General features: G+C 37.3%; 5 protein-coding genes across 7 annotated transcripts; 1 reads left to right on the top strand and 4 right to left on the bottom strand.

Annotated features, from left to right (window-relative positions):
- Positions 1-14407: 14407 nt before the first annotated feature.
- On the bottom strand, positions 14408-29346 carry Amph (amphiphysin). Of its 3 annotated transcripts, none has more exons than XM_090162647.1 (12): positions 29152-29346; positions 24753-24833; positions 24604-24658; positions 23424-23614; positions 22950-23060; positions 21970-22055; positions 21727-21903; positions 21460-21540; positions 20216-20510; positions 20008-20154; positions 17783-17884; positions 14408-16732 (listed from the first exon to the last, which is right to left on the bottom strand). In XM_090162647.1, exons 1-12 carry the CDS (start codon positions 29218-29220, stop codon positions 16649-16651), a joined length of 1479 nt encoding a protein of 492 aa, XP_090018773.1. In that variant the 5' UTR covers positions 29221-29346; the 3' UTR covers positions 14408-16648. The 3 variants fall into 3 exon arrangements, with proteins under 3 accessions (XP_090018773.1, XP_090018774.1, XP_090018775.1); XM_090162648.1 differs by having other exon boundaries at positions 14408-16729; positions 29152-29345; XM_090162649.1 differs by lacking the exon at positions 21460-21540 and having other exon boundaries at positions 29152-29344.
- A 57-nt stretch (positions 29347-29403) lies between these two features.
- LOC149922429 (uncharacterized) lies at positions 29404-37505 on the bottom strand. The gene is made up of 4 exons (XM_090163532.1): positions 37221-37505; positions 29901-29997; positions 29755-29831; positions 29404-29680 (listed from the first exon to the last, which is right to left on the bottom strand). The coding sequence occupies exons 1-4, from the start codon at positions 37423-37425 to the stop codon at positions 29493-29495; spliced, it is 567 nt and encodes a 188-aa protein (XP_090019658.1). The 5' UTR covers positions 37426-37505; the 3' UTR covers positions 29404-29492.
- A 2421-nt stretch (positions 37506-39926) lies between these two features.
- On the bottom strand, positions 39927-43694 carry LOC149922428 (uncharacterized). The gene is made up of 3 exons (XM_090163154.1): positions 43595-43694; positions 40876-41083; positions 39927-40114 (listed from the first exon to the last, which is right to left on the bottom strand). The coding sequence occupies exons 2-3, from the start codon at positions 41075-41077 to the stop codon at positions 39987-39989; spliced, it is 330 nt and encodes a 109-aa protein (XP_090019280.1). The 5' UTR covers positions 41078-41083; positions 43595-43694; the 3' UTR covers positions 39927-39986.
- Positions 43695-46706: 3012 nt separating this feature from the next.
- LOC149922427 (FAST kinase domain-containing protein 4) lies at positions 46707-49956 on the top strand. The gene is made up of 8 exons (XM_090163593.1): positions 46707-46845; positions 46910-48044; positions 48105-48377; positions 48439-48557; positions 48613-48733; positions 48794-48902; positions 49501-49615; positions 49827-49956. The coding sequence occupies exons 2-8, from the start codon at positions 46970-46972 to the stop codon at positions 49923-49925; spliced, it is 1911 nt and encodes a 636-aa protein (XP_090019719.1). The 5' UTR covers positions 46707-46845; positions 46910-46969; the 3' UTR covers positions 49926-49956.
- Positions 49957-49987: 31 nt separating this feature from the next.
- On the bottom strand, positions 49988-50839 carry LOC149922426 (ATP synthase subunit C lysine N-methyltransferase). The gene is made up of 3 exons (XM_090163594.1): positions 50357-50839; positions 50244-50294; positions 49988-50183 (listed from the first exon to the last, which is right to left on the bottom strand). Exons 1-3 carry the CDS (start codon positions 50744-50746, stop codon positions 50040-50042), a joined length of 585 nt encoding a protein of 194 aa, XP_090019720.1. The 5' UTR covers positions 50747-50839; the 3' UTR covers positions 49988-50039.
- Between the last annotated feature and the right edge of the window lie 20523 nt (positions 50840-71362).

Raw genomic sequence — 71362 nt, 5'->3', positions numbered from 1 at the left:
ATGGGCACCGGAATGGTAGAAGAGTTATACCTAGAAAGACGGTGGCACTAGGCAAAATCCCCATACATCATACTTAAATGGGCAAATGACCTAAATCTAGTCCCCCAATCACCAAATTTGATATGGGGTGATAGAGGGTCTGTAATGCTTTAACGCTTGACGTATCATTTACCAATTTAACCCTAATGGTTGAAGAAATATTAGCAGCAGGGCGGTGGCGGATGAGTGCCATCCGAAAACAATAAACACAAATCCCCATTTGGAATTGTTTGAAAAAAACCGTTTGATTTTATCCACTTGCCCACCTGGCCAGTCCGTCTCTGCCGTGAAAAGCCTTGATAGATTCTAACAATGAGGTAGAATAAATGGAGTTCCAAACAAATCTGGGATTCGCGGGACACATTTTATTTGAGTAATAGAATTAGGCTTAAGTTTGAACTTTATCCAATCGTGTTGGCGCCATCTGTTTCTATTAGCAGACACTTTGGCAAATATATTAAGGTTTAGTTTTCCAATAACACGATAGATGGTGCCAACACGATTTTATTAAGTTCATTTACTAGCTCTCCAACTCAACAAATACTGTCCTGCGAAATGGTAGGTCCTGGAAGATGGATTTGGAACTCTATTTATTCTACCTCATTGGATTCTAAAGAACCTATGCAATAATTTGAGCTGTATTGAAGTCAGCCAATAACGAGTCGTTACTTGCCGCCACTAGTATTTCACAGGGCAGACTTTGGGCAGAGTTGTAGTTCATTCAAGATACTTATTTGCCGCGGACGGACTCGTACGATTTCGCATGTTTAGTTAATATGACAGCTATGTGCTAATAAAATTGTTTTTGCACTTAATCTTGTATAAACGCCCCTGAGTCGTTATCGGTCAAGATCCTGATGCTATACAGCAATATTCAATTGATGGAAGGACACAATGTAAAGCCGGGATATATTCTAAACACCGTTCCATGCCTTTTCACACTTCAATGTGTAAAGCCCGCATTTGTATCCGCATATGTAGGCAGGGGCGGCTGAAGGGCAGGGCAACCCGGGCAACTGCCCGGGGCGCCGGTTTGAGAGGGGCGCCGAAATTGAGTTGCGCGCCTTTTTGGTTTACCAAGAATTGGATTTGTTTATTAAAATTTTAATGAAAGCATAACATAATTTGAAAAATCTTAAGCTAATTAGAAATACAAATCGTTTTGCCAACGAAAATGTCCACCATCGTCGATGAACGATTTTCGCTACTATTTACTTTACAATAGTAAATTAACCATAAAATTGCAGTGGATAGTACATTTTAGAGACGACGTTGTCTCCAATGTCATTGATGTAGATGATGAAGAGGAGAGGTCCCAGGACCCAGCCCTGTGGGACCCCAGACGATGCTGGGAGCCAATCGGAAGTGGCAGAACAACCCGAAACTGCCTATTTTCAAGGTAAGCACAGAGCCATTTTAGCGGGCTACCCCGGACCCCATAAGAGTGGAGCTTGGCCTTGAAAAGCTCGTGGGGGACCGAATCAAATGCTTTACGGAAGTCAAGGACACGGCCAGCCTGCTCAAGGCCAGAGGTCAAATCCTCCACGCAGCATAGGAGCTGGTTTTCGGTGTTGAAGTCACTCCTGAAGCCGTGCTGGAACGGGTTCATCAGATTGTGCTGGATGAAATGCGTAGAAATGGCAGACTCGCAGACATGCTCATCGGCTTTCAGAACTTGGGACAGCAGAGCAATTGGGCGGTACTCAGTAGGATCGGATTTATCTCCACCCTTGGGTATCGGCGTGACGTTAGCCCGACTCCAATCACACGGAATAGCACCGGCATCATAAGACAGCTTCAAGATGGTCGTAAGCGGAGCCGCTAATGCAGCGGCGCACTGGCTCAATACAATTGACTGGATGCCATCAGGGCCAGAGGCTTTATGCGGTTTGACTTTGGTCAACAGCTGGTGTATTCCTTTGACTAAGAAGATGATGTGCAAAAGGTGCCAAGAGCGGAACTACGGCTATATCATACGCCGGAAAAGTACGTCGGAAGGTAGACGTCAGGAGATTGGCTTTGTCTACTGCTGTGGTGAACGTCGTTCCAGAGCTGGAGAGATCGGGAACTCCCGCTGACTTCGCCTTCTTGGAGACTAGCTGGTAGAACTTTTTCGTGTGGTTTGAGATATCCGACGCTACTTTGTCAATATGATGGGTGCAAATTTGACCATAGCACGATGCCAACTGAAGGCTTGTATATTGGCAGCAGAAGGGTACTTCCGGGAGCGGTTGTACCTACGCTTTGTGATGCGCATCAGACGTCTGAGGGAAGAGCCTACCCACGGGAGATTATGCCTGGAAGATAGATGCTTTGTGGGAACATGATCCGTCACCACTTGCCTGACAGCTGACGTGAAAGCACTCCACATCTCTTCAATAGAAGTGGCATCGGGCAGGTGGATATCAGAGAGCAAGCATGCCATAGACGCGAAGTCGGCCTTGTTGAAGTCAGGAACCAATCTAGGAGGATTCCCGGGTAGGGGTGGACCCCACGAATATTGAGCCGGAGAAAATCATGGTCACTGCACAGAAAAAAAGGTGTTTAGATACTATACACTTTCTTAAACACCAAAATGCAACAGAATATTTATCATGTTTAAAAACGATCATGTTAGGCCGATATTGGTGTTCAGCTTTGCAACATCATGCGTTTAGAAATTAAACGTGTTATTTGCTTCTCATATTTATCGTTAAAACGTGTTTAGATAGAATACGTTTAGAGATTAAACATATTAAATGCTTTTGGAGCTTACAATGAAAACACATCTAAAGATTTTTAAGATTCGTTTCTAAACATGTTCAAAGGTTCGGGTGTTGTGGTTTAAAACATGTGTTAATTTGCCGTATACGCCACTTTTTGAGTAGCCGTATATTTGAGTTGTTTAATTACGATCTAAAATAACATTAATATTAATTGGCTACGACTTAATGAAACCTACTGCCTATACTGTCGATTTCATTTCTTTAACTGCCTGATTATATATTAGCGATATTAATTTAAATTATATTTGTGTTAATACGGCCTTAAATCACATGAAAAGTAATGTTATTTTATTAATTTTTAGTAGTTCATGTTCAATTATTGATTTATATACATAGTTTTATTTAATTAGTCTTAATTACCAATAACTTAAAATTATGAGATGATATAAGAACCCGGTCCATATTGTAGTTAACACTGTTAATATAACGGTGATTAACGAATATAATTTTTTTTAGAAAAATATAAAACGAAATTAAACGAAATATATAGACAACGCGAAATATACATTAAACTAGTAACGGAATATACACTTATTAAACATCAGTGCTTAGCATTATGTTTAAAAACCACCAAGTTTAATTTCTAAACATGACCTTTTACCAGCTGTTCCGGTTTGGAGCACTACCGGAAAGATATCTTGGAAGATTGTTTGAGAAACTCGTTTTATTTAAACAGATGTGTTAAAGGAAACAACATGTTTAGATGTTAAAAAGCTAAACACCTTTTTTTCTGTGTGATGCCCGGAAGATGGGAGACAGTTTCAAGAATGTTGTCATCAAAATCCAGAACCAGGTCAAGGATGTTAGTAGCTGAATAACGTACCCTGGTGGGCTCAGTGACACGTTGGCTGAGGTGAGAGGCCAGGAGAGTAAGTAGAAAGCTCGTTGCCACTGACGAAGAACTTGTCTGCATAACCCAGTCCATGCTGGGAAAGTTAAAGTCGCCGGTGATGATGAGATCCGACTTCCTCCCGGCAAGACTTACAAGTAGGGAATTAAGTCTCTTGGTGTACGTGAGGGTGGCCGACGGTGGCCGATAAATGTAGCAGAGACGGAAACACGAGGAGCCGATTGTCACCCGGGCCCCGACCGCTTCGACTTCAGTTTTCAGTTCCAATGGGTAGGACTTGAGGTCTTTGTGGATGGACAGGCTAACACCACCTCCGTGTATTTTCCTGTCTTTCCGGTAGACCTCGAAGACAGGACCAAAAAGCTCGAAATACGATATGGTAGCATCTAGTTTGGTTTCGTTGAGCGCTTTGAAGGGAGGACGATGTATATCAATATAGGCATGGAGTGCGTAGTGCTTCGTCTTAAGCGAGTCGATGTTGGTGTACAGGAAGGAGAGCCGGGTTCGACCTAGTCGCGCAGGGTGAGTGAGGTTGTTGAGCAGGGGAACGATAGCAAAAGCAAGGGGAGCTTCTTATGCAGGAAGGGAGACGATGAACGAAGAATACTTCCGGCGATCAGCTCGAGTTTCAGTCAGGTTAGAAATGGGATGAAGACCCAAGTCGACGAGGTGGCCCTCAATCTGAGCCGCCGTAACAGAGGTATGCACCTGGGAGGTGCGGAGAGCTTTGGTAGTCTTGGCCGCTAGCCCAGAGTCGACAGCAGCCGGTGGGTTGGTGCCGCATTGAAATTGCTTGCTATTTCGTGGTCGTTTATCCAGCTTTATGATAAATAAACTAGCAGGCCATCTTCTATTTGTTTTTTAGGCTCTTATGAACCTGCATTCAATATTCTAAAATGCATTTAAATCGTTTTCGATGGCTAAATCCAAAGCAGACTATCGGTATGATTTCATCTGTTGTGTGTCCGTGTTTACAGTTAGTCTCTTCCATTTTACGCGCACGCGCAGAAAACATTTATTAGTTTCAGTTAAATAGCTTTAGTTAGATAGATATTAATTAGAGTCACGTTGAGATGTCCGAGAAAAAGAAGCATTCTGGTTCTTTTTATAAAAAAAAGGAAATGAAGAGAAGCCGTTGAAGCAGAAAAGCAAACGACAGCTTTTAAAAAGTGCATAAGTGTAGGCCTTAAAAAATCCCGCAAAATAGTGTTTTAATTAAGTTGTTAAGGTACGTCGGGACACTGGACTAACTCTCTTGGTTACGGACTCCGACCTAACCAGTCATATCTTTTCTATTTTCTCTTCTAGAGATATTTATTAGTTGCTTGCCATGCCTTGTAATCTTTGGTAAATATATATATTATTATTAATAAAGATTATTTTACAGTTTGACTCTCGTACATGGTTTATACATAAGCCGACAATTTCCAGGCTTCACAAATGATGAAACTGAATGAGCTGTAATCCAACAACCTATTTTCTTGCTGTAAGACGGTTGTTTTTCCCCGGGTTTTTTCATCCCAATAGGTTACCAAATAGCAAACTAATTGTTAGAAAAAAGAAATATAAATTAAAATTTGTTACCATGGTTTAAAATCTAATAATTAAATTAAGTCTTGAAATCACGACTGGTACTTCATTTCAGAACGTACGCTGGACAAATAGGTCTCTAGTCGTACCCGAAAGCTAGCGAAAACTTTTAAAATTAAAAATAAATGTTTTTAAAATACCATGAAGTCGTGATTTCAAGACTTTATTTAATTATTGGGATATTCAACTTTGCATATTGTTTGGGCGTACGCGACTTCTTGTTTGTCTTATATCATAATTGTTTTTAACGCTTATCAATCAGATATTAGCATTTCTTAATCAATATTACATTTTTTAAATTCTGTATAAAAACCGTTGTAAATCTCAAAAAGGCGTCAGTTTGATTCCTGTTCGTCTCCTGTAAATATGATTTAAAATTAAAAGTTTGCAAATCATGAACCGTCGTTTATTCTGTTGACATCTATCACGAACAGGGATATTCAACTTTGCATATTAAAAATGTAACTCTTGTGTGACAAAAATTAACATAAAAATGTATTTTTCGAACAGGAATATAACTGATGACGTATGAAACATTGCCTGCTAAATTTTTCACACGACGATACTACAGCAAAGGTAATAAGCGTATAATACTACCTTATTCGTCGAGCTGTACCTGGTCATAATAATACTACACTTTGTTTTCTAAGGCTCTTGTGTACTACAGTGAATAAACTAACATTAAAATCATACTGAATAGCTAGTTTTAAACACGTTATAAATACGTTTCAACTTCAGTACCGTATTAACCCATGTCAGGGCCCCTAAACTTCAAACTTTCCCCTTCCCCGGATGCTTTGACTCCTGCTTTTTGTGGTCCCCTAGTCAGTCTTATGAATAATGCGGAACTCTATGACTGAAGATTTTCAAAGTAATGCATTTTTAAGTTTGAAACTGAATACGCTCAGGGTCGCGTCTATACTAGCCTACTAGGGATACGAATTTACCGTAATTTTAGAAATCGGTAAATTACGTGGTAATTCAAAATTTATTCCCAAATGTTTATAATCTCGTTTTGTCACAAAGCTTTTGTGGCATATTCTGAATATTTCCAAACATAATAAAAAGATAATGAAGCTGATAATTTTAATAGGAAACCAAAGGAAATACAAAAAAAACACTTATTTTTATCTTTTTAAATGAAATCACTGATTACATTTGGTTTTCAACGTAGATTTGGACATATTCTAGGCTTTTTTTAGTTCATTTGCTTCATAACAGGAAAAAATTAATATTCAGTAAATTACTCCGGTAAATTACCTGGTTAAATTAAAATTTTAGTATTTCTTTACAAAAAATCATAATTTACCGTTACCTTGGTAAATTACTGCTTAAATTACCTAGTTAAATTACCAATTCGTATCCCTAGTCTATTCCACTTGAGGCCCTGAGGTGCAATATTATTTTGTGGCCCATTTGGCATCACACCTAACACAAAAGTTTACATTTTGAATCCCGGTCATTTAAGTCGGTTAAATGGGGCCCAAGGCGTATATTTAATTTTGAAAGGCCTCCTGTGATTCGAGTAGGGCATTCATACCCGAAAATCTTTCCTTAAGAAACATTTTCTTTGGGTAGATCAAAATAGTTCAATTAACCTTTTATTTCCGAGATGATATTGGGTTGTATGCAAAGTTCTTTCAAACCTCTGTATAAGATTGATGTCAATATATTTTAAAATTTTAGACAGCTCTATGAGAGGGGTTCGAAATGGGCCATTCGCGTGATGCGAAAATTTGGGAGAAAATAAAAATAAGAGCAAAAGTGGGGTATAAGTAGCGTAGCAATTTCTTTTAAGACCGTTCTCAGCGAAAGGAAGATGCCTTAATTCCCTTTCGAGGACATCAATCCACTTTTTTGAAAAGGCGAAAGGAACCCAGGAACATGGCGTGTCTATTTCACTCTACTCGCGCGAGAATGCACGAGGGTATGATAGTATTTTGAGTTCCCTTATGCCCGCCTTAGATCCCAATAAGAGCTGTATAATAGTCCGTCCAATATCTTTATACACCATTCGCCAAGTGTTTTCTAGGGGGTCTAATACCGCTTCTTCTCCATGTCCGTCCTTGGTCGTTATTTTTCCCTGATAAATGTATTACATTTTATTAAATAACTGTTTTCTCCTATCTATCTTTCTTTCTCTCGCTCCTGGTGGGGATCTTTATTCTGAACACCAAAGTGCTGCAGTTGGAACACTTCTACAGGCGTTTTGTCTATTTTTGGTCTACTGAGCTTAAGTTTTAGAATTTTCTTACACCCATCCCCGTCTTTTCTATCAGAATTCACGGCTCCGTTAAGTTGGCGCCCCCTTGTGTTCTTTTTCAGAAATTAACCGACTAAATAAAAGGCACCCATTATGCACCATTATGCACCACCAATATTTTATTACGCACCACTTCCGTTTAGTAGAAAATTAAAACTTAAAAGGGGGTGCTAACTTAACCATAGCGCCCCCATATCACCTATCACCTTAAAAATGGGTGCCAATCAAACGCACTCATTACGCACCATTACGCACCACAGAGATTTTATTTCGCACCATACTAGTTACGGGGGAAATTTAATTATTAAAATTTTGGACGTCCGAAAATCTAGCTTTCCCTCAGCGGCCCCTATCACCTATTGCCTTAAAAAGGGGTGCCAATCAAACACACTCATTACGCACCATTACGCACCACAGCGTATTCATTACGCACCATACTAGTTACGGGGGAAATTTAATTTTTTAAATTTTGGAACTCCTAAAATCTAGCTTTCCCTCGGCGCCCCCTATCGCCTATTGCCTTAAAAATGGGTGCCAATCAAACACACTCATTACGCACCATTATGCACCATAGTCGATTTATTATGCACCATACTAGTTAGCGGAAATAATAAAGTTTTAAATTTAGACTTTAGATTTTCAATTTTAGCGGGAAATGATTTTCGTCAAACCACCCCTACTTTCACCAATCATCCTGAAATTGGTTCCATTCAATGGCACCCAATACGCACCATTATGCACCACAGACGATTTTTAAGCACCATAATAGTTAGCAGAAATAATTTATTTCTAAATTTGGGCGTTCGATTTTCAATTTTTAGCAGGGGAAAAATTACGTCTGCCCGCCCCACTTTTACTAATCGCATTCAAATGGTACCATTCAAATGCACTCATTACGCACCATTATGCACCACAGTCGATTTATTATGCACCATAATAGTTAGAGGGGAAAAAATAAATTTTGAAATTTGGGGTCTCATTTTTAACTTTTTCACGGGGACAGAGTTAAGTCACCCCCCACTTACAACAATCCCACTAAAAATAGTGCCATTCAATTGCACCCATTACGAACCATTATGCACCACAGTCGATTTATTATGCACCATGTGCACCATAATGCACTCTCCATGCACCAATTTGCACCACCAATTGAAAAGCAAAAAGGGGTGCTAAGTTAACATTAAGTTATCACCCCCCTCCCAAAATGAAAAGATGATACTTGACACATAATGCACCCGTCATACATCATCGTGCACCACAGAGATCTTTCATTGCACCATTTTCCTTCAAAAGATATAGGAACTAGTCATAACCATATGGGGGGTGCTAAGTTAACGGTAGCACCCCCACTCTCGATATCGATATTTTTAAAGTGCCTATTAGATTGCTCCCGCTATGCACTATCATGCACCTCAGAGATGTTTCATTGCACCGTGTTAATTTTTAAATAAAATTTTTTTCTGTAAAATCTAAATAAATAACTTTAGACCGAGGTGCTAAGTTAACGGTAGCACCCCCACTCTCGATATCGATACGTTTAACGTGCCTAATCGAATGCACCAACGACGCACTACCATGCACCACAGAGATTTCTCATTGCACCATACCCCTTTAGGAGATATAATTGAATTTGCTCTTTCCAAGCTTTTAAAAAAATTAAAATATTTGCTATGTTAATGGTTAAAATATTGAATAAAAAAAATAAGGGCCTATAAAGGACTGAAAATAAAGTTAGAAAGGATTAACTTCTTACTGGGAAATTTCAAGTTACATAAAGGTCTACATATCCCCCGAATTTAAACAAAATCGGTAAAAATCATCTCGGGCCGTCTCCTTGTAAGTCTTAGTTAAATTTAATTTTAAACGCATTCAAAATAAAAATTAACGCAAAAATAATGATAAATTATTGAAACTGAACACAAAACTGACTCTTCCCATCATTAATTTCGCCTCTAGAGGTATTTTTTTTCGAATTTGAATTCAAACCACTTTTCTGTTTACCAGCATAAAATTACTTTATCAAATTGTCTACAATTTTCATACTTATGATTATTACGTTACTTACGTCGATATCGGTTATCGGTCAACCCAACTCGAAGGTAATAGATGATTAATGTACACCGCAATATCGATAGAACCCCATAGAGCGATAATCTGGGGAGGACTCGTTTTAATTCGGTCTTCTTGTTTGGGATCCCGCGGCGATTTGTGCCGCTGGAGGGAGCCAGAGAGAGAGAGAGCGAATAATTTTGACAGAGAAGGATTACGCGAGATGTTAGGAACCGTAAATCGCGTGCGGAATTGCGTTCAAAAGATTTTCACTCGAATCATAACTCAGCAGCGCGGGCAACAAACCCCGGCGGCTGATATCTCCATCGCCCTCCTACGACTACGAGGTACTTTTCCTTCAGCCGTAATATACTCTCAACGCCTCCAATCCCACTCTTCGTAATCGCTCTTCTTTTTGCGATTAGGATGATAGCCCCTAAACGAAACGCATTTACCGCGTTGTTAGGCTCTTAGTTCTCTCGAAAACGCTAATAGACTATTAGTGTATGCAAATTGGATATTTTATTTCGAAAGAGCCGAGTGTTGATTCGAAGAAAAGATGGGTCTGCGAGTTTTTTTTTCTTGAAAAGATAATTTGGCTATTTTATTTCGTAAATTATAAATCGTCTTTATGAATTTTGTTTAGTGATAATCCGCTGTTTTTTTTTAATAATAATAATAATAATAATTAGCTAGACTAATAACCAAGGCACCAGCTTAGGCCTAAGTCATCGAGCGACTTTTAATGCCTATAAACAGGTGGCCGGGTTAGAATTCGTAAGAGGGTGGTGGTAAGCCCTTCATGCCAACAGCTCCCTACACTTACTATTACCGTTAACATCTACAAGTTTTATGGGAAGGGGCAACCGAAGAACTCGAGGGAAAACCCCCTTCAACCAGTGGAGATAGAACTTGCAAACTCATCGCAGAAAAAGGGGCTCCGAGTTTTCACCCAGTGCCACAAGCAGGGATCGAACCCGGTTCCTCTTTCTGCGAGGCGAAGGTGCTAACCACAGATTTAATTTAGCGATTTAATACCGATTTGAACCGATAGATGGCGTTCTCAATGTGTGGTGAAGTGTAAATTATCAACCGTTTAACCATAAGTAACATAACAACCATAAGTATGACGCTTCCTATTGTTTCAATGATAATTTTCTAACCGAACCTATTTTCAACACAGACCCTCCCGCCCCACTCCGACTTGGACTCCCAACTGAACTGAGTAGTATATTATCGTCCTTGGAATTAGTATATTTATATTTGGGCATATTTTAGACACTAGGGGGCTCGGTTCTGAACGAAACCGGGATTGCGCAATAGCTGTGAAAATTATTTTGGTGATAATCTAAGCTATTTGTCATACTTATAGGTATTATGTTACTTATGGTTTAACCTATTGAAGTTTCTGAGCTCTATTCGCGACCAAAACGTGTCCAGGTGGCGTAACGGCGCCAGCTTCTCCAAGATGGCACCTATGATCTAGCGATTGCTACAGACAAATTAAAACGTCATAAGAACGTTTTTTTTTTAATAATCTTACAAAATATAAGCAAACGATGCAAAAATTATTTTAAAATTCAAGTATCATTATTTTTAAAGATAAATTTACGAATAAAGATGGGTAAAAACTAATAGCGTCTGCTTTAGCCGAGCTACTTATCTAGATTTGAATGGTAAACCAAAGGGGTCATAGCGATAGTTTTCGGCCGCGAATAGCCGATTTTCTGCAAGGCGGTTTGTCGTCTACTTATAGTCCAAGAGCCCTTGACAAAATAAGCATGTGATAAGGTACACGATGGGTCAAGATATTTTTTAATTAGGTTAGTGATTTGTAACAAAGAACTGTTTGTCTTACGGGTCAAAGTGGGGGCTTTCCGGAAATACGAACCACGTGACGTCACTTCCGGTGACCTTGAAAATTGATATGATCTGATATTAGTATAATTCGATTGGTCTCAACGTGCTCTTACCAAATTTCGCTAAATTAACCTTCAAATCTGAACCAAATGACGTATAAGACTAAAAAAGTAATTTTGTCTTATACATGTAAATTTGGGAGGGGCTCGAAATTAGTTTTTTTAGTCTTATACGCCGTTTGGTTCGGATTTGAAGGTTAATTTAGCGATATTTGGTAAGAGCACGTTGAGACCAATCGAATGATACCGATTTTCGAACAATCGGCGGCGGCGCGATCGGCGCGTTCCAAATTATCGGCGGCGGCGGCGGCGTTTAGCGGCTCGCAAGCCTCTAGTTAGAAGGTTAGGCTTAGTCCATTAAATATTTTATTTTTAGAAATTAAATGGATTCCAATGTATTTTAACAAAAAACCTCAGATATTTGCGGCGTTTAGGCCTACGTTTTCTTCTGCCTGTCACCCAGCCTTGCTTTATATTCAACCAAAGAAACTCCCGCTATCGAATCTTTCTACAACAATGACCGTGGAAATCATTTGTTTTTCTCGCACGGGTGCCCTGCCCACTGCCTCGCGCCGTTCACGAGTCCGGGCAAAATGAAAATTCTATGTGTATAGAAATGTAAATGTACAATTGTAAATAATGTAAATATTTTTCTTTTTCAATGTACCTGAGAATCTAATTTTTAGACTCCTCCCTGTTACGAAAGGGATCCATGTAATGGAAAGGTCAATAAACATTCATTCATTCATTCATTCAATTTACTTTCCTTCTAAACAAATACCCTGGTGGTAGGCCAACCGTAGAACACTTTGGCCTACCACCAATGACTGAATGAAGGAATGAATGAATTTTTATTTCCCAATTCCTTTTCGAGCACGAAGGGGCAAAGCTCACAGGCTATAATTATATTACAAGTTAAAAATATATATATTTATATTACAACATATATTGAAATTGTTAAAAAAAAATTATGTACATTATACAGAGTGTATCCTAAATGGTGGTAGGACCGAGCGTCTACGGGTTCTACAGATAATTTGGTAACAAGGAAAAATAGCGCATTCGCGTCCCAACAAAAGTTTTTTGTAGTGAGCGCGTGAATATTTTATTCATTCGTTAAAGTTGCCTTCACCGAGAAATATTTTTTATTCGGCCACGTGCCGATGTTACGAATGAAACCGCTAATTTACGTTAAGGTATTAAAATGCAAAGTTAAATGAAGGGGTCGTCCATACATCGATCGTTTCGTAACTTCGAAATGGTGGCCTAAATCGGAAAAATGCCATAGAACATTTTCGTCTTAAAATTATCTGTAGAACCCGTAGACGCTCGGTCCAAGCACCATTTAGGATACACCCTGTATATACAAACTATTTATGTACAAATGTTTCTATACATGGCGGTTTATTGCGAGGGTTAAGACAGTCTCAGATAATCTGTACACCGAGTTCGTGCATTTAGCACTGTTAAAGGTACATATTTTCAAGAGTTCGCGAGTTCCATTTAGTACTGTCAAAGGTACGGCAGTGTACACAGAGTTCGCAGAGTGTCTTACCCCTCGGTTTATTGTTTATTGTTGGCCCGCTTGATGTCATTTCTTTGATACCACCACCGCTTCAGCAGGCAAATAGGGTCACCATGGGTAACAAATAATGTTCGACAACTCTGGACATTCACGAACGATACGGCACGGGTCTTCGTTCGGTTCCCCACATAAGAGGCACGCTGGATCGTTTCCAAAGATTTCACGGAGACGTTTTCCAGTCGGAAGAGCTCCACAGCGCGCTTGCAAAAATAAGCGACCGCCGACGCCATTTGAGTAAAAGTGTTCTATCGCTGGAGTACATTACGAGCCTCTGGTGTTTCGCCACTTCGGATTTCCAATCTAATCGCATTTTTTCTAGTGTTGTAAGTCGGAAAATGACCGAGACCTTTTTTCCGGAAAATATTCCGTATTTTTCAGCAAAAAATTAAAAAGTTTTAATTCCATGATTAGTCTAATATATTGTTTGCAAATTTAAATAAAGCGGCTTTTTCGCCACATTTTTTCGAATCTAAAAGTAAAACTAAACCTCTAGACTAGTTGAAACTCATTAACAATGTAACACTATTAATGTTTTGTAGTATGTTTACTGTTATTAGACATTTTAAACCGATGAAAAGTTAAAAAGATTAAAAACCCTTAAAAAGTAATTTATGTTTCAATTCTTTATTTTTCCGATTTGTGGAAAATTTTCCGCATTGTATTATTCCGGAAAATTAACAACACTAGTTTTTTCTAATACCCCGTCGCCACCTTTCCTCGCCAGGCGACCGTAGTCGAAAACTCAGGGTATTTGTTTGGAAGGAAGGAAATTTAAAGGGTGACAGGCAGAAGAAAACCTAGGCCTTTAATGGTTATTTTTACTAATTACCACTACTGTAACTTTTAAAAAAACAATTTAAAATATAAAAGGTCTAAGACGTAAGACTAATCATTTAACCGACAACAACGGAGCCATTTTGTCAAAATTGAATATGAACGCTCCACATTGAACTAAAATTAGTCGTGATTTTCCTATTCCCAGTATTAACGCGTGCTATTTAAATTACAGAGGACTTAATTTATTAATACTTAAGGTTTGTGTGGTCAAATTTTCACTGGGGAAGGGGGGGGAGGCAAAACGACACCATCGTGTACTCCAATCACGACGAAAGAACCTTAGCTAATATAACAGAGGACACTTTGACCTTTCGTAATTTTATGCACCCTTATTTATTTATTTATTTTTAGTTGTGTAGAGATAAAAACTATCTCTGTTACTACCAGAAATTAACGTAATAAATATGGACCTGAGCCAACTTTTCCTCTTAAGATAAAAGGTAGGCCTAGATTTATTTCATAGCGTTGTCTGTACGACTCTAAATATTTATTTTTATTAAAAAACAGGCATCAAAAAAACACGGGTTTATTGGTTTCCAAAAGTGGCAGAGGTTCTTATAACAATAACATATTTTTTGTTACTTTATTTTTTTCTGTTTACATTGACGATTAATATTACTAGAAGTAATGCAAATCACTGAAAAACGTCGGGAGTATTAAATATGGTTTGGTTTTCTCGTATTCGGTAAAAAAATTGAACTTTTTCGTTACTACATAAAATTGGTTATAAAAACTCCGCATTCCACGGTTTAATCCACCTTTACCTTTCTTTGTTTTCATTTTATTAATTTTAGACGAAAGCGTAAGGCTTAGCGAACCCAGCTAAATCCAAAAACTATATCAAAATGCTTTCGACAAAACTAACTTCCTTAAGCCTCGGCTTGGTCATATACATTGTTTTGTTTCATATATATATTTTATAATAATATAAAACCGGTATTTTTCGTTATATATATTTTTTTTACTCATAATCGCTTAAAATAGTGGCCATTTTAATTTTTTTTTCCATCGTAATAAATAATCTGACGATTCGATTGCGAGATTTTGTTATTTTTCGGGGTTTTTTTCACGATTTTATCCCCAGCTGAACGTAAAGTATAACGCGTTTGCGAAGCCATTTGGTACACATTTTTTTAATGATGTATTTTAAAATTATTATAATACACACACCATGTCCTACAATATTATTTGTTTTAACGCAATAGATGCACTCGTATGGAAAAAAACCACCTATAAATTAGCTTTGTTTTCTTTTTTTTAACTTCTATAATATTTAATAAAAAGCGTACTTTTCATTAGAAAAACACGATATATCTCCATAACAAATGTATGACACTTATTTACATTGAGAAGATAAAAAGTACTACAATATAAGAAATTGTATCGAAGATTTGATATATATGTATATTTAAGACAGGTCGAAAAAAGTGTTGATACGAATTTTTAAGGCACCAGACCTACCCTGAAAATATCCAAATTACGAATGATTCTTTATAAAAAATATTTCAAAGTTTTAAATTTTTCACGATAGCGCTTTATCTACCCAGCCAGCCATTTTTTGTCAAGCTATAATTTTCGGTTTCTCGGAAATGACAAAAACGTAAAAATGTTACATTTGAAATGGTCGTTAGCTAATTTTGCAATTAAAACTTTGAAATATTTGAGGGTTTACAAAACTCCGAACATGTATATTTCTACCCATTTTAAAACACAGAAATTTTATATAATATTTAAATTGTTTATACAAAAAAATTGGAAAGTTTTTGCTTACGCGAAACTACCATTTTTTATGGGAATCAAGACGCTCTATACAATTGGTACAAATCCCGGTATCAAATTTTGGCCTGTTTTTTTACGGTGTTTAGTTACACTCATTATGAGTTGTAGTCGATATACGGAGGGAGGAATGCTTTGATAAACACTATAGACTTTCAGGCGTATAATCTTTTTAATTGGTAAATTAACGTGGAAGCTTATTGTATATAGCACTTATTGAAATTGAACAGATCTTCGGGGGAAGGAGGAGGGAGACCAATTTAACTCTCTTTTAGGGTTTAACCTTGAATAGGTTTTAGGGGACGCGCCAGTCGTAAAGTAATTCTTTGAAAAACGCCTGGTTAGATTTCTATATATATTTCTCTTTAAATCTTTGAGCAAACGGTGGCTACAGCGCTGATATTTCTCGTTATTTTTATATATCACATTGCTTACTTCTCCGAACCATTCCTTAGAACAAAAAAAAACCTTAAGAGACTATATTAAATTTTAATATTAAATTGAAAAGTAAAGGGTTTTAGATTTTAATATAATCAAGGTTTTTATGGCACAATATAATTTTCGCCCTATTCGCAAAATCTTATTATTTTTTTTATTAAAAATGGAACAGAATTTATCAGTAACGCACCAAAAACAAAATAAAAATGATATAACCCAACGAAAAAAAAAAACGAAAGATTTTCAACATAAATGTGACCGTTTTCACACACCGTTAGCTGGGGTTACGAAGAAAAACCTAGCACTTATTTCGTAGCTTTTGAGTTTATTTTTCCCTTTTTATTTTGGCAATATTTTCTTCTTAAGCAAAGAAAAAGTACCGAAGATATAATATATAGTTTATTTGTTGTAATAAAACAGATCTTTACTCTTTGATTAAGGGGGGCTCATAATACCATTTTGGGGGGGTTTCTTTTTAAGGTGGGGATGTAATCAAAGCGGGATATTTCTGCTTGTCCTCCGCGGGTGCCCCTTTCGTTAGATTGGACGGGTGAAATTGGCAGGGAAGAGACCCTTCTCTCCCGATGTCTCCTTGACCCCCATCAGCCATCCTTCCTCCTGCAATTTTGGAAAGAGAGACGCAAATGGTAAAGCGAAGGTTGTTCTACACTTTTTTCCCCATTTGGGGTTAATTCACCACTTCAGTCATGTGGTCCGCGCACAGCGTTGCAGGGTTCGTACGAAAATTTCTGATCTAAAATCCCTCGCTTTTCCAGGTTATCCCTGACCAATGTTTGCCAATATTCCTGACCTTTTTGGTTATATTTTTGGACATTTTTTTTTATTATTTTAGGTCAAAAATTCGTTGTTGATGTGTGGTTTGGTTGACTAACTAAAATCCCTGACTTTCAACGAAATTATTTGAATCCCTGGCATTTTTCCTCCATTTTACAGATCCCTGACTTAAATAATTTTTTTTAATAACAAATGAACCGAAGTTATCGAAATAGCGCTTTTTTTTCAGCCTAGGAGCGCGCAAAATTTAAAATTCGAGTTCAAAATGTAACTTCATTAGGAAAACGCCTCCAACACGGGGAGTATAGCAGTCTGATAACTTCGGTTCATTTACTTTGATAACGCTTAAAGTTCGACCGATTGAAAAGTTATGTTTAAAAGTCCGTTTATAACTTGCAAATTTAAAAAACTATCGTACGAGCAAGTTGAATTATCGAAAAATGCGTACTATTTGCGACCGAAATGAGTCTAGGTGGCGTAACGGCGCTAGCTGCTTCGAGGTAGCGCCTATGATCTAGCGTCTGCTACAGACAAATTAAAAGGTGGTAAGAAAGTTTTTTCTTAAATGAACTTTTCAAAATATAAGCAAACGATGCAAAAATTATATTAAAATGAAGGTATAATTTTGTTATAAAAGTCAAATTCACTAAATATCGATGAGGAAAAACTACTAGCGTCTGCTTCAGCCACTACCTATCTAGGTTTCAATGGCTAACCAAAGGGGGCGTAGTTTTCGGTCGCGAATATAGTACGTCATTGAAAATATCGCAAGTCTCAAAAATTAGCTAGAAATTATAGACGTAAGCCATAATGATCGTATGTCTGGCAACGCTGTCGGCGAAAACGCAGTGACTGACGCCTCATCTATTCACTTACTTGTTCTTCGGGGTCGTCGTACTCTATGACGCGAATTATTTCGCCCATTTCAAAAGCTAACTCGTCTACGTCTTCCGCCGCGTATTTATAAGTCGCTCGCACCTGAAAAAGTAACTTATCAGTCTACAAAGTACATTTAGTTTTTATTAATTACCCTACTCTTCAAAGTCAAACTACTCCTCATCGATTAACCTCGTTTTAAACTACTCCTCATCGATTAACCTCGTTTTAAACTACTCCTCATCGATTAACCTCGTTTTAAACTACTCCTCATCGATTAACCTCGTTTTAAACTACTCCTCATCGATTAACCTCGTTTTAAACTACTCCTCATCGATTAACCTCGTTTTAAACTACTCATCGATTAACCTCGTTTTAAACTACTCATCGATTAACCTCGTTTTAAACTACTCCTCATCGATTAACCTCGTTTTAAACTACTCCTCATCGATTAACCTCGTTTTAAACTACTCCTCATCGATTAACCTCGTTTTAAACTACTCCTCATCGATTAACCTCGTTTTAAACTACTCCTCATCGATTAACCTCGTTTTAAACTACTCCTCATCGATTAACCTCGTTTTAAACTACTCCTCATCGATTAACCTCGTTTTAAACTACTCCTCATCGATTAACCTCGTTTTAAACTACTCCTCATCGATTAACCTCGTTTTAAACTACTCCTCATCGATTAACCTCGTTTTAAACTACTCCTCATCGATTAACCTCGTTTTAAACTACTCCTCATCGATTAACCTCGTTTTAAACTACTCCTCATCGATTAACCTCGTTTTAAACTACTCCTCATCGATTAACCTCGTTTTAAACTACTCCTCATCGATTAACCTCGTTTTAAACTACTCCTCATCGATTAACCTCGTTTTAAACTACTCCTCATCGATTAACCTCGTTTTAAACTACTCCTCATCGATTAACCTCGTTTTAAACTACTCCTCATCGATTAACCTCGTTTTAAACTACTCCTCATCGATTAACCTCGTTTTAAACTACTCCTCATCGATTAACCTCGTTTTAAACTACTCCTCATCGATTAACCTCGTTTTAAACTACTCCTCATCGATTAACCTCGTTTTAAACTACTCATCGATTAACCTCGTTTTAAACTACTCCTCATCGATTAACCTCGTTTTAAACTACTCATCGATTAACCTCGTTTTAAACTCCTCATTTATAAACGTTTTAAACTACTCATTTATAAACGTTTTAAACTACTCCTCATTTATAAACGTTTTAAACTACTCCTCATTTATAAACGTTTTAAACTACTCCTCATTTATAAACGTTTTAAACTACTCCTCATTTATAAACGTTTTAAACTACTCCTCATTTATAAACGTTTTAAACTACTCCTCATTTATAAACGTTTTAAACTACTCATTTATAAACGTTTTAAACTACTCATTTATAAACGTTTTAAACTACTCATTTATAAACGTTTTAAACTACTCCTCATTTATAAACGTTTTAAACTACTCCTCATTTATAAACGTTTTAAACTACTCCTCATTTATAAACGTTTTAAACTACTCCTCATTTATAAACGTTTTAAACTACTCCTCATTTATAAACGTTTTAAACTACTCCTCATTTATAAACGTTTTAAACTACTCCTCATTTATAAACGTTTTAAACTACTCCTCATTTATAAACGTTTTAAACTACTCCTCATTTATAAACGTTTTAAACTACTCCTCATTTATAAACGTTTTAAACTACTCCTCATTTATAAACGTTTTAAACTACTCCTCATTTATAAACGTTTTAAACTACTCCTCATTTATAAACGTTTTAAACTACTCCTCATTTATAAACGTTTTAAACTACTCCTCATTTATAAACGTTTTAAACTACTCCTCATTTATAAACGTTTTAAACTACTCCTCATTTATAAACGTTTTAAACTACTCCTCATTTATAAACGTTTTAAACTACTCCTCATTTATAAACGTTTCAAATTACTCATTTATAAACGTTTCAAACTACTCCTCATTTATAAACGTTTCAAACTACTCCTCATTTATAAACGTTTTAAACTACTCCTCATTTATAAACGTTTCAAACTACTCCTCAGATACCCCTTATTGATTACCTTGTTTTCACAAGACGTCTTAAATTAGTCTTTCAAGCTAAACCATTTTCATGACCTGATTTAAAGCTAAGAAAGGCTGATTTTCCCTGAAATTGTGATGGGTAGAAATGCTCACCCTGTAGAGTACGCCGGGTGGTAGGTCTGTCGTTGTGGCCCCAACAGGGATATCGTATAATTCCTCGACTTTCTTGGAATCGGGGCTCTTGGCGGGACTGACTGATGTGTCATTGATTCCAATGTGATTATTTTCGACTATTGGGATCTGTACAAAAAGAAACCAGTGAGCTTCGGATCCTATCAAATCCAAAAGGGGTCTTTCCTACTTGAGAATTTGCTTCGACCGGTTCATAATCCTTTTCGTTCCTGGTGTCATTGTGGACGGGCGACGAGTTGCGCTCCACCCGAAACGACCCGGAGCGAGTCGGCGACTGGGACACTGTACTCGAATCATGCAGGCTGTCCAAATGCTGTCGCTGGGAGGCTTTGGGGCTGACCGGGGTGCTGGGTCGCACCCCGCCGTTCGTTTCGGCCGAACTCTTGGTTATTAAATGGTCGGATTTCCGCTCCATCGTGTTCTTTTTGAATTCGATCTCTTCGTAGTGTCGGATGTCGTTCTCCCTGCGCGGTTCGTGACAGGAACTTCATTAAATATTTTGATAACATAGGACATCATGCCAAAATAGTGTTAATATAACACAAATATATCACACTCATGCGCGGATTATAGTGTTATTTTTATAGATTGTTTTTGAGGTTTTCGAATGGAGGTAGCCACCTTCTCGCGTTCCCAACTGGGGTTCCCCAAAATTGCCTACGTCAGGGTTTTGGCCCCCAAAGTCGCCATAACGTCAGGGTTTTGGCCCCCAAAGTCGCCATAACGTCAGGGTTTTGGCCCCCAAAGTCGCCATAACGTCAGGGTTTTGGCCCCCAAAGTCGCCATAACGTCAGGGTTTATGTCAGGGTTTTGGCCCCCAAAGTCGCCATAACTTCAGGGTTTACGTCAGGGCTTTGGCCCCCAAAGTCGCCATAACTTCAGGGTTTACGTCAGGGTTTTGGCCTTCAAAGTCGCCATAACTTCAGGGTTTACGTCAGGGTTTTGGCCTTCAAAGTCGCCATAACTTCAGGGTTTACGTCAGGGTTTTGGCCCCCAAAGTCGCCATAACTTCAGGGTTTACGTCAGGGTTTTGGCCTCCAAAGTCGCCATAACTTCAGGGTTTACGTCAGGGTTTTGGCCCCCAAAGTCGCCATCCCTGGCCAGTCTCCCCCCCCCCAAAATAACCTCCATTTGAGTCCCCCCTAAAATTACCTTCGCTACCCACCTCAAAGTCACCTTCATCTTGTCCCCCCCCCCCCCGTCACCATCTGGAAAGAGGGGAACCCATAATAAGAAGTAGAACCCGTCGAAAAAATAGCAAGTCGCCATTCGAAAGTACCTCGAAAGATCTTTATGCAGGAATGGGAGGTAAACATTACGCACGTGTTAGAAAGATGCGAGTGTCATGGTATGTGTTTTAATGAAGGGGGTGTATTTTTTTAAATATATTCTGGTAGATATACTTTCCAGTACCTGCCGGCAGACCTACTCCAATAGGGGTGGACCAACGGTCCGTGGCTGAATTTGGAGTGCGAAAGAGTCAGTCCTCGATAACTACGTATAACACATATAACCCCGTCAGTATATACTTCCGTTTTTTTCCCGCAAGTTGCAAACAAAATATGTCATTTAAATGTGGGCCTAATAGGACGCGAACGAAACGTGTTTACAACAACTCCCTCCCAATTATAATTACAAATGAGGCTCGATATGATACGGCGTACAGGACGCGTCTCTTACCCCCTTTGAATTTTGGGGGATCCGGCCTTCCGGATGACGTAGGCTCCTCTCTGGTGCTCCAATGCTAATTTCTCCATCAATTCGCTCAGTTGGGCGTATATCTTCGAATTCTCCACGTGGAAGACCGTTTCCGCCGTGAATACCGTCTGTAGATTCGACACTAAGAACGGGATTCGGCTGAAACGATATACGTTACGATTATTAATCGATTAACGGAAACGGTCCAGTATTAGTCGATTATACCTGTCGTATAGTGCTGGTAATTCTTCGTTTAACTCGGTATTTATAACTTCGTAAAGGCGTTTAGCTTCTTCCATTTGTTCTCTAGCCTGGAAAAGGTACAAAAAAATTGTGTTAGTTGAAATTCATTTCAAAACCGTAATTCTTTTCTATAAGGACCTATTTAAAGTGGCGCTGTTTAAGTTGACACCCCACCCCGGGTCGTAATGTTAAAAATTAAGGTGTTGAGCAACCATTAAATTATATTAGGTAAATTTTAACAGCCAAGGTCTAGCTCCAATATTTAAATCTTATGATTTCATAAATAATATTGACAATAAATTATTAATAATTTTTTCGTTAAATGTGTGAGAAAAAAAGAAAATATAGAAGAGGAGTAGAAATTAACTTCCGGTACGTGCTAAGACTATTTCCACATTTGCGTGATAAACTTCTAGTTAATATTTCAATTGACAAGGCTTATATTATAGCATAACCGGAAGTGCGTAGCTCTAAGATATCCCGCGATGCTCTACCTTCTTTGACGTAAACCAAACTTTTTACCTTCAACCAACAAATAAGAAATAAAATGGTCAAAAACTTTTTCAGTTGCCATGGCAAATCGAATGGGTAGTGCAACGTCTCCTTTTGGAAAATTTAATATCTACATTACGCCCTACTTTGAACAAAATCGGCAATAAAGACCTCGGGTACTCTCCTTGTTAGTGTATATTTGTCTGTTGCCACAGTTACTTATCGATGAAATAGATGTTATCTTTCATTCGAAAAACTACCGTTTTTGTACAGTAAAATAGATACTCCCCATTATCACCGCTTCATTACTTGAATCTATCCAATAAACCTTTCAACTTAAACATGCCACTAGCGAGCAAAAAAAAGTAATAAAAAGTCTGATCCGAAGTTCGCAAACGCGATAAAGCATCGAAGTTCGACTAGTTTCGCACTACGGGAATTTTAACACGCGCGTCCATTGGGTACTTCACCTTTGTTACTTTCATTTCGTCTCGTTTCTTGCCAGTTTGGTGCAATGCTTCGACGTTGTGACGACACCCGTCGTAGTCGACCAATTTGCGACCTCTTTTGGCAATTTTGTTCTGTAATGGGTGTTAAAACAATAATTAAAAAAATGTGCAAAAAATAATTAAAAAAATGTGCAAAAAATAATTAAAAAATGTGCAAAAAATAATTAAAAAATGTGCAAAAAATAATTAAAAAATGTGCAAAAAATTTAAAAAATGTGCAAAAAATTTAAAAATGTGCAAAAAATTTAAAAATGTGCAAATTTTTTAAAAATGTGCAAAATTTTTAAAAATGTGCAAAAACTAATAAAAAATGTGCAAAAATTAATTAAAAATGTGCAAAAATTAATTAAAAATGTGCAAAAATTAATTAAAAAATGTGCAAAAAATAATTAAAAAAGTGCAAAAAAAGTAATAATTTTTGTTATTTGGACGCACTCTAATTTCCGAAAATTGGCTGAGATAAGTGTTGAGTGGGATGGTCACTTGGTCGTGCAATTTGTGTCCGAAATCATCCCAAATCAACTCGATGGCCTGGGCTTTGACTGGTATCTGTTCGTGTCCAATCCATTCCTGTTCGTATATTTCGCTCAGGGTGTCCATCAAACCCTTGTTCGCCACCTGTACCGCTGGTTTTACGAGTTTGAGAGTAATTAAATAATTCGAAATGTCCTTTTTTTCAACAAAATAATAGTTTTAGATTCGGTACACGGTTCAGTCTCGCTCACCGGCGCTGCTACAAGTATTTACGGATAGACTGTAACCTATGTAGAGATTTGGAGGGACCCCAAAATTCGCCTAAAGGGGTCCCGCAAAAAAACGCCTAAATAGGTTGCCCAGAAATATACGGCTAAAAGTAATCCTCAAAAACAATACGGCTAAGAGGGATCCCCAAAAGAATTCGGCTAAGAAGGATCCCCAAAGAAATACGCCTAAATGGGTTGCCCAAAAAAATACGCCTAAATGGGTTGCCCAAAAAAATACGCCTAAATGGGTTGCCCAAAAAAATACGCCTAAATGGGTTGCCCAAAAAAATACGCCTAAATGGGTTGCCCAAAAAAATACGCCTAAATGGGTTGCCCAAAAAAATACGCCTAAATGGGTTGCCCAAAAAAATACGCCTAAATGGGTTGCCCAAAAAAATACGCCTAAATGGGTTGCCCGGAAAAATACGCCTAAATGGGTTGCCCGGAAAAATACGCCTAAATGGGTTGGCCAGAAAAATACGCCTAAATGGGTTGGCCAGAAAAATACGCCTAAATGGGTTGCCCGGAAAAATACGCCTAAATGGGTTGGCCAGAAAAATACGCCTAAATGGGTTGGCCAGAAAAATACGCCTAAATGGGTTCCCTAATTATCCTAAAAAAGCCCTAGATTTGTAAATTATAATCATCGTGGAGATATTTTTTTATTTAAAATATCCCAAATTCTAAACTAAGTCCTTATAACTGTTTATTTGGGAAAACCATCTCACAGTTGTTTTTATTTCCTAGCCTATGTAACTGGCCTCGTGTTCAAGTAGCCCCAAATAAAACGCCCAGGGCCCGTTAAGTAGGGCCCCCTTGAAACTGAAACGTGCATCTACCGCATCTAATTTTGGTGCGTAAAGTAAACAAACCTCGAATACATGTTACGTAATTTTTTAATTCTTTCTGTAACTTTCCAGCGAGTGCCTATATTTAAAAAAAAAATTGAAATCATGTCATTAGCGTAAAACGTCATGATAATGATGAACGTATTTATTTGGAAAACGCTGCGTAAACGCACCTGTTGTTTATTAAAGTTGTTCACGTAAGTGTTGAATAACTCGTCGGTGGTTTTGTCGGCTTTCCCCAGATTTTGAAGGAACTAGAAAATGAGATAATTTTTGAAACGAGGTATCAGCATTATTAAGCGTGGAATATTTTTAATTTTTCGTGATCGGGACCCGAACGCTAGATTTTCCCGCTCAAATACATGATCATTCATTCATTCTCCTTCGTCCGTCTGTTATTATTTACACGACCGTAACGCCTATTATAAGGCGCAAAATTCTCGAAAGTATGCCCTATTAAATACACTATATAACCCGGTTTCTCAAACAATTTCTGGTGGGAAAATTATTCCAGACTTTTCGGTTATAATTCTTCACTTCCCTTTAGTCAGAAATAGAAGAAATACTCGTTATATTTCAATTTCTTTTTTCCTGTTACGAGGAAAAAATTTGCCGGTAACTTAAAAAAAGGAAAAAATTATAGCGGTTTCATTTCAAGTTCGGTCAGTCATGCTTGTTCCCTCCCGACATAAAAACCATTACAATAGCGTTTAATTCCGCTCTTAATTCCCGAAATTGTATTTAATTACTATATTTATCGCGTAGGATGCTTTTTCGAAAAGATAAATACACTGTATAACCTTATTTTAAGCAGTTAGATTCCTTATCAAATAGATCGTTTGTACCATTACCGCTAGAGTGTATTTGATTATCGCTGATTTGGAATTTAAAAAAATTCTTTAGAAATTTTTTATTATATATATTTATAATACGTAATATACGTTTTAGAACCGTGTTTTACTGGTAACCTCGAATACTAATCGAATAGTTTGTTTGTACCGTTACCGATAGGGTTTAGTCGATTATCGTTGATTTGGAATTTCAAAAGATGATTTAGATTTTTTTATATAAACGTACAGTGTTTTTGGTTATAGAACCAATTATACTTGAAAAAATCTTGTTTTAGCCAGTAACCTCGAATCCTAATCGAATAGTTCGTTAGCACCGTTATCGATAGGGTAATTCTACTATCGCTGATTCGTAATTTTAAAAAATAGTTTAGATAATTCTTTATAAACGTACAGTATTCCGTTTACAATACGTAATATAGATTTTAAAGCCGTGTTTTTACCGGATACCTCGAATCCTAATCGAAAAGTTCGTTTACACCGTTACTGATAATGTAACTAATATATGATTAGTCATTTAAAAATAATTTTCAAGATAATTGTTTTTAATAACGTAATATATTACAGTACGTAATATAAATTTTAAACCGTATTCATTGTTTCGACATTTTTAAATAACTTAAAGATAAAGTATGCTAACCCCGAATTCTAATCGAATAGTGTTTTTAAATTTATCTATTTCCGTAAATCGATTAATCGTATTAATTTTTATCGAAACACAAAATGGTTCGTGACGTCTTTTTATAAAAATATAAAATTAAATTTATCTTAACACTTCAAATTCAAAAATTTTTCCAAATAACTTTGAAAGATAGGAAATTTTCTAAACGGACATTTTTATCGCGAGCCGTAAGTACTGAATACTTATTTTTAAAGTGATTTAAATCAGGAAATGTACAAGAAATGAATTTCCGAATAGATCGGAAATTAAACGCGAGGAGAGCGTGTGATTAAATTCTCAGCTGGCAATGCAATAGAGACATTCAAGCGGGTATGAACGTATTGGTTGGAAATGAGGGCATATTGATACTGGCGTGCCTATGATGGCTTTGAGGTCACCGATAAGATGATAATCAAATATTCCAAATACAAAACATACAGTCACAAGCCTAAACGTCATTCAAATCCTCAAAAACAAATAGTACAATAGGATTGCCTCTATGTTTTTAAATACGTAGTCATTGAAGTATGTCTTTGGAAAAAATTTCCAGGGCTAGCTATCATTGTCTCGCCTTTCAAGTTTCTTCGGAGGTTTCATCTCATCTTTTAAACGGGTTGCGGAAAACGTACTAGAATGCGCCACGAGGACCTGCTACCGCGAAGACACGAGCTACGAGGACAAGATTACCACACAGGGTCCCCGTACCCGGGACATCAACTGCTACATAAGCCGGAGTAAAGGGTGTTGAGGAGCGATTGGCGGGTTTGGGTGCAGTGTCAGTTGAGGCTCTTTTCGCTGGCAATGGATATGAGGCATTTTGCCAAATTTTCAAAAAGCAGGCGACTATTTTTAGATGTGGGTCATATCTTTCTACAAACTAAATTTCTTAGGGGCAACTGAATCCGTTTTTTATTCCTCTCACTAATTGAAAAAGATTTGTTTTAAACGTTTTTTTTACCGGAAAAGACCAGCGAGCCACTAACCCTTTTCGATAAATTCCAATTAACCTTTTATTAACCCTATTAATCCACTTGGGAGGAGAAAAAGACATCAATCACGTCAGGGCTAATCCTACTTGTTTAATTTATATATAACCTTACATTAAGGGTTAAGGCGGTTTCTGTTATAATTTCTTTTTTCTATTTAGCTTTTTCTAGGGCTTATATTAAACTAAAGTTTAAATGATTTTTTTAGATTTATCTCACAAACCTTGGAAATTTAGAGTTTAATTTAGATAAAATTATGAAATTTAAAATATTATTGTATTTAATTTAGAGCCAATATCGAAAAAATAAAAATACCAGAGTTTTCAATTTAAATTAAATTGGGAAATTTAAATATAACCCGAGTCTCTACTTAAGTCCAAATTTGGAAATTTAATAATATTAAGAGTCTCTAATTTAGCTCAAATTCGGAAATTGAAAAATATCCCGAATCTCTAATTTAGCTCAAATTAGGAAATTGAAAAATATCCACTGTCTCTATTTCAGCTCAGATTGGGAAATTTAAGAAAATCCAGTCTAATTTAGCTGAAATAAGGAAATTAAAAAATATCCAAAGTCTCAAACTTTGCTAAAATTTTGATACAAAAAAATTACAATTTAGTGTCTAATTTAGCTTAAATATTGAGACTAAAACAAATCTAGTCTCTAAAATTCACCTTAAATTTAGGGTTAACACTATATTTGGGCTATTTGAAATACCAAGATGTACGGGTTATCTCGAATTATTCAATAAACCGCACTTTTAAATATTTCTACTAAATTATAAAAATAGAAAATTATCTCATTAAAATAAATAAATTGGGGAAAATTTTCTGTGTTAAGTATAGCGGTATTGACGGAGTAGTGGCTGTCTGTCGCTTTTAACAGTGACCCTGGCTTAGTTTTCTCAGCGGTGTATTAATAAAGCAAATATACAACGACTATATTTACCTTTTTCAAAAATCGAACCATTTTGTTTAACGTTTTATTACCGAATGAAACACGAATACCTCGAAATATCGTATGGGTGTTGAAAATGGGGGAAAAAACTACTTTACAATAAATCTAGGGATTGAAAAATATTCTTCAAATTACATCCAGATAAGCTCGTTTCGGGGTTGGATGAAAAAAGTAAACCAGGAAGTTTTTCTCGCGGATTTGCGAAGGATGACACGAAAGGATGGGTGGATGTAGGCAATTGTTTTGGTTTTAGAAGCCCGAATGCTACCCACAATGTAGTAACGAAATCTTATATTTGCCCCGTTAATTTGTTATAGGGGCTTGATCAGGAGGTTTTCTGTTCCTCACTAGAAAACTTCCACCTACAACATTTCGTTAACGGATGAATTTGGGAACGGTTGAAACGTACTTTTCCAAAAACGCAAAAAAGGGAATCCTTACATATAACGTGTAGGACTGTCTGTGGGTTTTATCGGGCTAGTCGACTGTTTATGGAAATATAAAAATCGCGTTCTAGAATTTTGAAAAAAGATTTATTTTAGGTGTTGTTTCAATAAGTTTAAATTGTTAACCTCCTGTGTGGGATTTTTTTACTGTTAGAGGACATGACATACTTGCTTTAGAAGTAGGCCAAATAAACACCAAACACATCTGTTAATATATTTACAAACCCAATTTTTAAAATTTATCACAAATACGTAATTTTCATTAAAAAAATATCGCGACATTAGTACGGGCGTGAATTATTATCATATTTTAAAATCCGCGTTCGTCTCGGTTCAAGTTCGTTTAATGCCTTTTAAATAACGCGAAAATCAAGATATTTCCATGCCCCGGTACTAGTTTGACCAGAGATTTTTCAAAGAAAATTCTTGAGAAGACCTTACACGCCGCGGTACACTCCCCCTGAGATGCTTTGCCACCAGCAGCAGCGAGTATTTTAGCCGAAGCGAGAGAATTTTTGCCCTTTCCGACGGTTAGGCCTAAGTCAGGTATGCGGTGCGCTATATAAGGCCGTGGTTTACAGCGTCCCCGTCGCTCATCATTTATAAGTAAATTATAACGACTCATGGATGGGATTGTGCGGTCAATAAAATAAACAGAAAAGGTTCGAACTTACTCGCTCTTTGGCCCGGCCTGCGTGTTTTTGCATCACCTTTGAAAATCCTACAGCGCGTCCGTCTGCCATATTGGCGAGCTCGCGAAACTGATGACACGACGGAGTCCGCGACTTGATTGGCTGCCTCGTCGCTCTCCCCTCTTTCCCGACGATTAATCGACCGCTTTCTTACCCCTTATCCGTAACCGACTACCGCGTTCCGCCGCGTAATCGACGACGCGGCTTTTTCGAAATAAATAATACGATTTAAAATACAGGATAAAATAGGTTTTTATTTATTTATTTTTTTAATTAATTTTGGGCCATTTATTTACTCAATATATCAAGAAAATAAAAACAATTTAATCGCATTTAATCAAATGGCGTTGATCAATGTGCACTACGACACTTTTCCGGCGTCCGCTAGGGGGGTCGACGCAAAAACAGCGATTTTTAAAGCATTGCAAAGTCTTGTAGTTACCGTAGTCGTCACAATTAATCCCAATGTAGCCGTATTTTTGCTTATTCTTTAATTGTTGTATGGAACATCCTGAATTAAAAATAAGAAAATGGTGTAAACTAAGCCCTTAACTTAAAAACAATTAATATTAATAATTAACTCACCGCATCCTAGTAACTCTTTCTCTTCAACTTCCAACTTTTTACCCAGAAATTGTCCTTCTGGTCCGGAACACCAGCAACTTCAATTGAAATAAAATTAATTAATACTATAGTCATATTTCCAAAATTTAAATTAAAAAAATAATTACAATTTTGAACTGCACTGGATCGTACTGAAAGAACCGTTCACTTCGCATGAGACGTTGTAACCTTTGATATTATGGTGTATTCCGCAGATATTTTTACCTTAAAAAACAGTTATTAAAAGTGTTTATTATATATGTATTACGAAAATTATAACGTGTTGTATAATTAACTAAATATATGGGCTTTCAATTTTAATTGGGTTAGGCGCTATAGCACCGTATTATGATAATTAAAACGAAAGAATGTCAAATTTAATTAGAGCTTAGAGTTTTATTGTTTTTGTCTATACTTCTTTCCCCCTCTGGCCTTTTTTACCTTTATCTAGATCACCTGGAATGCGTTTTTTCTTATTGCTTTGTTACAATTTAAAACAACCGGGAGAGGATTGGAAATTTTAATTATAATACTAGGAAGAGGGAAAGGCTGACCCACGTGGTTACGGTCATTTTTTTCCGTCCATTATTGTGAATATTCAAAAATTATGCAAACCGTAATCTGTTTATACCGCTTCGAAAATCAATGGCTGATTTTATCTTTGAATGGATTGGAATTTTTAGGGTAGCACCGTCAGACGGTTTGGGCAAAAGTCTAACATTCGCCGCGTCGTGGCCGTTGTCGTAACCTGCGAACAATATGGTGGGGATTTAGCAGTTATCGACTTTGCGACCAGGTAGCGTACGTCTTGAAAATTACAATCTGATGACAAAGGTGGTAAATAATAAGTTCTTTCCCTACGCTATCTGAGAGCCAAAGTCAAGTAAATCTAAAAAGGACCTATTTGGGGAAAACAGTTTCGTTTCAAATCTACATTTATGACAATATAGTTAAAGAGTAAGTTACGCATAGATTTTCGGAATAGAAACTTAACTACTTTATATTTTTTTTAAAACAATGTTAGCACTCGCGTACAAAATTCAGTAATATAATCTCATGGTTATATAGAGTAATTTAACTTCTTAGCTTTGGCTATGGCCGCCATTTTGTGCGGGTTTTTTCTCTATGCGAAAAAGCATGGATGACGTCGTGTCACGTCAGACTGAAATCACTGTATAGGATATTTTTGGGATTTGGCCACGGAATCAGTAGCATCTACTTTTTGTATCTAAGTCTAAGTTCTATGTTGGGGATAGCGGCCAATGAAAAATAACGGGTAGTCAATGACGTCAATCACCACGCTAAAATTCAAATTGATTGGCCGTTCTACTAATTACTTCTAATTAACTACGATAATGGAAAGCAACGAAACTTTATAAATATGGATTTAGTGCGGTAACAAAGAGCTTTCCTGTTAGTATCTAAAGGGGCGTTTAGCCTAATTTCTAAATTTCATAATGAAAATTTTACAGCAGACAATAAAAAAAATTAATATTTAATCCCATTGTAGGAAGCCCTCGTGTGAGCGACCCTTAAAAGCCCTGGTCACACTAGAGTTTCATACCCAGTTTTGACCACTGACGATAATTCTTAGTTCACACGTGTGAAATCGCTTGACCCCGGTTCGCTTATAGCCAAGGCTTAACGTCATTTCAAATTATGACCAGAATTTCGAAAATACTAAAATGTATCCCAAGCAATTAGATAATAATGTTTACTATACATACAGTAATATTATTTGACATTATTTAAAATTTTATTCCTTTTTTTTTAATACGAGCAATTTTACTTCGCCGCCTTGTCGTTTTGAAAGCGATTCTAAGCGAACCGACTTGGACAAGTTGCTTCCCGAACCAACACGCTGGTTTTGAAAACTAGTTATCTAAAACTAAGTGATTTTAGGGGTAAGTGTAAACCTGGCTTAAGTGACCCAAAGAATAGTCTGAACGATTCCTTATAGTCGAATGGGGAATGGGTGGAAAGTATTTGTTTGGGACCGTTGGGTTGGATAATTTGCTGAATTGAGTTTTTTCTTTGGAAATAATCGATATTGGATTTTCCTTCTTCTAAGATAAATCCACGCTCCCTGAAATAGGTTGGCGGCGGTGAGTCTACTGTCCTGGATTTTCACTGTTCTATGCTATTAACCAAAGTGACTCAAGCTCCCTCTACCCAGTGGGCGCTCTGGGGATCGAGCCCCCACTTTAAAAAAAAACGGGGGCAACGATTTGAGGATATAGTAGAATCAGAAGTGTATAAGACATTGATTAATAAGACGTATACCATTACTGACAATACTACTCGCTTGAAAGACTACTTTCGCTCAGTGTTGGGCACCGCTCATATCATTGTGAGCGGATTTGTTATTATGAGCGAAAATGAGCGGTAAAATATCTTTTTAAAAGAGCGCAAAACCAAAATGAGAGGAGCGCCAATTTTACCGCCCAAAAAAAGAGCGGATGGACAGGAGCGAAATTTTTACCGCTCAAAAAAGAGCGGAAAGAGAGGAGCGCCGATTTTACCCCTCAAAAAAGAGCGGAAAGAGAGGAGCACCGATTTTACCGCTCAAAAAAGAGTGGAAAGAGAGGAGCGAAAATTTTACCACTCAAAAAAGAGCGGAAAGAGAGGAGCGAAAATTTTACCGCTCAAAAAAAGAGCGGAAAGAGAGGAGCGCCGATTTTACCCCTCAAAAAAGAGCGGAAAGAGAGGAGCGAAAATTTTACCGCTCAAAAAAGAGCGGAAAGAGAGGAGCGCCGATTTTACCCCTCAAAAAAGAGCGGAAAGAGAGGAGCGCCGATTTTACCCCTCAAAAAAGAGCGGAAAGAGAGGAGCACTGATTTTACCGCTCAAAAAAGAGTGGAAAGAGAGGAGCGAAAATTTTACCGCTCAAAAAAAAGTGGAAAGAGAGGAGTGAAAATTTTACCGCTCAAAAAGACGTGAGCGTGAGCGGCTCTTTGACGAAATTGCCCAACACTGTTTTCGCTGGTAGCCGCTAGATTTTCAAAATACGTTTAGGGAGAAAAAAATAGGGTGGAATGCAATACATCATATTCAAACTATTACATCAGAAAATATGGCTTATAAATAATAAAATATCCTTACGCAGTTTCATTTTTACATTTTATCTTGTTATATCTGGATGACTTGGGCCTAAGGTGGTGATCTCAGGCCAAAGAATTTAGACCCCAGGAATGGAAACTGCAGCTCTATCTAATATAATTTGCTTGTCTCTAGCCTCCAAAGGCAAACCTAGGTTGACGGGCTTATTTCCGGTTCTATTGATTCGCCTAGCCGGAAGCTCTCCCGTCAATTCGAGAGGCGAGGCATAAACGGTTTTTCTTTCGATTCCTGGGGTCTATATTCTTTGCTCAGGCCCAAGTCATCAAGCGACTTTTAAAGCCGTTAATTCAGGTGGCCGGGTTACAATGCGTAGGAGGGTGGTGGCAAGCGAGCCAACAGCTCCCTATTACGAGCTATTACCTCTAACCTCTACAAGTTTTTATCGAAAGGGGAAACCGAAGAACTCGGGGGAAAACCCCTTCAACCAGTGGAGAGAGAACTTGCAAACTCTACGTGGAAGGAGTGGTTCCGAGAACATTTGCTCGCTATTGGGTGCTTGCTCGTAGCGTCGTAAGCATCCGTCATAACTAAACCCCATCTTGAAACGCCATTAATTTCACATCACAGATCTCGAAGCAAAATACGCCACAAGATCTCTCGAAATAATCACGTGACCAGCATGGGCGTTTTAAAGTCATGGCCAATCTATACGCGTTACCATGGCAATGAACGCAAGCCACAGCCACGAGCAAGCTACGAATAAATATATCTCCTTGGACCAAGAATCTAAATGGACTCACTGCTCAGGCTTTAAAAAGCACGCGTTAATACTGGGAATAGGAAAATCACGGTTCATTTTAGTTCAATGTGGACAAACTTGGCGTCGCTGAAGTCGATTTCCGGCGTAGTTTCGCAGAGAAGCTGGAGCATTCACGTTCAATTTTGACAAAATGGTGCCGTTGTTGTCGATTACATGATTAGGCTTAGTACGTTTTTGACCTTTCATTTTTGAAATTGGGCATATAAAAGTTTAAGTAATGGTAATTAACCATTGTGTGAAGTAAAAATAACCAGTAAGCCTCATATGGCTGAGGTTTTTTAATCAAATTCCCTGGAATTCATTTAATTTCTAAACTGAAAACATTTTATGAACTAAGCCTAACCTAACTTTTTCGCACGTACTGTGTACTTAGCCCCAACTCGCAGTGATAGTTGAACATAATTCTTGAGGCGCTTCAAAGCGGCTGATGTACCTCAGTAAGCCTTCCGACTTAGGCCACGCCTACCGTGTCAAAATATCGGGAAAAGTGAGTCCCCTTAAATTCTTGGTCCATGATTGATATCTCGAACCGTAAGATTTTCTCCGACTGCGCAGCGTCAGTTGCCCTACCACGACCAACTTGTTCAGATAGCGCGGAAGCCGCGTTATTATGTTACCTCGTAAATTTCCCAAGTCCAGGTATATGGGAGAGTATACCTTCGACTCTCCCTCCTTTACGCGCGCTGTCAAGTCACGTCAAACGGAACAGGTAAGTTGATTGGGGGGATGGGAAGAGACCATGTTAACTGAGGGGGCACCAATAAAAAAAATATTCCAAGACAGGTTTTTTTTACACCATAATTTTTCCTTTAAATTTTGGTGTCATCCACCCTATTCGAAAATACACTTTGTGCCACGTGAAAGGCAGCGGAAAAAAATAAAATTTCTCTCTCTCCTACACCCGACCTTGTTGCCTTTGAGAAAGGTCGGTTCGGGTTTTTTAAAAGCAACAGGCGCAAAGTTTGATTAACTTCATTCTTGAAAAAGAAGCCAACACGCGTAGAATTTAAACGCGCGCTTTGTTAAAAGAACTTTATTATAAGTATAAATATTTACGTTGCTCAGTACCGTAACGTTAAACAAAACCTATTATTTACGATTAGTTTATGGTACTTTAAGCGATACCTACTGACTCTTATAACGCGTACCTTTATTGAAACGTTATCTTTAAAATACTCATTGTTGTCCGCGTTATAAATACGTAGTATATTTTATAATATGAAATCAGGCAACAAAGAATATTGTACAAAAAATGAATCGTATCATTTGCCTAATTAAGGTAAGGCCGTCTAAGTATATGGAAGTGTGCCAAGCGACTATTGAAATGAATAAAAAGAGGATTTTCAAGTTCTCCCACAACCTTTCAAAGTATAATTATGTTTACGCTAGAACAGTGCTATATATATTATCGTTACCCGAGTTTAAAAACCAAGTAACTCTAATGTTATGGTAACTCTTTTTAAGAAATTTTTCTAATGTATTTTCGGTTGATTTGGCCGAATAATATGATTTATAAAGGACGTATTATACTTTGGGGTAATAACATAATAAATAAATAAATGTGGTTTATTTATCCTTTAAAATTTGTCAAACTTAGAGGTCGGTAACGGTTAATCATTATCCATGATTAAATTGATTTTTTTGGGGAAAAAATGTAAACAAAGAAATTTACCGGTTAATATTTCGGAAAATGATTAAAAAATATGTATTATTCGTAAAATTTGAGCTTTTTATCGAAAAAAAAACGTCGTTTTTCCGATTAATTTTACAAATTTATCAAAAAATTAATCGGATAATACAGAAATATAAATAACTTGATCAAAACGTTTTACGAATAATTTTGAGAGCTTTATCTATTGAATAAAAATTAACCATCCCCGACCTCTACTCAAACTTTAAATTCAATTTTAGCAAAATCTTAATTTTTAAAGTTAAGATGTTTTTCATTTAACGTAACGTTATATACCTGAACATCTTCGTCATCCTAATTATTAACTTTTCAAAAAGTACTAGTTTTAAAAAAAAACAAACTTCGCCCTGCCAATTTAGTAAACCGAAATTTAATTACTTTCACTTTTAGCTGGGTACCACGCTCGACCTTTTTTTAAAGTATACGTACAAAACAAATTATGGAAATGTAAATTTTTGGGGAAAATAATTAATAAATCCCGTTACAACTATTACAAGCGGAATCTCCCTTTTGCCTAAATTCCGTCTAATCTTCTAAACTCTTTGAAAATGGACATTTTATCTTCGCGTTTACCACGAATTACGGGAGTCAAGCTAGCGTGTCGGATGGTTTACATCTGTCGAAACCCAAATTTCATCTCTCGTTGAGTATTTTATATTTTTAATGGTCGTTTTTTCATTTTAATTGGGACAAAATGTGTCGATGGCTATTCGGGTAGGCTTAGTATAAAAGAGATTAAAATCTTCGAGTTTCTAAATGTAAGGAGTCTTGGCTAAGTCTTGGTTACTGCCAGGCGCTTAAAAGGACAATTAGACTCTAAGTTCCTTTAGTACAGGGGGGAGAAGGGGGGACTACATTGCGATAGGGAGCTAGACTGGCCTTGACGAAAACTTGTAGAAATTTCACGTTTCGCTGTCGCCATCTAGTTTCAATATTGATAACTAAATTAAAAAATTTCGTTGTAATTGACTTTTCAGTAACTAGAAATATGATTTTTAATATTCTATTTTTAATTGAAATAGGTTTTAGTTCCTCTGTGACAATAATAATAATTTAAATTGTATCCATCAATATTTATCTATTATTAATCATAATTAATTAAGTTATTGTTCCTTTAAGTTATTTAATTAACGGTTGTCTTGAAAACCTAATCAACATCTTTATAGTTGAGAAATATTATCATGAACTTTTGCCAGAAGTTAATAAAACCCCGTGACCAGAGAAATATCCGGCTACGCCATTAAAGTTAAACATATATCTCATCACGTATTAAAAATTTTAGCGTGTATTTAAAAATGCTAAAATATTTACTTATTTAAAAATATATTTTCCAGATGTAATAGATTTAGATAGTCACTATATATTAATAATAATCAGCTAGGCTAATACCCAAGGCGCCACCTTAGGCCTAAGTCATCAAGCGACCTTTAAAGCCATTAATTCAGGTGGCCGGGTTACAAGGCGTAGGAGGGTGGTGGCAAGCCCTGCATTCCACGCCAGCCTACAGCTCCCTACACTAACTATTATCGTTAACCTCTACAAGTTTTTATGGAAGGGGAAACCGAAGAGCTCGGGGGAAAACCTCTTAAACCAGTGAGAACTTGCAAACTCAATGTAGAAGAAAGAAGTTGTTGCGAGTTTTCACCCAGTGCCACAAGCTGGGATCGAACCCGGCTCCTCTTGCTGCGAGGCGAAAGTGCCACCCCACTTTTTTAAGGCATATTTGATCCTTCCGATAGTATTTTGAACAGGTACACGTAACAAATAACATAACCATTATAGGGAACCAGTCTACCAGACACTTTTATCGAGATACGCATCTTATATACTTCTGATTCTAAGTTTCCCGGAAGCTGTTCAATTAAAATGATACTCAACTGTTGACTTGAATCGATGAAGACACACAAGTTGGGCAACATCCGCACAAGCCTCCGGTTGGGTCAATTTGTCTATTGTTTCGTAGACATTCTTCCTTGTCCATCTTGCACGCGAACTTCTCGCAGAATTCACTGTTGCAAACCAAAGCTTGGGCGGTGGTCCACGCAGCCATTAAAATTACGAATGAACGAGTTAAATTCATCATCTTCGTTAAATTGATAATTAATTTAACTTCTCAAAAGACCGCTTCAATATAGGCGTTGCTACAGAAAAAGAAATATTTTAAATTTGAACGTCGCGAAAGTTGGGAAAGGATTAAATTGTTTGTTTATGGAATTGATAAAATGAGGAGAGCCCAAAGTCAAATATTTAATTCGTCACTGTCCAATCCTGTACGCGGGAAGTAATCAGAAACTACTGATTTTCCGAAGTACTTAAGACAGATTAAATTAACAGGGATGGGCATTGTTAGACTAAGATTTAGTTACCAAAGTCAAACATTGTAGGTGTAGAGTTCATTAATTTCGCAATTATTTCACGGAAATGGAAATAATCTTTATCTTAGTAGAATCAGAAGTGTATAAGACATTAATTAGTGAGACGTATCTCTATACTGCTAATGCTACTCGCTTGAAACACTAGTTTCGCTGATAGCCGCTAGAATTTCAAAATACGGAATGCAATACATCATATTCAAACTATTACCTCAGAAAATATCCTTACGCAGTTTAATTTTTCATTTTATCTTATTATATCTTGTTATATCGACCGTAAATGCTACGCTGTGATGCGGACATGCGGTGTACCCATCCGCTAATTTAAAGCCTAGATAATATTTGATATGAATCTTACGAGAGCACTATCCATGTTCAGTGCTTGCTCATAGCGTCGTAGATTAAGAGGTAAAATACCACACTATCTTCTGAAAGAAGATGGGCGTCTTAAGGTCACGGGCATCTTAAGGTCAGGGGCGTCTTAAGGTCAGGGGTGTCTTAAGGTCATGGTCGACATAAACTCGTTATCATCACGAGAATAGGTCACACCCACGAGCAAGCTACGAATAAACCAGTAACTTCGGAGGTTTCAAGCACTTAAAATAAATAATCAGTTACTAAGAATATTGGACTACAGGATTCTGATTCCCATCCTCGCAGCATTTGGGGCTTAAATTCGTCTGCTTTCCAATTCAAGTTTGCTATATGGTATGACCTTGAATGCCCCTTAAATGCAGACGAACTTTCTCCACAAAAGCTGTGAGGATGGTACCAGGTTTTAATGCTATGCTCAAATATTCTTAGTAACTTCAATACATTCTTGGCTAGGCTTATACCCTTGGCACCACCTTAGGCCCAAGTCATCTAGCGACGTTTAATGCCTTTAATTCCGGTGGCCGGGTTATAAAGGTGAGGGGGGTGGTAGCAAGCCCTTCGTGCCACGCGAGCCAATAGCTCCCGACACTTGCTATTACCAAAAGTGACATAATTACCAAAAGTGTGTCAATCGCACCTATTTCTTAATGCATGTTACGAGCGAAATACAAGTTAGGAGGGGAGAATGGAAAGTATGCCTTGGGGAGGGAAGGAAGTTAAAACCAACAAATAACGCCTCGTAGTGAGGAATGGAGGAACTAAGTAGCACTGGTCAAAGCTAGTGTATTTTTTATTTGTCGTCGTTCTGTGGAGATGCTATCGCCATCTACCTACGATATAATACCATAGACTAAAAAAAGATCTAGAAAGGCGACCATAAATAGTCTTTTATGTGGTCGATCTCGAGTCGAGCATTCATTAAACCTTTAGCATACGAAAGTACAGGGATTGTCACACTTTTGGGTCTTATGCTACTTTTGCTATTACCAATAGGAGGAGCTAATTTCTCGCCACATTAATTACTAAGTCTGACGTTGATTAGAAAAATTTGCGGTTATTACTATAATGTTTTATAATTCGAACGTACATGTTTCAAAAGAATAACACTAGTAGTATAGGAAGTCATTCTTATCTCGAAAAAAATTATTTTATACTTCTGATACAATTAGTCCAAGAGCCCATGACAAAATAAGCACGTGATAAGGTACACGATGGGTCAAGGTATTTTTTAATTAGGTTAGTGATTTGTAACAAAGAACTGTTTGTCTTACGGGTCAAAGTGGGGGCTATCTGGAAATACGAACCACATGACGTCACTTCCGGTGAACTTGAAAATTGATATGACCTGATATTGGTATCATTCGATTGGTCTCAACGTGCTCTTACCAAATATCACTAAATTAATCTTCAAATCTGAAGCAAACGGCGTATAAGACTAAAAAAGTAATTTTGTCTTATACATGTAAATTTGGGAGGGGCTCGAAATTAGTTTTATAGTCTTATACGCCTCTTGGTTCAGATTTGATCGTTAAATTAGCGATATTTGGTAAGAGCACGTTGAGACCAATCGAATGATACCAATATCAGGTCATATCAATTTTCAAGTTCACCGGAAGTGACGTCAAGTGGTTCGTATTTCCAGAAAGCCCCCACTTTGACCCGTAAGACAAACAGTTCTTTGTTACAAATCACTAACCTAATTAAAAAATACCTTGACCCGTCGTGTACCTTATCACATGCTTATTTTGTCATGGGCTCTTGGACTAAATGATTCCATAAGAATCGCGATTAAAGTTGAAACACGTTTATTAATTCTGTCAATTTAAAACGACATACGTAAAAATAATTTCGTCTTTATTTCGTTAAGTTAATACATTTCAATTACTATTTAAATAAATTAGATCTCTCCAACGAGAGAATCCAAAGTAACGCAGACGTTTTTGGCGGGGTGACACACCAAATCCTCGGCGCAACGGGTGGTGTGGGGTAGTCCCAAAATGATGTGGCTGCACTTCTGGCCCAATCCTAAAAATACATATTTTTATTACTCTGTTAAAGTCCAAGGTTTGAAATATGTAAATGGATAGGCCGATTCCAAAAGTCAGTTGGCGAAAATTGCCTTCCCTTATCTTATGAAGAATCAATGCCCTAATCATCTCTTTGGAACGAGAGAGTGGGAGAGCAGACGACGGGGCAGACGACGCTATGACGTAGGAGAAATGAGCCTTCAGATAGGGGGGGGGGGAATTTCACCAGAATTTGGAAAATAATAAAATTTTAGCCACAACAATTAGTTAATAATGTTTACTATACATACAGTAATACTATTTGACATTATTTAGAATTTTATTCCCATTATTTTTGAAAATACGAGCAATTTTACTTCCCGCCTTGTCGTTTAGAAAGCGATTCTAAGCGAACCGACTTGGACGAGTTGCTTCCCGAACCAACACGAAGCGATTTCTCACGCTGGTTTTGAAAACTAGTTATCTAAAACGAAGCGAATTTAGGGGTAAGTGTGAACCTGGCTAAGAACAGGACTACACAGCACGTCGGCAGAAAGTGAATATGATTCATTTTTAAGTAGAAGTTATATAAATGAATAATAAAATTTTCATCGTTCGTAGGTTTTTCAAAAAATCTAAAAGTTATCGTACGTTGAGACAGAATTATCGAAATAATGGTACGATATCGTACGCCCTAAAAATTTCGATGAAATTATCGCACTGCGCCTATTTCCTAAATTCAAACGATTATGTGACACTCTAATGGCAAATAATTTTTACCGAGTTCGACGATGCAAGCTGGGCAACAACCGCAGAAACCTCCGGTTGGGTCGATCTGGCCATTACGTTGTTGACACTGGTCTTCCAAGTCATTTTGACACCTGACTGAGTCGCATATGCCTGGGATGCACACGATGGCTTGGGCGCTGGCCCAGGTGGCCACCAGAACAACGGCAATAATCAAGATACTTTGGCTGTGCATGTTTCTCTGTATCAAAATAAACAGTCTAAAGTTAAAGGGGCTCCAAAGTTCGGTGTCAAAAAAGAAAGAAAATTGAGCATGCTACGCATAACGTAAAAAATATAGGTGTGACGCTTGGGAAAAGCGCCATCCGGTAGCAACATTGTGAACTATACTTCTTGCTTAGAAGGTGGTTTCTTTTCGCTTGTTCCGGGATTTCGGAGTAGGGTAAGAAGAGTAAGGCTATGAAGTCATTTTACTCCGATTCTGTGGTGTGGTGGCGAATATTTTGAGTTGGAGTAAAAACTTTTTTTTCCAAAATGGCTGCCTGTCGCCTTTTTAGCAGATAAATTCTAACTAGCAGACGACAAAATCCGATTTACTCCATTACACCTCCTTTTCAGAAGGAGTGAAAAGAGTAGCTCTAATACTCCGGAACAAGCGAATAGTTTATGGGCTGGAATAGTTCTCATCCCCGGAACAGGCGAATAAAACGTTTTAGGGTAAAAAGTGTACACTTTTTGTCCGAGAACAGGAGAAAAGAAACCACCCATTATTTAAGGTTAAGGCATGCAGGGCTGGCGGATCGTGTTCATCTCGGGTGGGTAGTCAGAAGAAGGGGGGGGGGGGCGGATTTATTGGGTTATCCTACATAAAAAGATAGGCCTATATAATACTAATTAAGAGAAATTGATAGAGGTAAAAACTACAAAAATTTAGTATTATTCAAATTTATTATTACATAGTATTAATTGCGCAATGCAAAAACTGTACTGCGCTTTGCATTTTCGGAAATGAACTGATTCAACAATTTTTCCAAATATTTTGACGCGTGATTTCATGTAGCTATTAAAATTCATATGGCTATCTGAGTACTAATATTTAAACTCAATTATATAGAAAGGTAGAGACAACGTTATAAAACGTAGTACTGACAACTGTGGGTACTTTTACTACCCAAATTTGTGGTAGAAGACTTCGTTCCTTAAAATTAGGCACCGATTATTTAAATTACAATTATTTAAAAAATAAATGGAGACTTTATGGCTTTGGTGTCAAATAAGCAGTTTAGGGAGAATCAGTTATTTATTTTTTGAACACTTACATTAGAGCCCACTACTAACCAAATAATCAACTCAATATCATATATGTAATATACATTTAGTATCGTTTACCTTTTAAAATTTATAGTGTATGCATATGCACTTATAATTCCTACTTCACAACGGGGGGTAGCTAATAACTATTTTATATAAATGTTTGATACAAAGAGACTAATGACGACAAACATTAACGTTTAAATACACTTATGAAAATTATTCTTTTGTCATTTTATGTATTTTTATATTTTGATTTTGATGATTTACTTTAATCTATTTCAATCGGGGCAGTGCCGCGTGCATAGTTTTCAACAGCACCGATATTTAAAGCATGAGATAAAGATAGTGTTGTATTTAACTTCTGCATCACTTCCCGATAGAAGTCAGTCTTTACCGTATTTTGAGAAATAGAAAGGGGATGGACGCGAAGGAAATGAAAAGACTTGTCAAAGGTCTATGCTTAAGTTGTGATTTGCCCTTTTGGGAAGACTGCATTTTACTATTCACGCTTGTCTCATTAGAATTAAAAACTAATATTTAATCACCTATTTTACAAATTTACTTCTGCAGTTTTTATACTGAATGAATTAACTTAATCAAGGAGGGGATAGGAAAAATACGTAGTCCCTGGAAAATTGTGGAAACCTAGCTATTCTGTGACAATGGCCGTGGCTCTATCCCCATAGTACCGACTTTGATGACATCAATTCCGGGTGGGTAAAATACCCACCCGGAATTTCCCGGGTGGGTACTTCTACCCACCATACCCACATTATCCGCCGGCCCTGAAGGCATGGGCAAACTACTTGGATGTAGTTTGCCCATGGTTATGGTCAGAGCCTAGCAAAATTTAAAATGAGTGCAAAATAAAAATGAACTTTTTATTTGGCAAAATATTGACGAGTAATTGAATCTGAACATTAAATTGATTAATTAAAACAATTCCATTTCCTAATTCTAGAAGTAATATTTTTAGAATTTCAGATTGGCTGAATTTGATTATGGTTGGCCAATAGGAGAAAAAAAAACTAGAGTCTTAGTCGATAATTCAAAATAACGGTTAAAAATGCCGCCGATCAGTTTAGTAAAATGTTTTCGGCGGCGTAATCGTCGGCCAATTTTGGTATGGAGATACAGGCCGGAAGGCAGGCAAGGCTGCCAGATTTCGATAGACTGAAAACGGCCAACTCTCTCAAATGTTTTCGTTTTCAAAACGAAAAATTTGCGGCGTAGCTATCGACTAAGAGTCAAGACTATTAAAGGGAGTATGAACTAAATAGAAAAAACAACCAATTTGCCCTAGCTTCTGTTAAACCAGGCAGCAAAGCTCATACTCGTATTAAATTTCTAGATTATAGATTTTCTAATAGATTAACGGCTTTGTCCTTAATTGCTATTATAGTACATTTTAAAATTTATAAAGAACAGTGGAACTTACCTCGTTTGCAATATGCGGGATAATGTGTTACATTAGAAGATGCAATCTCTTTTATACTAGAATTTATCGTGAGAAGGCAGCATATGCTTTTAAACGCGGGGTTTTGAAATTTTAAATCTATACATTAATTTTAACTAGGCTTAAGTTGATTTTTACGGATTGGTAATTTTTTTACTTTAACAGTAAGCACGTTAACAAATTATCTGGTCATAAGTTTTCTATCAAAAATATTGACCACATTTTGCGTAAGTTGGTAGGTACAGTTCAATTCAAGGTCAGACGAAGTATAACATGGCGTCGAACATGAGATTTTAAACAGGTGGCCTTAAAATATAAAGATATCAATTTGGAATGATATTATCTTTGTCTAGTAGTATAGGTATTTTTAAGAGCACGTTTTTGATAAGATCAAATTAATTGAAAAAGTTGTTAGAAAAAGATGAAGGTTTCGCGTCGCGTGGTCATAAGCCGGGTCATTTCCTTTAACTAGTGAGTCTTCCATAATCACGTTGCCACTATTCTCTTTCGAAAGTCGTAGAGTTCAGTCCTTCATTTCAAAGGCGTAACGCATTTTATTCATAGAGGAGAGTTGAATGATTCATTGGCATTGTATTTAGTTGTTTTACGAGATTAATCAGGGTTGACTTCCTTAAATTTCCTAGATGGTGAGATGTATGTCGGAGACATTAGTGATGCGGATTGGACACCGGAAATGTCCGGTCTAATAATGACCTCTGATAGCTTTGCGAGCCCTTCACCTAGCCCTTCAGACGCTGAAGTTACAGGAATACGCCACCATCCCCGGCTAGCGCGTTCCGTATTCGAAGCGTGTTTCTAGCTAACGCGGAGAAAGTCCCAGCCTTACGTAGAGGGGGAAGACGCCATACAATTGGGGGGCTGAATATAGGGATTAAAAAATTGTTATTTATTATCTATTACTGCTTGTAAATGTAAGCTAGTTATTCCGCTGGCGTTAATTTAGTTAGTTTTATAAGATAATAAAATTATTTTCAAAAACGTATATTTTTCACTGGCCGGTTTCAGTCGATATATCGATTGGGATTTCGTTTCGACGAAAACTTCATTTAAAGGGCCACCGAATCGATTGAATTTTTCGCCTTTCGATGATATTCAGACTCGATAAATCATTTTCGATTCTATTCAGGCGCCCCACATGTAATATACATAATTTTTTTGTAGTATAGGAAGTATTCTCATGACGTCATCATATGTCATCCTCCCTTCCCCAACTTCAAAACGTCATGGCCGCCATCTTGTGAAATACCACTTATAGCTTCTTATTTTAAGACCAGATTGACCAATAAAAACAGTAGAAATATGAAGCTACGCTCTAGTAATAATAGCAAATTTATATTTTGGAAAAATTTGGTTTCACGGTCGCATGATGGTTGCCTCCAACCTCCAAATCCGCCCACTGGGTAATCACTTTTCACTATTCGGAGTATTCAGTCGGATTTACCTCCGAGCCATGGTCAGTAAATTCTCCAAACTTCGCATGCCCTAGCAATCAATTAGTAACGTCAATATCGAACAACGTTCGAGTACATCAGAAAAAACCTTGGAATTCGTTTTATTTGTTTTATGTGATTAATCAGATGTGACTTCGTAAACTTCGTAGATCAAGCGAAATACGACAAAGGGGGCATCCGCGCAGGGCGGGGTGGCAGTGGACTTTAATCTCATCTGGATTAGCGAATTGCGATCCCAAATTTCAGCCTCCCGGACGCGGGATTACAGGACTGCGCCACCAGTCCCGGCTTACTACTTCGCTTTCAAACTCCTAGTCAATACTGTTAGTGCTAAATATTATCCCAAGATGTCACCGCTGTTGCGAACACCGCGCGCCAAATTGTAAATCATTGACCACAAAAGAGAAGTAGGCCTAACAGTTAAATTTAGTTTATTTAAAGCCTCGAAAAGCTCAACAAGAGGTTTTTCTTCCGAAACGTATTTTTAAGAACAGATGGGATTTAAGTAAATCGAGCGAACTCATTGTTGATGTTGAGAAACCAATTATCAAATTTTTAAATTTTGTGAATTGTTACACAGACAATGTCGATGGAATAAATATGCCGATGATTTTTTTCATTTTGTAAAATATAAATAATTTTTTAAATCTTTTAAATAATAATTCTGTGGGTGTTACAGAATCACCACAGATGTCGCTGTGGCTGCAGCCAGCGCGCCAGTTTAAAATTAGCTAATGAATTCGAATTTTGACACACGGATAATTTTTTAATAAGTTTCGTAAGTAATAAAAGATTTCAGTTTCCGAAGATTTATCAAATATTTATGAAAACGCTATCTAAAGGTAACGGGTGAAACTGCGGGTAAATAAGCCTTCCGAACAAAAACATGTAGAGGTCGAGATCTATAATTTAAGCAAGGGAAGTGTCACGCGCTAAAATTTAAAAGTTATATTTGAGGATCAGTAACAAAAGATATTAGGTTTCGTAGGCGCATGGTCGAATCCTCATGTACCACCAACTGCCGCATTTATTGGGTTGTCTTTTCACTATTCGGTTACGTTTCGTCGTTGGGTACACGAAGGGGACAAACCCCTCAATAATCGAGCCGGAGCTGTAGAGCAAGTATTCGTAAGAACATGTTTCAAAGTTTCAAGTGAATTAAGTGATTAATCAGAGTTGACTACTAAGCTCTTCATAGATCAAGATAAATACCTTTCCGCAAACAGTGATTAAATAATGAGGTGAAATTCGACCTGTATAGCATTAACGATTCCCAATTTCCAGCTTCCCAGACGCAGGATTACAAGAGTATGCCAAACTCCCAGCTATCTGTTAGCTACACGAAATGCTAGTTATCAAAATTGTATGTAATCAATTAAAGTTATTTTATTCCAAAAAATAAATTTCATTAAAATTATAATTATATTTGTACGACATCATTGCATTTTAATTTATATACAATATTTAATTACGGAAAATGAACATAAACTGACGAGATTTATCCCAATAGATGGCAGTGTAAGAAGTCCAATCCCGTAAAGCTATAATGACACATTTGTGTATGTTATTTTAAGGAATCACCTGACAGGTTAGAAAATGTTAAGAATATTTAAATTTTGATTCCTGAATTAATATCATTAGTAAGTCTGACCATTCTTCTGACTAACAAAATTAATTTTTAAATCATTTTAACCAAGGATATATTATGTACCGCCCTTACATATTGTAGCAGACGACTGAAAGCTTGATGCCGGTGCCCAAGTAAGTTGTTACTTGTTTTAACTTAGAGCTTTAGTACTGTATTATTAATTAAAATGTATTCCAGATTATTGTGAAATCGAAAAAAGAACATCCTAAATTATTCAAAAATATAATTGGTTTAAATATGGCCCATTTTCTGCGACATATTAAACTAAGTTCGTGCAGGCGTTTTCGCCTTTTCAGTGGGTCATGTACATGCAACAATACTGCTTGCCTTAAGAAGATCACAATAGTTTATTCTCATGACGGCCTTAATAGAATGTTATCTAATACTTCCATCATCTTTAATACTATAAAGGGACCCACCGTTAATCCCTTGAACCTGGGAAAGACTCAGAAAATTGATCATAATAAAACTGACCCAGTGCCGAATGAGCCAGTCGTGGCTAATGTAAATGCCCTTTTGTGTGATTTAAATAACAAGACAAATTATATGCCAATTTCGGAAGTCGTTTCCTTACTTACTGCATTAAGTAAACTAGCCATTCAAGGATCTCTGGATTTACCAGTATTGTACAGTGATGTCAGATTTCAAATGTTATGTAAAAGCTTTCAACAGCAATGCACAAAAATGGGCAATAACTTTTTTTTAATCCATGGTTTGAAGAGTTTGTTAGACCTAAAATTGGATCCAGATTCAAAATTGGTCACGTTTGTAGAGAACGAAGTGCTCTGGCAATCTAGAAAGATGAGTATGAAGACGTTAAGTGTCTGTTTGGCATTTCACATACCTTATCAACAAACTGAACAACAAAAGAAAGTCGTACGGGAGATTATTTCCTCAATTCAAAAGCGATGGATTGAGATCAACGATCCAACAACTATTTTGAAGATATTTGAAAATAGCCACCTCTTTCAAGAAAATTTTCTTAGCAAACTTGAGGATCAAGCTTTGGAGTTTACGGAAAATATGTCACTTGAAGAGCTGCTGAAATTTTTGCGTTTAATGGCCAGCCAGAAAAAGAGACCCACACCATTATTAAAGTCTATTTCTTACCACATAAACCAAAAACCAGAGAAACTGACTGTAAAACAATCGGTAGATCTTCTACACGCATTAAACTCTCTTAATTTTGCCGAAGTCACTTTGCTTCAAAGGATATCCAATGATTTAATACCAGAAATCAATGATCAATTAAAGAGAAATGTTATCACTTCAATTTTGACCTGTTGTGGGCAAATGAAATGGAAGGATTCTGGTAATTTCCTCTTTATTCTAAGTTGTAAAGTTTAATATTAAAATATCTCGTGCGCAACAGGTTTGCTTGAAGTCTGCTGTCTTTGGATTTTGAAAAATTCCAACAACTGTCGTCCCCAGGAATATGTCGCTTGTTTATTAACCTTAGCCAAAGTTAATTATCAACCAGAAGATGCTGATAAATTATTTGACAAGATAATAGCGAATCTGAAACAAAACGATCTAAACAGCGTTATTTGGTTAGATGTTGTTTGGTCATTGTGCATTTTATCCAGAGCTAATCAGGATCATATTACATCAGTTTTAAATCCTACATTTTACGAGCCATTAATAGGTAGTAGGGAAAAATTAAACAAATTCTTATAATATCTTATTAATGATTACTAAAATTTCAGAATCTTTAGATCCTCGGAATCACAATACAAAACTAAAACTATTAAATATCTTTGCTGTTGGAAAAACTCAATTTTCGGACCTTCACAATAAATTTGATTCGTTATTATGTAAAATTGAGGTAAATTCTTAGTTATTATTAAAATAAAAAAAATTCTCAAGCATATTTCTACTAGCCCAATAAAGCTCCAGTTGCTAAGGGTGGAAAAACTGAGGTTGTAGACGCATTGAACAATTTTGTACCAAGAGGAAAATTTTTAGCAACAAATTTATTTACTAATTTTGGTTTCACAATTGGTAAGTTAAATTTTTTTCAGTAAAAGTTAAGATTTTTTCATACTCTTCAAAATTATTTAGATGCTGAATTCATAATTGATGCAAATGGTAAACCTTTACCCATAATTGAATTTGGAATAAGAGCAGGGACTGATAAAGGCATAAAGCCATTACCTAAAGGCTGCCAAAGGTTATTATAAAAACAAATCTAAACTTACATCCGGAGGTGTTTCTTTTGGATTTTTTTCAAACTCGGGGGTTAAGTAGACCTTCCTGTACCTTGAAAGCTCCTAAAGTTTCAATGGCTAATTGTTTTGCCATGGCAACCAAAAATGTTTTTCACAACTCAAGTTTAAACTTTATCTAGGTAAAATAGCATGGGGAAATCACGGATTGTAAGGGAAAAACAATTTTGTAAAACTGATAAAATTTGGTAAAATCAATCAAATTCAATCTGTGATTTTCCCATGCTGTTTATGTTGAGAAAGTTTAAACTTGAGATGTGAAAAACATTTTTGGTTGCCATGGCAAAAGGAATGGCCATTGAATTTTTTCCCTTTAGGAGCTATCAAGGTACATGAAGGTCTACTTAACCCCAGAGTTTGAGAAAAAATTAGAGAGAAACATCTCTGGATGTCTCCTTGTTAGTGCCAAATTTAATTTGACTGATTAAAATTATGAGTCAATTTAAGCTGTCAGTAAATGGAATGCTACCGTAGCTTTGGACATTTTAAATGCAATAGTAGCAAAATCCATACTGGTGGGTATTAACATGTTTTGTCTTATAGAATTGCAATGTTAGTGTGGGATTTTAAGGATATCACGTTAAATTCTTCAAGTCTAACAGGTAGCAGTGCTTTTGCGACTGTTATATTAGATCAACAGGGTTATACTGTGATTGAGGTCAGTATTATTAATTTTTCTCATTTCTGTTATTTAAAATATTAAAACTCGATGGGATTTATCCCAAATAAATAAAAGACAGGAAAATCCACTGTCAGACTTTCAAAGCTCCTAAAACTATATTTTACATTAAATGGATTTTCATGCCTTTTGTTTATTTTTGTGTTATTGAAAACTCAGTAAATGTTTTTTTTTTTTTCTCAAATCAAAGGTCTTACTTCACGAATTCTATACTTATTCTACAGTAGTGAAGAAAGTTCAATTTTTACAACAAAAAATAAATGAAAAATTGAAAAAAAAAGTAATTTAACATTAATATTTGAAAATTAGGTAGGTTTTATTTTAGATCTTTTTTTATGTAATTGCTCCGTGAGCTATTGTACAGATATGTCAAAGTATTAAATTACTAAATAATATTTTATGACTATTGTTTTTCATAAATCCAAATTGGATCTACACCTTCGTCTTCAATGTATTTGGGCTTCAAATTTGGAAATGGGAATCGACACGCGATAATCCAACTTCCAGGTTTTAATTCCATTTGGGCTTTTGACTCTAACTGGGCCATCTAAATTACAAAAATTTTGATTAACAACCAGCTTTCAATTTTTAACGATTATTTAATTACCATTTCTTCAACTCCGAATATAATTACGTTATTGTACTTATCTAAATTTACCTGTAAGCGAGAATATTTTTAGTAACAATAAAAGATACTTAGGAATACTTGTAACACGTAACCTTCCATAAGTCTTGTTTATGGAACTTAGTCAAGTTGTGTACGCCACATTTATAGCTGTGTAGTTTAGAATATAGAACTAGCCAGGGATTAAGTTCCACCCCATCTGATTGTAACCCCAATTTCGCAGCTTCGATAACTAGGCGCCCGTCACCGCTGCCTAAATCTAGCACCCTGCCAGTACGTTTTTTTAAAAACTTCATCACATTTGAAACTTGTCTGTCTGTAGCAGGTACAAATGGCAGACATATTTTGCGAAATGCTGGTAGGATAAATGAAAAAGACACCACGCTTATGCCCACCGATACCGCGCCTAAAATACCCACTGCTGCATAACCAGCTTTAATTTTACTTCGGTTTACGCTATTTACTTCAGTAAGTTCAACAACCATCGCGTGGAAAGGTTTCGCCAAATTCGCCGGTAACTTTATAGTGTACCTCGAATTACATTGATATTTTATACATAATTGTAATAACACATATATAACTTAAAATTTTCGATGGATACGACAACCCATAACTGTAAAAACTATAATTGCATTTTCACTTTATCAGGGAGGCTATTCTGTAAGCTAGATGTCGATCGATATCCCTCTCGATCTCGAACGGAGAAGTCGAAAATAGCAAAAATGGTATTCTCTAATTCGAATTTTTATCCTCAATTTTTGATAGTCGACAGATAATAATTTTAAGAATTATCGCGAAATTCAAAATTTTTACGCATCTATGGGAAATCACAAATCGCGATAACCCCGGGCACCGACGAGCAGTAAAGTAGAAGTTCTTCCAGGTGAGGTCAGATTAAATGATGAAACGTTTATCACCACTATCCTGGGCGGACTTGTAAATAGTGCCTATTTTAACGAGGGTCCGCTGGATCAAAGATAATATAAACCTCATACCGTAGATTCGAAATAAGAAAGCTTTCAGATTGACGGTTTTGTAACGAAGCGCTTACCCACTTCCGACCTTCATCGGTGGCTGCCATAGTCCTATAACGGCCAACTTTTATGACGCACTGCTGTTCGCGCACCAGTGCGTCATCAAAGCTGGCTGTCATATAGCGACCGATGGAGGCCGACATTAATTTTGTAGGCCACGTTCTGGAAGTCTGTTCCCGGGCCACTTATGCAACTTCTGTGGATCCCGATTGTTTCGTAGGTAGGTCCGTTCAAAGTTTTTTCAGGACCCAGCCCATCGCCCCTATGAGTCACAACTTCAAGGGATGTTTCTATCTCATACAATTCCTTGTAGTGTTTTAATTGTTGGAAACAAACGCGTCACCGGAAATCTAAATGCAGACTACACCAATTAACGAATATATTATTTCTTACTCTCATCAATCGATAACTCTAGAAGTAACATTCTACACCTGAAAACTTATCCCTGTATTCCATAATTACCAAAAAATGTCTGAGGACTCCAGGTTGACTGGGAGCCTCGCAATACCTTACTGTCGTAAATACTCGGTAGTGCAATTTTGAGGGTGGTTGTTAGAAAATGTATATGCCGGTGCTCCAAGTAGAGCATAATGTTCATAAACCCTACTACACTGGTGGTCTCATCAGACAGCCTACGGCCAGCGTCCACAGCCCGGGAAGGTTTCAAAACAACCATGGGCAGTGAGAGAACCAGGGCCATGCTTAGAGGTCTCGCGGCCCCGGGCGAAATGCATGGGTGAAACTGATTGTAGCGGCCCTCCGGTATATACATCCCTATGGTAAAATTTTAGAGGCCCTGAGTGACCGCCCGGCTCGCCACCCCCTAAGCACGGCCCTGGAGAGAACCCTACTGCTAACGGTTGTACCTTCGACGCAAGCCACTCATCCCGCCAAAAGACGCATCAATGGGGCGACCAGCTTCCACTTGGCGCACAGCTGCGGGATAGATAGTGGATGCTCTAGCACCTTTAGCCGACTGCCGACACCCTACCTACGTAGGTAGAGAGCCAAGCCCTTCAGAAAAGCCTCATAAAGGGGAACGATGGACACACTGCAACCCTTGTAACCCGGCACAGCTGGCACCAGAGATCCCGGTGTGATTCCAAAAGGCCAGGAAACAAGGTTGCAGCACCTTATACGGAGAGCTGCCACCGCACACCAAGCTACCAGTTCCTCTCAAGCGGCACGGATGAGTTGCTGACTAGATGGACTCTAACTAGTTACATAAGGTTTACTTGCATTTCAGAACAAGACGGTCAGACCCTAGTCTAGGAACCTTGAGTCCCATGCTCTCGGCCATTTTATATCTGTTTCCGAGTATACCCGCCTTTCCACTGGAATAAAGAATTTGCCCGTTGATTAACTAGATAAATTGCATAACAATAGGGAAATGGCAGTCCGTAGCTTTTTCCATCGCCACCATGCTGGTATATAGTATAGAAAAAAAACGTGAGTCCATATTATATACAGGGGTTTTTTTTTCTCGAAATACTTATATACTAAATTATAATTGCTAGAATATTAAAATTTTTATGGTTCGTTATTCATCTGGGAACAAACGTTGCGGATAAATTGGCGATTGTTGTCAACAGCATTGACTAACAAGTTGCAGAAGTCTTTGGAGATCTCCATCTCCTAAGCCTTGGTGATTTTTGCGTAATATTTTCCAAATACGAGATTTACTAAAATCCAAACTATCACTTGTTGTGGGTATGCAGCAAAATATGCTAGTACAGTATTCTCAAAATCAAAATCTTGTGGTCCCAAACCACAAAACCTAAGTTGCGCATTACCATAACGCTCAAAGCCTTACTGTGCTTACGGATAGTCTCCTATTTCGATGCCGAAAATATCACACACCGTGGTTAGATTTCTTCGGCCATCTCCATAATACAAACAGGGTTAAAGAAAACACGCTTTAAATAAAAGTAAACCACGTACAAACTTTTTAAATAAACCAATGTTTAAATATATATGGGTTAAGCCACCCTACCCTGGTAAATTGTTAGTAAAAGTATGCAACCGCATAGAATTGAAAGTGTATTTTAGCTTGCCCAACTTTTCAATTTTTCAAGTCTTGTTTTTCAGTGAAAACTTGGTCTTTCTTTCATTGAACTAACGGTATACGTACGTTTTCGATGACGTTCTACAACTTTATCATTGGCAAATTTGATCTAGCACCTAGAAATCGATGTGTTTTCAGAAAAGTGTCCCCCGCATGAATAAAAAACCATAAAAATTTTAATATTCTAGCGATTATAGTTTTTACCTCTCCGAGGGGACTTCGTACCCTAGGAGGGGTTATACAACCACCGTGTCTGTCTGTCTGTCAGGCCGGCGAACGCGTTCGCATTTTCGGGGCAAAGGGTAATCACTGCGTACGCAGTTTCTTAGAATCAGGGAAAAGGTTTTTCCAAAACCGCCCTCTTTTTGTCATTGGGTGTAGTATAATTTTTTAATCGGCCGGGATTCGAACCCGAGCCCTTTGGCACGACAGGTGAGCGTTCTACCGCAGAACCACGGAAACAGTTACTCTTCACTGAAAATTAAAAACTCTTCCGAGGAGAGGTATATTTTGGCTTGCCAACTTGTTTAATAGAATTTGACCGTTTCGCAACTTATCGGATTTTTAATTGTGCCTTTTTTTAAGAGTTTCTGACCTTTGAGTGAGTTTGGTGGCTTGTGACGTTTCGGTGAATGACTAGTTGTTAACTATCTTTAATATTTTTTAATATTTCCTAGATATAATTATTGCATATTCCAGAAAACAGGTTTAAAGATTTTCTTAATATGATCTTTATAAATATCAGTCATTTTTACCTCTCCGAGGGGACAAAGTCCCCTAGGAGGGGTTATACAACGACCGTGTCTGTCTGTGGGTGGGTCTGTGGGTGGGTCTGTGGGTGGGTCTGTGGGTGTGTCTGTCTGTCAGGACTGCGAACGCGTTCGCATTTTCGGTGCAAAGTGTAATCACTGCGTACGCAGTTTCTCAAAGGGTTGGCAAAACCACCGTGCGACGGTGAGCGTTAACGGATGCATTTGCGGTTTGGTTTGGATGGTGTTTTTTCGCTCACCGTCGTGACGGTTTGGTGTATTACGTTTTTGTAATGTTTATGCGTAGGTTGTGAGTGTTGAATTTGTTGTGTTTGTGTTCTGATGGATGTGCATGTTGAGTCTGTTGTGTTTATATGGGCGTTTTCTCTCCAACTTCTTCTTAATGACTTTGGGACGGACCGAGTGCTGAGTGTAATGCTACCTCTCAACGTTCAATGGCAGGGTTTCCACCAGTTGTACACGGTATTCGTCTTAGTATCAATTTGCGATCGCATCGGGCGGGATTTGAACCCGAGACCTCCTGATTGACAGGCGGACGTTCTACCACAGAACCACCGACACTTGTTACGCCTTATTGAAAATTAGACCTTCAGCTTTATCGGAAGCGTATTTAATAGAGTACGAAATTTTGGTTTAATTGAAATAGAATTGAAATTGAAATTATTGCATCGAAGAAATTCTAATTTAGCGTTTCTCTATTGATTAAAAACAAATGCGCCACCCAGGTTTCGAACCCAGACCATTCGGCTTGGCAGTCGAGCGCTCTACCACAGAACCACCGATAGCTGCTTAGATTCACTGAAATTAAGACAGGCATCGTAAGCATAATAGGTAATAAAGTCTTTTTTTATTAATGAATTTATGAAGGCCTAATCTGGTATTTTTTAAAGGTTAAATCTTGTTTTAGCGCAGTCAGCCGAGATTAGAGGGTTAAAGGGTAGACCCTGTGGGTAGTCCACTTTCTTAACGACCTATATATAGTTCTGTTAATTCAAAGGAGATAATTTAACGTTAATTGCTTTAAAAGCTGGCGGTTAGTCAAGTGGCTCTCTGTGCTTTGTTGATGGTAAGGTTTTTGCTTCTTGTAAATACATTTGGTGTGGATATTTGGATATCTACGATTTCTTGGGTGTGCGAGTCATTATATGATATTGGAAATTGGACGGCATTGGTCTTTTTCATGTGGTATGCGTCACAACGTCAACAGGAAGTGAACGAGTCGTCCACTACCAGATATCTACGGTATCTTCATCAAGGGCGAGTGTTGAAATAAAATGAGCGTTAAAGATGCGGCAAGTATTTCGTAAGCGAGTAATTCCAAAAAGCCTCTGTAGATATTTCTTTCATTAAAATTTGCGTCGTATTATATTTAACTGATAAACTTGTTCTGTAAAAGGGTTTAATTCAATTGTGCATTGTTATAGTACGTCTAACGTACTGTTGTAACTACTTAACTTATGATATTCTGAATAAATTAAAATTGGTCGTTTCGTCTCAATTATTTTAATTATAATTAAAATTTTATACCGGGCGGGATAGAAATGGGTTAATATTTTTAACAAATAACTCTAAATTGCGGAGATATATCTTTAAGGGTTATCTCGAGAAATTAATACCACTAGGGACAATTCTACCGAGGAGAGGTATATTTTGGCTTGCCAACTTGTTATTAAAGTAACGAAAAACGTATTTACGGCATATTTTAATCATAGAGCCTAAAAGATGAAATGACTTACGAAGAATTATTTCATAAAAATTCGACCTGGATTTCAAGTGGCCCATCCTAATCATAGCAGATCCTACCAATCAAATCCTGGAGAATCGCAGGATATATTATTGAAGCTCACATGTCCCACAAAACCCATGGTTGTATGTAGAATGGTTTGGTTTCTCTCCATTGTATGCTATAGTGCCCCCGAACCAGGCCCGGACTGGCCATAGGGCAGATCGGGCAAATGCCCGATGGGCCGGTGTGGTCAAAGGGCCGTGAGGCCATCTAGCCAGCATGACAATGTAGTGTTTTTGTGGAAAGTAGGGGCCGACGTTTCTAAAATGCCCGGGCCGTTTTAGGTCCCAGTCCGGACCTGCCCCGAACCAAAATCCTAGCTACGATACTGATATAAGGAAGTCAAAATACATTAACGCTTTAAACGCACTCTCGCAAGCTCAAAATTTGTGTTAGCGTGGAGTTCGGGACTACTTATTTTCTTTTATTTTTTTTTCCATTAGATAGTAGCGGCAATGAGAGTAGCGGAGATTTCTCTAACTATGCTGTACAGCCAAAGGTAGCGGAGAGAGGATTTTCAGCCCCCTGGAGTGACTGATTTCTAACTCTTTGGGGCATATAGTTCATTCCTTGCCACATATACTTTTACTCTAAGGTTCGAATTTTACAATAAAGATTGAAGTGAGATTGGAATAACTCGTAGCACGCGTCGCGATAGACTCCAACGCCATCTCTTTTTAATAAAACAACTAAAAGCTACCTATGTGAGAAAATTCAGCTGGCGAGAGTGCGTTTAAAGGGCTACCCTGTGTTAGCGTGATATTTTTACCTTCTCACAGCTGACGTCATCACTTCGAGATGTCGCCAGCGGTTGCGTAGAATTTTGTTTTCAAAGTATAAACATTATTTTTGGTGCGAGTTCTCCTTCGTCGCCGACAGATGGCGGCACTGTCACCACAAAGCCTGTTTCCGTGGAAATTCCACCGTCGCGTCGCTCCAAATCGTTATAATAGCCGACGAGGAAGGTTCTCATACCCCAGTCCCCCAAGAATGGGCAGCATTGCTATATTTATGGTAATTTCGGGGTGGAATAATAGATCATTAGGTAAAATGCTATGTTGCTCTTTTTACCATCATCGGTTTTATTTATTTATTCAACAATAAGCAGCTGTACATGAAGCCCTGAGGCCTTGTATATGAACATCGTAATTAAATGAAAATAGCACTCACACATTAAATAAAAGAAAAAAGACATAAGTAAATCTATTATATAAAGAAGAGTGTTTTTATAGGTTTGTCCGATATAGGAAACTAGGTTCACCACATTTGGTATAATATCTCATGGTACCCTGACTTAGGTTTCCGACGGTTACGGTCAGCAAAACAACTTTAATTAATTGAATTAATTTAATAGTTAGTTATATCCGCAATATACATGATACTACACTTTGGTCTTAGCCAAAGACCGAGTTTCTTAACTACTTAGGCATAACGGCCAACTTTTAAGACGCACTGCTGTTCGCGCACCAGTGCGTCATCAAAGGTGGCTGTCATATAGCGACCGATGGAGGCCGACATTAATTTTGGAGGTCACGTGCTGGATGTCTGTTCCCGAGCCACTTATGCAACTTCTGCTTAAATTATTGCAATTTGTTTTAGAAGAATAAATACCGGAGTTTCGTCACTGGCGCTTTTTCCTTGGTTATACAACCCGAAAGGTTTTGCGTCAAGAAATGGTTACAATTTCAGAGGGAAGTTTATCATTTATGACAGTGTGGGCAAAGGAGTCAAGACAAAATCGATGAGATACACCTCGGGTAGTCTCCTTGTAAGCTCCACATATTCCGCTTCTGTGGAAGAAAGGGCTACGATGGTCGGTTTTCGATTCGCCCAACTTATTGGCGCATCAAGATATTTGAAAATGAATCCAGAATTGGACTTTCTGTCATTTAGGTCAGCTGCCCAATCCAATAAGTGTAGCTGATTTCTATTTTAATGACTTTGTACCAAGTAAATATCTCATCAACCTTTTAAATGCGGTCCAATCCGTTCCTATTGGGTTCGTTAATTTTCGGCTTAAAAATGACACACCGGCCATAATCAGTAGCGGCGCTAAGGCTTTTTCACAGGTGGGCTAATTATTTTGTGGCCCCTAAGAATTTTGTGGCCCTTACAACCATGGGGTGTAACTACACTCCATTTTACAAATTCAGTGACCCCTTATAAATTTTCCAGGAAGCGAGAAGAGCAAGGTCGTTTTCTTGGTGCGGCTCTCGTCGCGTTTACTGGACCCCCTATGACCTTGTATCCGACCTGGAGGGGACACGTGCATGCCCGGGTTATTTCACTAAATTCCCTTTCTTTTCTTTCTATTGTCCATTCAACTTTCTCCCAATTTCCGTTCCCTTCCTCCCGAATCTATCTGTTTATGGTCTACTATCTTATTGAGTAAACAAATTGATTTTGAAATTTTTTTCCAGAAAATTTTTCTTGGCAATAAAACCAATTTCTAGAGATAAAGAAAATTCATACATTCAAATATGTGGCCCCTCTCAGAATTGCAGGGGGTTAAAGCCCACTTCAGCCCACCCTTAGCGCCGCTACTGGCCATAATATCAGGACGTGTACATGTTGCTACGTATAGAAAAATATTAATGGCACTGTTAACATATTCGCCGCCTCTATCTGATCGAAACTTATTTGGTTTTTGACCGTATTTTGTTTCGCAAAGCCGTACAAAATGGGCAATATGAGTAGAGTTAGCTATAGAGTTTTTGTTTTTTTAAAAACAGGACTTTAATATTTCTTTTTAAGTTACAAAATTAATAAAATGACATGTTCTGTTGCGAAGGAATGAAAAACATCAACGATTAAAAGTACACTATAAGCATGGATAGTAGATTTTAGAGGATCGGTAAAAAGCCTGGTTTTTAGCCCCCGTAAACCAATCACACTAAGGGAGTCGGCCAAGGTTATTTGAAAAAATACTGTTCGAAAAAAGAAAAAATGTAAACACAAAGTACATTTTTACGCCAAAGGGTATTTTTTCACGTTTTTATAGATTAAATATGATATACTAAATATCAGTTGATAGTTTTTCTTGAATTAAAAAACCAAAATTAAAAATTACTAAAATATAAAGCGCAAAAAATTACGTAACAATATCAACCGCATTAGATTGCCATTTTGAAATTTTAAGATTACGTTGTACAAAAGACCTTGCAAGACTCCCTCGGAGTCTCTCGAGCTGATTGATACGCGGGTAGAAATAAAATGCACTGTGGAAGGGTATCGAAAACCTGTCCTCTTAATTTACTGTCCATGCTATAAGGCAAATTTATTGTTAAAATATTTTAATTGTTAAAACACTTCTACTAAAAAAGCGTGACATGTTTCGGCTTGTGGTGAGTACGCCGCCGTTTTCAAACGCAGTTACAAGTCTAACTTTTTTAGTTGAAGTGTTTTAAAAATTAAAATATTTTAACAATAAATTTGCCTTATAGTGTACTTTAAATCGTTGATGTCTTTCATTCCTTCGCATAACTTTTACACTAGTTTGGAGTTGCACATTGCATATATACATGTTCTGTTAATATTAAAAAAATGACAAAATATTATGATGATAATTAATTCAAAAGAAATGTTGAGTTGATACAAAAATGTTTGAGTGTTCAGTGGATATACAAAATGTTCGAACGCTCATAAATTTCCCGTTACACCGATATCATTTAAAAAAAATTGCTTATTTGGTGCCCGGTCCCGTAAAACCGAGATCCGGCTGATTACAATATATTTCAATTTAAAAAAATAATTTTTTAGTTACAGAATTGGTGGAAAAGTTTTCAAATTTTATTTAGAGTTAGAATATATCTCTTTCCACTTGGTGTCGTTGTTGGCGTAGGTCCACACAAGTTTGTGTGGATTAAAACGAATTTTTGTTCCAACTTTGTTACTGAACTACCAATTTCGCAATTTTCCATTTTCTCACACTTGGAAATTACGATCCCATTTGCCAACTCTTTTCTTTCAAGAGTATTTATAGCGTCTGTATGTACTGTGGCAAATATGAATGCAAGATTTCGAAACTTTATTCAGTACCAATTTCGCTTCATTTTGGTGATTCAGTTTGTAAAGGTCATCTTCTTATTGCCATCAGTAATCGTGCAACCTGTCTTATCAAACACTACTAGAAAATCTTGCTTTACAAGTTTTCGCACCCGCTTCCTTTGAGTTGTGGGACATTTACACTCTCCTCACTGTTTAAAGGGGTTTTCCCTTCCATAAAATCTTGTTGAGGTTAAAGGTAATAGTAAGTGTAGGGAGTTGTTTGCTCGCATGAAGGGCTTGACACCACCCTCCCACGCGTTATAACCATAGAAATAGAAATGAGACTAGAACCACGATCGGATTGGGGGGGAGATGTACCAGCTAGATGGCCGCCATTAGAGTGGAATTGCACATATACGCGCCATCTAATAAAAATAATTTAAACTAAATATGATCACGTGGCATAAGGTCTTATGCAAGGTCGTCTGGTTAGTTTGTGTTTTTCGATCGGTTTTCGACATTGTTGAGTTGTAAAAAAGACAGTTTTATTATTTCAACGGCAATATAGAAGTTATTTTTTTCACAAGAATCTACACAACGCAGGGGCGTAGGAACCGGGAGGGGCAGGGGGGGGGGCAATATAAGCTCTATAAGTTCTATAAGCTTCATATGCTTTCAAAATGAGAATTTGAGCCTTTTGAAGATTTCAACTGACCAAAAAGTTGGAGGGGGCAATAACATTAGTTGCCCCTCCCAGCAAAATTCTAGGGAGGGGCAACTAATGTTATTGCCCCCTCCAACTTTTTGGTCAGTTGAAATCTTCAAAAGGCTCAAATTCTCATTTTGAAAGCATATGAAGCTTATAGAACCTCAACTGTGTTTAAATTTCAGTCTTTTTCCCGTCAATTTACACAGTGGTAAAAAGTACACATGCATTCGAAGAAGCTACACTCCATTAAAAATTCAAAACCATTCTCCAGACCCCTTTTCGTTTCTCTTTGGCCCATCCAACTTCTAGAACGTTCCTACGCCCCTGACACAACGTTTTAAATTTACTGACCTTGAAATAAAATAGGCTTAGAAAACTTATGTATAATTGCTTTCCCTTTCATTCCCAGGTTTTTGTCTCTTGAAAAATAATTCTTATAATATTACATACTTATGAAATGCAATTTTTTACCATTTTTGATTATCCGACGTTATGCTTATAGACGCAAAAAACGCAAACACAAAAGTATCGTCACTGAACACAACGTGATGCGCAGTGGCTAACCGGCTTCAAAATTTCCTCCGTAACCATGGCGAAAATTTTCCGACTTACAACACTAATTTAATTATTGAAAAGTGAATAATGCCCGTACAATTTCACTTATAGTCTATGCTTTATCGAAATTAGATTACTTCTGCATGAGTAGAATCGGTAGATATAATTAGAAAACTTCAAATCCCGTTACAATAGTTAACACGAAAATGTAATGCAAAAGAACAGACATGGGCAAAATTCTGAATACTAAACTTTAATTACTTATAAGTAGAGTTATTAAAGACCGTTAATTCATCTAGAAAGCGTTTTTGCTTGTGTATAATAACGGCGAAATTATTTGAAAAAAACTACTATTACACAATAAAATGTTTTTATTTTTACGCACGACATGTTTCGACACGCGCTTATAGAAGTTTTGAAAAAGTCAAGTGTCCTAGAAAACGAATTGTTTGTTTCCTTTGACGTAACATCTCTCTTTACGAATGTTACTATCAATGAGGCCCTCGAAGTATTTGAGAGGCGACTTCGGGAGGAAAAATATGACGACATTGAGATAGCGGAGACCATAATGCTAACTAAGTTATGTGTCGATAAATATTTCTTCAAGGCCAACAATAATTTTTACACCCAAGAAGAAGGTCTAAGCATGGGTTCAAGTCTCTCCCCTTTTCTATGCGAACTCTTTATGGTGGGCTTCGAGAAAAAGGCTTTAGAAAACTCTCCTTTTCGAATAGATTTTTGGAAACGATATGTGGACGACATACTTGCAAAATGGACGAAAGGTATAGAGAACCTAACAGTGTTTTTAGGCTATCTCAATGGAATACACGAAAAAATTCAATTCACAGTCGAAATTGAACATAATAATCAAATACCCTTTCTGGACGTTTTAATATCAAGAGCCGATGATGTTTACCAGACAAAAGTGTACCGAAAACCGTTCTCAGTGGTAACCCCGCCACACGCACTTTCCGCGCACGCGGAATCGCAGAAATATTCGGCTTTCTCTTCGTTTGTGGACAGGGCTTTTGAAATTTGTAGCAATTCGACTCTACTAAATTTTATCCGACAAGTGGCGTTAGACAGACTCTGAACGGAACCAAACTAGAACCTGATCTAAAGAAAAAACCCTGGGTGTTGTTACCTTATTGCCCTTTAACTCAAAAAAGTGGAATTTACAGAATTCAATGTAGTTGCAAAATGGCGTATGTTGGTCAAACAAAACGAAATTTGAAATTCAGAGTGAAAGAACACAAAGCCGACGTTCGTCTGAAGAGAAGCCATAAAGCAATCAACGCTCACGTCGAAGAATGTAAAGGTAGCTACGATTTCAACAAGGTAGAACTTCTAGCAGAAATTAAAACTCCAACGGAATTAAATATTCGCGAGTCGTTAGAAATCGAGAAACTAAGGAAACATAATTTAGCGATTAATAGGGAGGAAGGCCCGAGTTCTTTCTTTGTTAAAAATTATTTAGATTGTATATGCTAAGAATCTTGTCTCGTGTTTTTAGTGGCAGCTCGATGGCTCGTGTATAAAAATCATTTTAGCACCTGAAGATGACACGAGCGCGTGTCGAAAAATGTCGTGCGTAAAAATAAAAACATTTTATTGTGTAATCTTTTTCAAATAATTTCGCCGTAAAGACCGTGAGTTGAATCGACGGATCTCAATCTAAGCTAAACGAATCACGCTCTCTCCTCGTTCGCTCTCTCTTCAGCGAGCAAGCTTTCGCTAAACGTGGAGATGAAACGTTCAACGGTAGCCGTTTACGGCGCGATGAACGAGTCTGTCGCGAACGAATAGGGCTCGCTTTATTTAGAATAGTTTGGACACGCTCGGTTTGCACGCTCATTTGAAAATTCGAGGATTCTCGCGCCCTAATTGCGCTCTCGTAATATTACTAAAGTTAAAGTTGTGACGTATTTCAAACAATAAGGCCACGTTAATTTATAAAACACCAATTCCATACGAAACAATGGAGCAAGGACAGTAGATACATAGACGAGAAAGTGTATTGTCGGCCTCTGTTGGAATATATCACCTAAAACGACCTAAACGCAAGGAGAATTAGTTGTAAACAAAAAAAATGGCGGTCACCTATAATTTTTGCGGTTCTTGACGAGGCTTAAGGCTTCAAAACAAATGGGCATTTTTTTTATTTACGCTCGTAGTTTTATTTTTAATTTAACATCAAAATGGTAAAAACTAACTACAATAATATTGTCCATGGTGAACCACGTCTTAACAATGGCCGCGGTTTGTTTACATCTAACTCCAGGTGAATATGAAGACGTTTAAAGTCGAATTTTTTTCCCTGCTTTCTCGTCCCTGTATCTACTGTCCTTGGATGGAGGAAAAAACAACTATCCTGGAGGAGAAAAGCAGGCGCGCGAACAGCGGCACAACTGACCTTTGTGCCTAGTAGAGTGTCGCCACCTATGGATGAATGGAATAACTATAACTTTATAAAAATTCGGTAATGACTGTACTAAAATAGGAGTCGCTAAAAGCCTACGAACCAGGCGTACCGCACTTCGAGCAATCGGCCCGTGCTAGAGGTATCGTATTTACCGCTCCAGAAATACTTTCTTCCTCCATGACGAAACTGACCAACGATGTTGCTCGATAGTGGCAGATTTCATCCAAACCTTTTTTTTTGGTGATTAATCTACTTAAAATATGGTGATTTTAGAAGTTTGGTGGGTTAATTATAATAAATTTATAAGTTTTTTTAGCATCATTTTGCGCACTTATTTTAATTTTGTTTTAATATCGTAATCGAAAATAATTATTTATATATGAAAAACGTAGACCTAGGTATAAACAACTCGGATTCAGTATTTATAATCTATTTTTCTTTATCTGTTAACGTTTTTTATGTGGACGCTCAATAGGGGGGTTGCACTCAACGTTAAATTTACGAAGAGTTCGAACTTGAAATTTGATGAAACTTTAATCCTAGAACCTCCTTATAGATAGAACAATCAACCTTAAATTTGGTTTTGGAGAAACTATTATTTCTAAAAATATTATAGAATCTAATGCCAAAGTGAAAAAAAAATGGTTTTTGTAGAAATAATTGTTTTTCCAAAACTAAATTTGAGGTAAATTGTTATATCTATAAGTAGAAGTTAGGATTAAAGTTTCATTACATTAAAAGATGGACCTCTTTGCAAATTTAACGTTGAGGACAACCCCATATTGAGCGTCCACATCAAAAACGTTAACAGAAACCGCAAAATGGTTTTCAAATACTGAATCAGCAGACGTTTTTACCTAGGTCTACTTTTTTTCATATATAAATAGTTATTTTTTATTACGATATTAAAAAACAAATCAAAACCAGGGCACAAAATTAAGCAAAAATTAAATGAAAGTAGTCCGAGGTTTGACAGTCAATTTACCGTCATTGTAGTGCGCGAGTAGCCTTTAATTATGTTTAGTTCACTAACACTTCTTTCTCAAGAGGCATTTGACACTGGAATACATAGCACTAAATTTAAGAATTTCAATAGGAAAAATAACTGTTCTTTCATTTCAAGCTGTACAGAAGATATTTTACGCTTCTTAAATAGATTTTTAGCCAAATGAAGTTCCGATTTTAGAGAAGGTAAATCAAATCCAAATCTTTGAAAAACATTGCAAAATGTATTGACATCTTCTGAATCTAGAAAATTTTAATTTTGAGGACCAGATGCCGATAGAAACTTATATAAACTTGCATTATTTGTTAAAATTTTGGTTAGCTCAGAGTTAAATTTATCCAAAACTTTGTGAAAAATAAGTTGAAATTTGGGCGAAATTGTTTACACAGCGTCTGACCTTTTCCCCAGAGTGTTATAAACTAAACTATCTTCGAATCTCCTAAAAGGGATAATATCCAACTAGTTTCGTCTCATATTGATATTTTGCAAAGGTAGGGTCCGAATGGACGAGAGGTCAGAAAAGACCTAAGAAAGAGTATGGGCTTGGCAGTGCATGTTCAAAAATCTCTTACGAGCAAAATTTAATAATCTTTTTCAAATATCAGCCCCTCGTGCTAAGGGTAGTCAAGATAAAGTTTGTGACTGTAGAACATTTGGTGCTAAAATAAATTAGTTGTGGTTTTGTTTGTTAACTCTACAGTTAATTAACTACCACGTACACTCACAAACCAGATCTTACTTGATAGCTAGTTCCAAGCTCTCCCAAAACAGACGTTCCAACGTAAACAATTTGTAACTGAGCAAATTTTTATCATCAAAATTAAAACCTTGAACGGGATACTAATAAATCTAGTAGTTTTCAAGATTTTAATAAATTATAAAACCAAATAGATCTTTGTCGAACATGGACCGGAACAAAATATAAATGCCAATATTTGGTTATTTTAAACAATATACGGGGGAAAATTTCTTTTTTTCAAAGTATTGCCGAATAACGAGAAAACCAAAAAATTTAAAAACTAGAAAAAGGTCGTATTTGCTTCCCGCCTTTGAAATTCCACACACACAAATGTAATTCAAATTTAGAGAATAAATATTGAGGATTTAGTGAATCATTTAAATCCAAGAATAGCTGAACGCGATAATATAAATTCAAATTGAAAATTCACATCCATATACGGTGGATAAAGGTTAAAGGCCCGTGAACAATCCCTAGGGGATTTGTGTGTATTAGTTTCACCAAGAATCCATAACGCTACTTGGAATGAATAACGGCTTCGATTCCCCGCCGTTGTGGCGGAACATAGTAGGCGGAGCTTATAAGCCTTTGTTTGTCATTGAATTTGACGTCATTTAAGGCGGTATAAGCGTTCTAGCCCCTCCCACAATGTTCCGCCACAAAATACCACAGGGGATATGGGGAGATACTCATTCCAAGTAGCGTTATGGATTCCTGGTTTCACGTACTGTGTCCGCCGCCGGTGTTCACACGAATCTCTCGTGGTACGGTAGAGGTACAAAGACACGTGATACGTCAATCGATTGGAAATATCACGCCCTCGCCGACATTGTTAAAAATTTAAAGTTAAAGTGAATTTAACAATAAAACCACCACTAATTTATTTTAGCACCAAATGTTCTATGGTCATAAACTTAAGCTTGACTAACTTTAATACGAGCACGAGAGACTCTCCTCTTATATTTGAAAAAGCTTATAGTCCGCTAAATCTAACCAAAAAAAGGCCAAGCCTGAAGTAAATTAGGAGACAGCTGAAATTTGGCATAAAATTTTGTATATGATGGCATTATGAAAATCCATGCTTCCACCGTTTTCGCCCCCTTAGGTTAAAAACTTGTTGAGGTTAACGGTAATAGTTAGTGTAAGGAGCTGTTGGCTCGCGTGGCATGAAGGGCTTGCCACCCGAATTAATGACTTTAAAAGTTGCTTGATGACTTAGGCATAAGGTGGTGCCTTGGGTATTAGCCTAGCTGATTATTATTATTATTATTATTATTATTATTATTATTATTATTATTATTATTATTATTATTATTATCTTACCTTTTAAGGTTTCCAGGATATCGTTTGATCTAATAGGCCTACAATGTTGCGCAATGGCTCTTTCGATAGACAATAACATAGGCTACAATTTATTATAGCGTATCTTTAAAGGCCGACTACATAAATCTTCGGTTTACTCTGTCTTTCACTGGAAGTAGGCTGACTGCATGGCACACATGTATTGCAGTAAGCCTACTTCCAGTGAAAGACAGAGTAAACCGAAGATTTATGTAGTCGGCCTTTAACCACGACGGAATTAATTAAAGCTAAAATTCAAAATGAAGTAAATGAAATAAAACTTTTTAATTCACTAAAGGCCTTTTCACACGAGCCAACTTTTCAAATCAAAATTCTGAGTCAGCAAAAATGGATCAGTGATCCATTTTTTACTCGCGTACTTTTTTGGTGGATCAACTCATCGAACTTTTATTCACACGAACCAACTAGTTGACTCAACTCAAGTTGACTCATCTAGTTGGGTCAAAACGTTGGCTCGTGTGAAAAGGCCTTAAGATTGTTTTCCATATATATTTAACTATTTATTTTTTTGGCTTATCACCGCATTTTAGAGTTGTATATTATCTTTAAAATGATATAATGATTCTCTATACTTATTTAAGTTTATTATGCTTATAAATAATAGAAATGTGACCCCCTCCTGAAATATAAATACAAGATATAACGTTATCGTCAAAAACCATTTTTTTGCCATTTCACATTAAAGTTGAAAAATAAAAATAAAACATGTTAACCATAGTACCATCTGCCATCTTGATGACGTTATAACTAAAACTGCAGAACTTTCTCTCTCTGGCACTCGGCAGTTTCGTGATCAGCGCCTTCGAAAATAACAGAATCATTTAAACAACCTTTGCCGGACCGAATTCGACGTCAAAAAGGGCCCTCTGTCTTCTGTACTAAAAAGGATGTTAGATATTACGTTTGTATTGCGTAGATATAAGAACCACCTATGGACTGCAATGCAGAAAATGGTAAAACATGCAAAAAGGTAGAAAAGTCCATATTGAAAAGCTTCCGAGTTACTCTGACCAATAGGTGTTCGAGAATTGATCATTTATTTTTTCTCGAAGAAGCGTAGCTTTGCCTCCGAAAGGTTTATTTTTGCCAGCAATTTCTTTTAACAGCCTATCGATCGCTACCAGCTCATGACTGACAACGAGAGTACCCGAGGTGTTTATTGCCGATTTTGTTAAAATTTTTTTGACCACTTATAACCAAAAAAATCTCCATTCAAAAAGCATGGGATTTTCTCAGTTTCACGAAATTTTTTCAAAAATTTTAAAATCACGAAATAGGTAATTTGGACCACGGTTAGGTAAATTTCATCAAGTATGGGTAAATTGGAACATTTTTGGGGTAAAATTGTAACACTTTTTGGGTAAAATAAAGAAAAAATCGTATTTTTGATTTAAGTGGTCAACAACATTTTCTTTTCCCATGGAAAATGGAATGGGTAGTGCAACGTCTCCTTTTGGGAAATTTAATATCTCATATAGGTCTACATTATGTCCAACTTTGAACCGGTTTCGTCCCATATAATTAGCTAAACGTCGAAAGTGTTGTTTCGTATATTTGAAACCGAGGTTGCCGTCAGCGGAACGGTTAGTGAGTGGAAATTTACGACTTTCATAACTAATTCAAAGACCTTCCTCTGATCTTTATCTAACTGCGGTTGTAAAATAACACTCTTTTCTCGCTCCATGTCTGGACAGTATGCCGCATTCGGAACCGTGGATGATGCTGGTAACCCTGGAATCAGTGGCGGACTGGCCATAGAATGAACCTGCCCGATGGCAGATGGGCCCCACGGACCGTTCATGAAGTGGGCCCTTCAAACATGAGCGCGTTATAGTTGTTAAAGCTGGGGCCCTTTGTCTTCTGGCAGCCCAAAATATTAGACCCAGTCCGCCACTGCCTGGAATCAGTACATCAAATTCCGTACACTCCCTTTCGTGCACTTTCAAAGTGTCTTGGATTTCGATCTTTTCCGACAGTGACCCTTAATGTTTCCAAAGCAGAACCAACTCGAACGCATCAATAAAAATTCAAAGTTGTTTTCGTATTTGGAACAAGGCTGCTTCCGTTAACGCGTTGTCCCACTCTGCATCGTCGGCCAACAAATTCTTTCTTTGAACTTGGTGTATCTGATACTATCAACCGTTCTTAAACATTTGAAGCTCTGGGCACCTCGAACATTAAATAGCAGTAGGCGCAAAAGTTCCTCTCTTGGTAGCTAAGCTCACTTACGACGTTAGTACAGCACTATTAAAGGTACATATTTACAAGAGTTCACGAATTCCATTTAGCACGGTCAAAGGTACGGCAGTGTACACCGAGTTCGCAGAGTGTCTTACCCCTCGCATGCGACTAATAACGTGCGAATTTCGAACCCCCCGTTCCTACTTTTCTTATTGAGCGGAGCGAGCGAAGCTCTCATTGCAGCGACTTCAATGGAAAAGATGCCTGTCATGCTGTCCGTCCGTCGCATCGCTGTAGAGTTTAAAGGGGCTCGTAAATGGAGGGGAGCTACAGCGACTTCAATGGAAAAGATGTAGTCATGCTGTCGTTCGGCTGTTCATCGTGCAGCGTTAGGGGAGCGCGTAAATGGAGGGGAGCAAAGAAACGCTTCCTTCCCCCCTTTTTAGCCTCTAACAACAGAAAGATAATATCGCGGGGAACCAAGAGAAGGCGAGCATTGGAATTTACCTCTTTCCATCGTCTCTGCGTACAGCAATAATTAACCAAAACCACATGACCGTCGTCTGGTTGTCGCCAATTTTTAAAACATATTGTGAAACAGTGGAAAAGTACCCCCGGTGTCCCCCCCTGGCTACGCCACTGCCTCAAATGCCCTGACTGACCTTAACTTCTTTTCCCCACTTTTTTTCCATCATCGACTCGTTCACATTATGGGCGAGAGCTGTAGATTATAGTTATAATAACAGTACTTGGTAAGCATCAGTTTTCTCTATTTTCTTCGCTTATAAAATTTTTGTCAGCCTCGCGACGCGTTTCGTATTTTGAAAGAAAATTCTTTTTCGTTTTCATTCTTCAGTCTTGTTTCTTCCGTTTGTATTGAAAATCGTTTACCGGCTCCGTAGTTTTTATCGTGGTTTTGTCCATTATAAAATGTACCTTTCTTATGCTTAAAATGTTTGAATAAAAGTAAAGGAGAAAAAACTCGCGACTTGAATCTCAGCCATTACGCGCGCTCCGCTCCATTTTTGTCGGGTTTTGAGACGCCGTAACTATAAACTAAATGTTCTCTAATTTCTACGTTTAGGTGGCGGCGACGGTCTGAGTAAAATTGGTTCAGTTTATCCTCCTCAGCGAGATTTTGCAGCCTTTTCTTTAGTGCATATCTACGTCGTCTTTGCTCATTTCGGCGAAAGAGCGCTTTGAAAAAGCGTGAAAGGAACGGCGAAACGTAACTTGAGCTTTTTGGCGGATTTGGGTACATTTGTTCGAATTTCATTGTGGTACAAATGTCCGAATGCCGGAAAACAGGATCGTATGTCCGAAAACGTATTTCATTATTATCTTTAAAAAATATATCACAATGTCTACTAGAAAACATAAATTAAAAAAGTCAAGGAAGTGTTCAAAATTAAAACCCTGGATTACGCTAGGTTTAATTACGGCGATAACGAAAAGAGATAAAATGGCGGAAAAATTAAAACATGAACCTTATAATTTAGATTTAAAAAATAACTATAAAATGTATAGGAACAAGTTAAAGGCCTTAACAAGACGTACGACGGTCAGAATACACACAATCCTCCTAATGTGTTAAGTTTGTTTGAGCTATTCACAGCAACCTGCAGCGCCGTTATCACAACCAAAATATATCCACGGTCACACATATATACAAATTTACACTTATTTGTTACTTCTAGTCATACTTTGAAAGCATCGAAGATTCCTTCGATCAGTGTAACTCTTATTTTTTACTTCTGATAACAATTATTTGTTACTACTAGTCAGCCGTTGAGTGTCACACTTATTTCTTCTGGTTATACGACAAAGACTAGTTCGATTAGTTTCATACTTATTTGTTACTTCTTATCACACTTATTTGTTACTTTGGATCACACTTATTTGTTACTTTGGATCACACTTATTTGTTATTTCTGATCACACTTATTTGTTACGTTGAGTGTCACACTTATTTCTTCTGGTTATACGACAAAGACTAGTTCGATTAGTTTCATACTTATTTGTTACTTCTTATCACACTTATTTGTTACTTTGGATCACACTTATTTGTTATTTCTGATCACACTTATTTGTTACGTTGAGTGTCACACTTATTACTTCTGGTCATACGCCGAAGACTAGGTAGATCAGTGTCATACTTAATTGTTACTTCTGGTCATACGTTGAAAGCGCGGCCCACTCTGAACGGCCTTGAAAAACGCCAGAGGGAAACGGGTGCGTAGACCTCTATAAACACGCGGATTTACAATGTTGGAAATTGCGGGGGTCCGTATACGCTGCCCAAAAAACCTTACTTAGAATTAAATTTAAGGAACGTTTTTACAATTCTAGGTTATATGTAAACCACAGCTATTCAAAAATATAACTTTCATGAAAATCGGACTTAAATATGTAGATTTTTAGGCGGAAATATAAAACCACGAAAATTGGGGTCCCGTAAATTACCCTGAAAACTATACTTAAATTT

Source organism: Leiobunum rupestre, chromosome 11 (assembly GCF_980474605.1).
Source record: "Leiobunum rupestre chromosome 11, qqLeiRupe1.1.hap1, whole genome shotgun sequence".
Classification (NCBI taxonomy): domain Eukaryota; kingdom Metazoa; phylum Arthropoda; class Arachnida; order Opiliones; family Sclerosomatidae; genus Leiobunum; species Leiobunum rupestre.
This window is presented reverse-complemented; position numbering and strand designations above follow the sequence as displayed.

What these genes read in the sequence shown, in the direction of transcription:
- Amph (XM_090162647.1), bottom strand. Translation starts at nt 29,220, where the DNA reads ATGGCAGACGGACGCGCTGTAGGATTTTCAAAGGTGATGCAAAAACAC. An exon ending in TTACGTAACATGTATTCGAG is followed by an intron (nt 23,615 to 24,603) that starts GTTTGTTTACTT and finishes TCGTAAAACCAG; the next exon opens with CGGTACAGGTGGCGAACAAG. An exon ending in GCCAATTTTCGGAAATTAGA is followed by an intron (nt 23,061 to 23,423) that starts GTGCGTCCAAAT and finishes CACCCATTACAG; the next exon opens with AACAAAATTGCCAAAAGAGG.
- LOC149922429 (XM_090163532.1), bottom strand. Translation starts at nt 37,425, where the DNA reads ATGATGAATTTAACTCGTTCATTCGTAATTTTAATGGCTGCGTGGACC. An exon ending in TTCATCGATTCAAGTCAACA is followed by an intron (nt 29,998 to 37,220) that starts GTTGAGTATCAT and finishes CTGTTTTTTAAG; the next exon opens with GTAAAAATATCTGCGGAATA. An exon ending in GAAAGAGTTACTAGGATGCG is followed by an intron (nt 29,681 to 29,754) that starts GTGAGTTAATTA and finishes TTTTTAATTCAG; the next exon opens with GATGTTCCATACAACAATTA.
- LOC149922428 (XM_090163154.1), bottom strand. Translation starts at nt 41,077, where the DNA reads ATGCACAGCCAAAGTATCTTGATTATTGCCGTTGTTCTGGTGGCCACC. An exon ending in AGCTTGCATCGTCGAACTCG is followed by an intron (nt 40,115 to 40,875) that starts GTAAAAATTATT and finishes ATGTATTTTTAG; the next exon opens with GATTGGGCCAGAAGTGCAGC.
- LOC149922427 (XM_090163593.1), top strand. Translation starts at nt 46,970, where the DNA reads ATGGCCCATTTTCTGCGACATATTAAACTAAGTTCGTGCAGGCGTTTT. An exon ending in TAATTTTGGTTTCACAATTG is followed by an intron (nt 48,734 to 48,793) that starts GTAAGTTAAATT and finishes AAAATTATTTAG; the next exon opens with ATGCTGAATTCATAATTGAT. An exon ending in AGGGTTATACTGTGATTGAG is followed by an intron (nt 49,616 to 49,826) that starts GTCAGTATTATT and finishes CTCAAATCAAAG; the next exon opens with GTCTTACTTCACGAATTCTA.
- LOC149922426 (XM_090163594.1), bottom strand. Translation starts at nt 50,746, where the DNA reads ATGGTTGTTGAACTTACTGAAGTAAATAGCGTAAACCGAAGTAAAATT. An exon ending in ATAAACAAGACTTATGGAAG is followed by an intron (nt 50,295 to 50,356) that starts GTTACGTGTTAC and finishes TCTCGCTTACAG; the next exon opens with GTAAATTTAGATAAGTACAA. An exon ending in TATTCGGAGTTGAAGAAATG is followed by an intron (nt 50,184 to 50,243) that starts GTAATTAAATAA and finishes TTTGTAATTTAG; the next exon opens with ATGGCCCAGTTAGAGTCAAA.